The sequence below is a fragment of the Malaclemys terrapin genome, chromosome 13 (assembly GCF_027887155.1).
Source record: "Malaclemys terrapin pileata isolate rMalTer1 chromosome 13, rMalTer1.hap1, whole genome shotgun sequence".
Taxonomy (NCBI): domain Eukaryota; kingdom Metazoa; phylum Chordata; order Testudines; family Emydidae; genus Malaclemys; species Malaclemys terrapin.
Window position 1 is genome coordinate 12,722,818 of NC_071517.1, and position 67,820 is coordinate 12,790,637.

The 67,820-nt window shown below is 40.4% G+C and overlaps 3 protein-coding genes across 7 annotated transcripts in view; 2 read left to right on the forward strand and 1 right to left on the reverse strand.

Moving 5' to 3' along the window:
* Positions 1-2,693: 2,693 nt before the first annotated feature.
* Positions 2,694-18,936, forward strand: LOC128848071 (ankyrin repeat domain-containing protein 40-like). The gene is made up of 5 exons (XM_054047830.1): positions 2,694-3,034; positions 5,773-5,921; positions 8,571-9,062; positions 10,791-10,966; positions 11,817-18,936. The coding sequence occupies exons 1-5, from the start codon at positions 2,901-2,903 to the stop codon at positions 11,958-11,960; spliced, it is 1,095 nt and encodes a 364-aa protein (XP_053903805.1). The 5' UTR covers positions 2,694-2,900; the 3' UTR covers positions 11,961-18,936.
* LUC7L3 (LUC7 like 3 pre-mRNA splicing factor) lies at positions 18,732-59,864 on the reverse strand. 3 transcript variants are annotated; one of them, XM_054047827.1, is made up of 12 exons: positions 59,647-59,863; positions 42,575-42,641; positions 39,875-39,914; positions 39,316-39,460; positions 37,603-37,680; positions 37,419-37,523; positions 33,647-33,808; positions 31,429-31,712; positions 29,306-29,466; positions 20,699-20,839; positions 20,488-20,593; positions 18,732-19,166 (listed from the first exon to the last, which is right to left on the reverse strand). In XM_054047827.1, exons 1-12 carry the CDS (start codon positions 59,743-59,745, stop codon positions 19,154-19,156), a joined length of 1,401 nt encoding a protein of 466 aa, XP_053903802.1. In that variant the 5' UTR covers positions 59,746-59,863; the 3' UTR covers positions 18,732-19,153. The 3 variants fall into 3 exon arrangements, with proteins under 3 accessions (XP_053903802.1, XP_053903801.1, XP_053903803.1); XM_054047826.1 differs by having other exon boundaries at positions 18,732-20,593; positions 59,647-59,864; XM_054047828.1 differs by lacking the exon at positions 20,488-20,593 and having other exon boundaries at positions 20,646-20,839; positions 59,647-59,861.
* A 3,963-nt stretch (positions 59,865-63,827) lies between these two features.
* The window catches only part of ANKRD40 (ankyrin repeat domain 40), a 14,770-nt gene continuing 10,777 nt past the window's right edge, over positions 63,828-67,820 (forward strand). For 2 of the 3 annotated variants that reach the window (XM_054047168.1, XM_054047169.1), the window contains exon 1: positions 63,828-64,203. In XM_054047168.1, coding sequence (XP_053903143.1) covers positions 64,070-64,203 — 134 coding nt within the window. In that variant the 5' untranslated portion in view covers positions 63,828-64,069. The remainder of the gene's footprint in view (positions 64,204-67,820) is intronic. The other variant, XM_054047170.1, reaches the window with a different exon arrangement.

Consider the following 67,820-nt stretch of genomic DNA (forward strand, 5'->3'; position numbering starts at 1 on the left):
ACTTTTAGCTCCTCCCCTCTTCTCCCCACCAGACCCTTCATCCCCCCAGCCTTAAAGCCATAAGAGCTTTAAAAATGTTTTATAAAAGTATAAATTTTAAGGTCCATGGCTCTACCTAAATCGTATTTTTAATCGCCTTAACCAAGCCTGGGGTATGTTCAAATTGTTATAAACATCATTTTGGGTGGGTTGGGGGGATTATATGTTTCAAATGCGATTATACAGCAATATATACGTTCCCTGTCTAATCAGGAATAAAACAATTGTAATCCTCAAAAAGACGTTTAACAACAATTCTAAACTACTGAGGATTTGATTAAGGGTGTTGGGGAATTAGAATTGAGATGTGAAAAGGGGGAAGGGAAAAGACTTCAAATGCTATTTTCAAAACAATAGGCCATGGTTTTCCAAAAAGGCTTATACAAGGAACAGAAAATGAATCAGTGAGGCTGCTTCATTTTTAAAGCAATTGATACAGAGTTTAAGTTACATTAAGTAGTTCACAGAAGATGCGACAGTAAGAAACAATCAAACAACAAATCACAGGAGCCTTGATCTCAGACCAGAAAAGGCAAAAATTAAGGGCCTGATCCTGCAAATCCTTATCCCTCTGTTTAAGTAGGTGAGTAGTCCTATTGATGTCAATGCAACTTCTCCTGAATGTTGCTCCCAAGGTTATATAGAAGAGCTGTACAGTATTCTGTTTTATTAATGGAGTTGCCAACATTATAGTTAAAAAATATGGACCAGACCTCAGATGTCCCCAAGCTTGACTTGAACTGCTAGGGGCAAGACCCCCGCCCCCCATCCCCATGCTTCCTAGGGGTTCTCTTTCGTCAGCTCTGGATGCTGCAGAAAACCCAGGGTCTCAGGTGCTGGGCCAGCAGCTGCTGCAACTCCTGTTTAGGTTCTGCACAGAGTTGCATACCTTCAAGTCCCAAAAGTTTCCAGGGGAGTGCAGGGTGTTCAGAACTTTACACGGAGCCTGAGTCTCTGCTACGTTGTATTACCATTTATTCCTGTGCCAAATGCTCTCAGACCAGACCACTCCACTCCCAGCAATGGTAGCATTTTACATTCACCCTGCAGAAGGCAGTGGAGAACCAGATCCTGGATGAGCTCAGCACTTGAGAGGCTTGGGCACTAAATTGGATGTAATACAGGGGTAGGGGAGGTGGGAATGGGGGCTTGTGATTTGGTCTGGTTTTTCTGGCATACATTTTCTTAATTCCAGTGTTTAGGGGTATTAGATGAGTCAGAAAATCCAGAGTCCATGGGGGAAAGAGGGAAAGCTAGTCGTGACAGGCTGGAGGCAAGTAAACCCTCAGCTAATCCTCTCTTACATAGACTGTCATGAGAGAGCCAGTCTTACCACTCTAGAGAGAAGAACACTGTGTAATTATGGGCTGGTAAACCTGCATAGCATTTAAGTATAAACACAGTAATTTGGGTATAAGGACCAGAGATGAGGGTTCTAGCCCCAGATTCTCAAAGGACTATTATAGGCACCTAAAACCTCCAATTGAAATCATTTGGAGTCAGGCACCTAAATACCATTGAGGGTGTAGGCTTTAGTCCTAGCTAGGAAACTATCTTGTTGAGTGACCTGCTGACCTGAAGTGCTCAGATACCACAAATGATGTAGTGGGTGTGGTGGTATAAAACCTTGAGTAGAATCAAACTGAATTCTGAATTTGGGCAGGGAATTACTCTGTGCCTCAATTTTCCCCATTTTTAAAACGTTGCATAATACGCTCTTTACTGAGAAGCGCTTTGAAATCTGCTCTGTGAAAATGCTAAGGCTGTTGGGTTTTGTTTGTTTTTTTTGCATGAAAGGCGTATGACAGTATATTACACAAGTGCAAAACTGGGCTCTGAAACTCTTATTGTTGTTCCATTGCGACCCCTAGTGTCACAATATATTTTTACTAATAAAGCCGTTGATTATTCGGGGCTAACTCACTTAAACCTTGCACACACAGAATCCCCCTTGATGTCAGTGGGAGTAACACAGAGGGAGAACTTTTAGAATAGGGCCTTCTGTCCTTTTTTCCTTTTGTGTGGAGCAGTAATTCTGCCCTCATCTTTATGGATTTTCCAGGCCCATATATGTTCAGTTTTCTTGCTGCTTTGATAGCGCCCCAGAAAGTATTTGATGTTAGGAATTAACATTTATTCCCACAAATCTTAAACTTCATTTTGTGTCCACGTGGTATCGAATTATGTCAGAACCATTGAGGGCCCTCCGCTCGGCCGTCTGAAACGGTCTGACAAAGTGTTGGAGCTGTGGAATTGAATCACTGGGCCCAGCCGAAAGTCACATTTTAATGCACAAGCCTGTGAGCAAGACTTCAGCTCCAGATAGCAATGAAGTCACTGCAAGGGGTACAGGAGTAGGTGGCCTGGGTTCTGTTGCTGGACTGACTTGTTGCGTGGCCTTGGACAAGTCACTTGACATTGAGATCATCAGAAGGTGAATTAAAGGAGCCTAAAGCTTTATTAATTATTATTATTTAAATCGCATGATTTTGTTTTAGGGGGTGGGGGAGCTGGCACCTGATTTTTGAACACTTGCTGGGGGTTGGCAGCCCAGGCAAAGGGCGGGTTTCGTGTCGTTACCCCGGCGGAACACGATGCCCTCCCGAGGGCTGACTGAGCCTCCGCACCCGCCCGGGAGTGGGGCCAGGCCCCCGCGTTGGAGATCCGCGTTCCGCCCCCAGGCGGGCCCGAGGCGCTGGGCCGGGCTAGGAACGAAAGGGCCGGGCGCGGGGTGCCACTGAGAATAGGGCCCCTCCGAGGAGCGCTCCGGAGCGGCTGCCGGGCAGTGCCATCCCGGGGGGCGGGAAGGGCTCTGGGGCCGGGCGGCGGCCAGGCCAGGCCTGGTCCCCACCGGGAGGGCGATGAGCGGCCCCCTGGAGGAGAGGGAGCTGCAGGAGAGGCTGCGGGAAGCGGCCGCTCTGGGGGACCTGGAGGAGGTTCGGCGCCTGCTGCAGAGCGGGGCGGACGTCAACTCCCCCAATGAGATCAACGGCTGGTAAGTGCCGCCCCCCCCCCGCGATAACCTCCTGCGCCCCCCCCCCCGCTGCTCTAACCTGCGTCCCCCCCATAACCTCCTGCGCCCCCCCCGCTGCTCTCACCTGCGTCCCCCCAACCTCCTGCGCCCCCCCCGCTGCTCTCACCTGCGTCCCCCCATAACCAACTGCGGCCCCCCCGCTGCTCTAACCTGCGTCCCCCCCATAACCTCCTGCGCCCCCCCCGCTGCTCTCACCTGCGTCCCCCCAACCTCCTGCGCCCCCCCCGCTGCTCTCACCTGCGTCCCCCCATAACCAACTGCGGCCCCCCCGCTGCTCTAACCTGCGTCCCCCCCATAACCTCCTGCACTCCCCCCCCGCTGCTCTAACCTGCGTCCCCCCCATAACCTCCTGCGCCCCCCCCGCTGCTCTCACCTGCGTCCCCCCATAACCAACTGCGGCCCCCCCGCTGCTCTAACCTGCGTCCCCCCCATAACCTCCTGCACTCCCCCCCCGCTGCTCTAACCTGCGTCCCCCCCATAACCTCCTGCGCCCCCCCCGCTGCTCTAACCTGCGTCCCCCCCAACCTCCTGCGCCCCCCCCGCGATAACCTCCTGCACTCCCCCCCGCTGCTCTAACCTCCTGCGTGCCCCCCATAACCTCCTGCGCCCCCCCCCGCTGCTCTAACCTGCGTCCCCCCCATAACCTCCTGCGCCCCCCCCGCTGCTCTCACCTGCGTCCCCCCATAACCAACTGCGCCCCCCCCGCTGCTCTAACCTGCGTCCCCCCCATAACCTCCTGCACTCCCCCCCCGCTGCTCTAACCTGCGTCCCCCCATAACCTCCTGCGCCCCCCGCTGCTCTAACCTGCGTCCCCCCAACCTCCTGCGCCTCCCCCGCTGCTCTAACCTCCTTCGTGCCCCCCCCCACAATAACCTTTTGTGGCCCCCCCGCGATAACCTCCTGCACTCCCCCCCCTTGCTGCTCTAACCTGCGTCCCCCCATAACCTCCTGCGTCCCCCCATAACCTCCTGCACTCCCCCCCTCGCTGCTCTAACCTGCGTCCCCCCCATAACCTCCTGCACTCCCCCCCCGCTGCTCTAACCTGCGCCCCCCCATAACCTCCTGCACTCCCCCCCCGCTGCTCTAACCTGCGGACCCCCCATAACCTCCTGCACTCCCCCCCCCGCTGCTCTAACCTCCTGCGGGCCCCTCCCCCCCCTCGCTGGGACAGCTCAGCCGGTCACCCCCTGCCAGGTTTCTGCTGGGAGAGCTGGGGCTGGGGAGCATTGCCTAAGGCAGGGACTGGCAGCCCGAGGGCTGGTGTGTGTGAGTGTGGAGCCCCCATCCCTGTTGGGATCACAGGAGGGGTTTGTGCTGGTGCCCTTGTTCTAAGTCTCTCTGACCTGCCCTGCTCTCCTGCCCCAGAAGTGGCTGCATGATTCTTGCTAACGTTTGTACCGTTGGCATCATTGGGGATGAAAGGCTCAGCGCTGGGAGGCAAGCGGGGCCTAGTGGGTAGTGCCCTGGACTGGAACTTAGGAGACTTGGATTCTGTACCTAGCTCTGCCAATGGCCTGCTGGGTGATCCTGGGAACCTCACGTCAGTGCTCTGTGCCTTGGTTTCCCCGTCTGTAAAATGGTGTATTTATATTGATCTCCTTTGTAAAGTGCTTTGAGACCTAGCCATGAAAAATGCTATATAAGACCTAAGCATTATTATTAACAAAAGTGTGAATGGATGTAGCATGTAAGCTTGGCACCATGCTTTATTCACTGTGATTGTGTTAACGTGGTAGTACCGATTTGTAGTACCAGGGCTTGGATTTATCTGTGTAGATGGGACCAAACTGACTTATAGCATGTTACTGAACTATGATAAAGCCCTTGGCCAACATTTTCAGAGGTTTAACCCAGAGTTCTTATTTAGGTGTCCAAGTCAGTAGCTGGATTTTTCAAAAGTGCTGAGCACCCTGCATCTCCCATTGACTTTGTTGAGAGCTGCTTGATGCACCGTAGTATTGAAAAAAAAACGGACAGTTTTTAGTGGAGAAGGGCATAAGAAGACTCAATAGTTGGGAGCTGAAGTAAAAAATGTTGACAGTGCAGGTGCTTTACCACTGAAACAAACTACCAAGGGCAGTGGTAGATTCCCCATCTCTTGATGTCTTCAATTCTGGATGCCTTTCTGGAAGATTTGCTTTAATCAAACACATTTTGGACTCAGTACCTGGCTGAAATTGAATGGCCTGTGATACACAGAAGGTCAGATTTGGTAATCTATAGTCCCTTCTGGCCTTAAAAATCTATTAATATATAATTTTATATGCCTAAATATGGACTTCCTTTAGGCCCTTGTTTTTGAAGATTTTAGTCCAAGTCTTTACAGGGGTCTACTAAGTCTATTGTCCTCTTTAATTTCTGTTACACTATATATTGTGTAACAGTTAACATTGCTCAAGTACAAGGACCACCAACACTATATTTTATTAATAGCATGAAGCAGTGTTGTTGTTTTTGTTTGTTTAGCACGGTCAGTGTACACCAACTGACCAAGGTAAAGGAAGTCCCTCCCCCAAGGAATTTACAACTGAATCATGTTCAGTTTAAATGTGGAAGCGACTCCAGTGACTCCCAAGTCACTCTTATTCTACGTGCAACCTCAGGCAAATGGATTATTATTGTTGGCACATAATGGTTTTGTGGTCGGGGTATAGTTCATTGGAACTACAAAGTCACCAGTATATTTTCTTTACACACAGGACTTGTTTGCACTGGGCATGCAAACGGAATCATGCTGAAGTGGTCTCTTGCCTGATTGATGCTGGTGCTGATAAGGAGATTCTCACAGCTAAAGGAGAACTGGCAGCCCAGTTAACGTCAAAGAAAGAAATCAGGAAGATTATGGGAGGTACAACTTACATATTTTGACATTTATTATAAAATAGTTGGTCGTAGTATTTAGTGGTTTTCCCTAGTTCCATAGACTGACAGCATTTCTATTATAAAGACAGGGTCCAGTCCTGTCCTGAAGTTGCACCGGTAATGTTTACTCATACAAGTAGTTCCATTGACTTCAGTGGCACAATTCATGCAAGGAAGGGTTGCAGGTTTTTCTAGGGTTTATATCTTTGCTGTGAACATGTTTTGTGCCAAGATGAAACTTGTGTTAGATGAATTTTGTGGCAGTGAATTTTATGAGTTTACTTTTTTATTCACTTTCAGAAAAGTTTTGCTCTTCCAATTCAGGTACCTGTTTTTAATTTTTTTTAGATGGAGTGTGCCTTTCTATAACTGGTAATCCCTTATCTATCTATATGAGTTTAAAAGATTATACCCCATGTAGGTAAATATGTTAACATCTTTGATCTTCCATGTGTACCTAGTGCCTTGTAGATATTTGTAAATGTATTCTATTAAGTTGTAAGAAATTGTTGGAATCAGGACTCCTGAATTTTACTCCTGGTTCTGATACTGACTTACTCTGGGCAAGTTACTTTGGCCTCAGTCATGCTCCTGTGGAAATCAGTATAAACATAAGTGCAAGAATATTTTATGTCAAGCAAAGCCTGACTGAGACACAGCAGGTCGATATGGACTTTGCTATGGAGAGGAGACAGAGAATAAGAGGGTGTATGCCATTTGATTTGCATGACGCATTCAGGTTTAAAGGTGATTGCTGATGTATTTCCTCATATGATCTTCAAATTTGTTTAGTGTGGTTATTATTTCACTAGTAAACCTGTTTTACTTTTTTAATATGATACTATAAACTGATGGTTGCCAACTGCAGTTCAAAAGCTCCACTCTTGCTAGGAAAGTGCTTTCTTAAGGCTTGTCTACATGGGGAAATTTACTGCAATAATTATACCAATGTAGTGAAAGTGACATAAACTAAACTGGAAAAAGGTACTCCTATTCTGAAATAAAGCGTGTGCACGTATAGAGTTATACTGGTATAATTATTGCAATATAATTATACCGGTATAACTATATCAGTAAATTTCCCTGTGTAGATAAGCCCTTTGAGTCCTCTTTTAGCTACAGAATTCAGAATGAAACTGCTTCTCCAACTCTCATTGAAGTGTTTAAATGGAGTTGAATCAAGTCTCAAGCCAAAGGCTTTTATGGATAGATACATAAAATAGATCTATGTATAGATACATAAAATAGATCTGGTCAAGCTGAATCAAGTATTACAAGGCCATTGTATACAGAAGCAACTGCTACATTTTAGGAGTGATGGCTTCTGAGAATTTCATAGCTGAGTTATGACTTCCTGGCAGTAAAACGTAACCTTCTCCATACACATGACAAAACACGTTGGTATATTTAAAAAGCTTATGCCACACATGTGCCAAGAAGCAAGCCCAAAACTAGATATGTGACACTCTTAGAAATGGCGCAGATATGTCTGATTGAGTCCAGTGTTTCCGTACCATAGAAATTTCACCTTTTGTAACTTTCAGTGGGCATGCTTGTATATGTTAATGATATTTGTTTGGGGAGTGGGTCTCTTAAATTCAGGCTGATCACTTTGACAATCCATGAAGAGTGTGTAATAGCTGCATGACTGCTGTGTAAATGCATGTATAGCTAAGTACAGGCTGCCATTACTATTTTCACAGTCATTTGTGTGATTGGTATAATCTTTGAAAACTGGTTTTTCCTTCTTCTGGGCAAAAATCTGCAGCTATACAGTAGGACGTGACTTGGGTTTTGACTTTTGAAAGCTTAGGCTGACATGTCCAAGGGAAATGAACTCCCACATAATTCCTGCCTGATACGTTTGTCTGGTCGCTAATCATTCATGCCCAGATTTTTAAAGGCATTGAGGTGTCTAGCTCCCATTGATTTCAAAGGGAGTTAGGTACCTAAATACCTATAAAACCTGAGCCTCACTTACCAGGTATGGGGTATGTGTCACTTTCACCTCCTAAACAAATGTAGTTGTGCATCCCCAGGAAAACTGAGAACATCTTGTTTGGGCTTCCTTGGCATTGTTACTGTTAATGGGCCTACTCCTGCCGTCCTTATTCAAGCCAAATTTGTTGCAGTAGTTTGGCGAATGTGAGGACTGTGAGATTGGACCCTATGTTGAACACCAGCTAAGTGAGAAAAACTGTCCACTTCCTTTGCTGGCATCTATGAAAACCAATTATATTAAATAATGTCTTTAAAAAAAATCATATCAAAACTACTTCTCAATCTGATCCTTTTAGAGATGGTGAACTGGCATTGCTGTATTTAAAGGCATCACTTGTATCTGCTTTTGATGGTTTAATTATTTTTCTTTGGCTTTGTTTTTTGGCTTCCAGCTCAGTTTGTACAATAATTTCCTTCCCTCTTGATTTTTATTCTTTCATTTCACACTCCCAGCATTTTGCCATGCTTCCAAGTGCCCATAGGCTCAAGCTACATTTGTGCAATTGTGATTTTTTTCAAGATGATGTAATTTTGTGAGACACAGTAGGAAAACTCTTTTATTAATTGGGGAAGATGATAATATTTAAGTAACAAGTTTTTTTTCTCTCTCTCTCTTTCTCTCTCCCCCCTGAAGTGGAGGAAAATGAATTTAAAGAAGTGGAAGACTTAAATTTGCCAATTGTTGCAAACTATTTGGCCAATCCACCCTTCCCTTATGTTTACACTAAAGAAAGCAACAGCATTCCATCCATCTCAACAGCATTCCAGAATGAAAGCACTTCCGTCTCTTTTGTTTCTCTGTGTGAAACCAGTTCTTGTTCATCAGCAACTCAGGTTGAAAGCATATGCACACCCACGTCATCACACAGCGAAGATGATTTTCCTGTGGTACACTCTAAGGAAGGCCAGCCCACCCCATCAGCAGCCATCATGGTGCCAGAATATCCAAAACCTAGAGTCCAGAATGGCTCCATTTGTCAGCCATCCATGTCTCATAATAGAGGCCTCTTTTCTCCAGTAGCATCTAAACAGCCTGTACCTCAGCAACACAATGGCTCTCATACTGGGGCTGCACCAACATTTCAGCCACTTTTCTTCACCGGAACTTTTCCATATAATATGCAAGGTAACAAAGTGTAATTTTCCAAGATCATGCATCTTGCTACCACACTGCTGATCCATGTTTGCATCACTAGTTGGGAACTGAAGTGAAGGGTGTATTTCATGCTGATCTCAATCCGTCCCTTTCCACCCTCTTGGAGGAGAGGTGGAAATGTCAAAGGGTGGCAGAGAGAGCGATCTATTCCCTCTCTTATTTCAAATGCTCTCCCCACCCTGCTAATTGTGGTATTATTTATACATACTATAAATGTGTTAGACAATTACAGCTACTTTTTTTCTACTGGAGAGATTCCAGTCTAAAACCCAAATAATATAAAAATCATAAACCCTGCCAAATATGATACAAGGTGTAATAACTCTCTTGTAAACAATACAACTTGTAATTTAGGGCTTGTGTATAGAGGGAGTTATTCTGGAATAAGAGTTAATCCACTTCAAATTCACACCCTGCTTTATTCCGGATTAATGTGTGTGTAGACAAGCCCTTAGTAACAAAACTTAGCTTCTTTTTCTGAGGTTCCTTTACATCTCCTAATACTTTTTTCAAATGAAGTTCATTGCTGTTGAAACGAAACCCTTCATTAGTCGTACTGGGTCTGCTCTGTTACACTGATGTGAACCCAGAAAACCTTTCTTAAAGTCAGTAGGGTTATTCGCAATTTACTCTAGTGTAACTGACCAGAATGTGGATAATTACATGCATTCTGTTTGCTCTCACAAGTGGAACAAATTTGATATGTCATTATGACATTATTATGAAGCTGTGCTGCTGTTTGTGTTTAATAAGAAAAATCTGTTTTAATTCCCATTTCAGCCATAAACTGAATGGTTAGAACCCCCAAAATAGAAATTGTATTCCAAACCAGTCCTCTTGTCCTGTCTGGATGTACCAGTGAGGCTTGGCAGGGGGTCTGGGAGGTCCAGATGCATAGGGGTTGGGTGGATGGGGGAGCAGCTCCCCCATACAGTGACCCCCTTCCCCCACAGTTGAGGAGCGATGGGGGCAGGAGGATGCTGAGCTTCCTGCAGTTGGGGGATTTCTGGGGGTGGGTCTGAGACAGCTCCAGACACTTCTTGCAGGGGAACTGGAAGTCCTGTCCTCTCCTCCCTCCAGCTCAACCAGGACTAGCAGCTGATCCCGGGTCATGATAGGAGCCACTGGCTGGGGTGTCCCCAGCCCCACGGTGATTTACCTCTCTGCCGGCTGCTCTGGGTGCCTGAAACAATGTATCTTCTCTGCTAGGGAGTGGTGTGTGACTGCTCTTGCAGCTTCCCTGTCAGAAAGTCATTTTTCTGCTGGAAAGCAAAGAAATCTGTGGGGGACGTGAATTCTGTGCACACGCAGTGGCACAGAATGCCCCCAGGAGTATACAGTAGTATCTGTGCGATCACGAGCACTAAATTCACAGGGAAGAAAGAGGAATTCATTCTGATAGAGGCTTTAGAATATTCCTTTTTTTTTTTAAATATGCCCATATCATTTTAAGGTTTCCTCTGTAGTTTTGGGTTGTTTCCTTCATTGTGGATGTGTGTTACTGGACTTTCTATGGGTATCTCAGGTTTAAATCCTTGTAAGAACGATTCTGGTGTTACGCTACAAAATTCTGAGTTTAAATAATAAAATGTAAATTCTCCTTCAGTTTCAATCTATTATACTGGTTATTTTTCTTTGTAAGATTATATCAGACCTCCTCCCACACCATCATTATTTATTTATTTATTTTTTTACTAGAATTGGTGCTTAAGGTAAGAATTCAGAACCTTAGGGAAAATGACTTCATTGAGATTGAATTAGACAGACAAGAACTGACCTATCAGGATCTACTCAGAGTCAGTTGCTGTGAATTGGGTGTTAATCAAGAACAAGTGGAGAAGATTAGAAAGTTACCGAATACATTGGTCAGAAAGGTAAGAGGAACTTCCATATTTAATTGCTAATCGGATATTATTAATTTCATTTCTCTGTTATCTTGGATTCAGGAGTACAAAGATCAGCTACTGTCTTTAGACTCCAAAGAATTGCACTGTGTTCACGAACTGACTGCCACATAATTTTTTGTTAAGTATTCAGGCCCAAAGAAAGATTTCATAGGAGGGAAATAATGCAGTTTCATCATGATCTAATAAAAAAGTATTTCTTTTTATCAAAGTGGTTATGTTTTTAAACTCCCAAAGCATGTGAAATCACGGGCACCTACAGTTGTCAGGTATTTGAAACATTAGACAAACATGCACATTGTGCATTCAATCTCTTGAGCATGTCATTAGTATGTGGAAATGGAATTACCTTTTTGTGTGTGTGTGGAAATACCCTACCTCAGCTTTTGTTGCAAATAATGTATAAGGGTACCCCATCAGCAATGTAAACATTCCCTTGTGCTCAGACAACACAGCTCTCATGGTTCTGTGTCTGAAATCAACTGGCCTTGTCTGCATGACTTTCAGTTAATCTGACACATGCACATGACTTTCTTAGTAATGTTCTGGTCAGATCCTTTCACTGCTTAATTCACATACAAATAGTTGGGTACTTGAAGAATGGAAAAGTCATCTTAACGATATTAAGAGATTCCATCATAGAGCAAAACAAATAGCGACACATCTGTTAACTAGAAAAAATAGTACTTATGTACCTTGTTGGATAGAATTGTACCTGGCGGTTGGTTAATGCTTGCTTTCATAGGCCTGACCTTGTTTATATGCATTAATGGTAAATACATTTATAGACATTTGCTTTTTTTGTTTTCATCTTTTTAAGGACAAAGATGTTGCAAGACTTCAGGATTTTCAAGAACTGGAGCTGGTTCTAATGAAAAGTGACAACTCTCCTTTTAGAAATGCTGCATCAACACTGACTGAGAGGTCTTGCTACAATAGTAAAGCATCAAAGCTGACTTACTGAACTTTCTAGAATGTGAGAATTATATGCTGCTGTCTTCTGAAGCAGTGGATTAATTGTGTGTGAAACCTTAAGTTATTGTTAGGGTTAATATTTTAACTAATAATAGTATATCTTTGATATTTATTATCCCCTTTGCTTTTTTTTAACTTAATATTGTATTCAGATAAAGGGTACCTCATTTGTCTATTAAGCCGACATGCTTCAGATACAAGTTAATGAAGTTTATTGGTTATATTTGGCATAAGAAGACAGCTGGTCAACTGTTGGCATGAAAAGTAAAGACTTCTAGAAAAATCAGGCACAGTTAGATATCTATATATTTTTTGCATAAATTATAAATTTAGGCTTCTGGCGCTTGTGGCCCCCTGAAAATGTAAATACTGCCCTTATTTCTCAGACTCCTCAAGGTGCAGTCTCTCTCTGCTGTCACCAGTACCTGGCTCACTGAGTCTCTTACAACTGCCCTAAGTATGAAGTAGCATGCCATGCTGTCTTCTAGAGCACTGGTATTTACTGCTCCAAACAGTCCATAGAACACCCACTGTAACAACCACAAAGGGACAGCTTGCTAAAATCAGGTTCCCAGATGTCAAACTGCCATTGATGTTTAGTAAACACCTTCATTTTTCTTCCCCAAACTAATAGATGACCCAACTGAACAAAATGGGATAACTTTTAATATTTTGTTCTTAAAACACTGATTTTTTAAAAAGTTGAACAAGTGTATTAGATCATCAAAACAAATGAAAGTTACATATATGGTTGTGCTTAAAAGGAAACAGCCCATGTTTGACTGTATATTTACATTATTTTTGTGGGTGTCAATTGCTTTTAAAAACCTATATACTTCTAAAAGAATTCATTCCCTAACACTTGTCCACCTGGCAAGCATTAATTACTCCCTATGATTCTAGTAGTGCTTTAATGGGTTTTTTTTTAAATATCTTCTAGGAACTAGCCTCATTGATGCTAATAGTTCAGGGAATTTGGGTTAAATTCAGCATCCTGTGCACTAGGAGCACAATACTAGAAAATATTTGTTGTTGAGAAGTGGAAGTATCAACTCCAGAGGAGACAGTCTGCTCTTGCTTAGCCAAACCCAATTAAGGGAACATGTGAATGGAAATAGAGGCATCATCAGAAGCAATTAACATACACACTTGGAGCTGTTTTTAAATTGATTCTGTATGACACATTCTTCCCACAACTGTTGCATTACGTTGCACGAGCTAGTGTCACTTAAAGTGTGTCCAAAGCTTCAGTCAATTGAGTAATCCAAATAGTTTAATGTTGCTGGATACTTTATAGCACTATGTTAAAAACTTGAATCTAAGCCTACTTGAGCTCTTAATTTTTCAGAGCTTATCCTGAGCAGTGTTAATTTAAAACATGGATCACATTTGCTATCAAATACCATATTTTCAAGTTGTTTTTTCTCCCAAGAAGCACTTTTGTTGCTGGAAGTACTAATCTCCAGCAGTTCGCAAAACACTCGGCTACCCTCAGACTGATGAAGGCTAGGCTGATATGCAGAAAAACTAGAAATGGCAATTCCAGATTGAGTAGGCAATCTGGCCTTTCTTATGACTGAAACAAACACTTCCTACCCGTGTCTTTCAATTAAAAATGTAACCTAATTTATAAGCGATCTAATATTGAATCCATCTCCAACTCTATTTCTTTATTAAGCTATACTAGAGCAGCTGCCTTCAAATAGCTTCTTCCTGCACTACTACCCCAAGAAGATCTTGATACAACAGTAGGGATTTTTTTTAATGTGGATTGCAGTGTGTAATATTGGAAATGATTTAGTGTCATACATTGCATAGGGGATAGCTTCCCCTTGCAGTAGTTGCTGCTCTTTTTGACCAACATGTTTTCACATGCTGTACAACTGATGGCACACATTGGTTTATATTAAGTAGACATTTCTGAATTTGACTAGACAATAATAGAACGTGGCAAATTGTTCTGCAACATGACAGATAAAATCCAAAATATAAAGATGAGAAAGTTACTAACACTTTCCTTTTGATCACTGAGATGTTTAATTAGTTCAAAATTGATTACTGCGTTCTAGGTCCTTTCCCTATTCCAACTAACACTCCACCAATGAAAGCCTCCAGCGATATGCATCTGTGGTCTAATCCTTCTGCCATCTAATCCAATCAGCTAGTACTCTCCCCTGTTCTGTCCATACAGTGGCTGGACAAGCACTGAAGGCCCCTACTGACATCAGTACTTAGTCAAACCTGATTCTCCCTGTGGTGGGGATTTGACCTACACACTTGCCACTGTAGTGCAAGGGTTATTTCAAAGTGAATGCTAAACTGTTTGGAAAAAACAGTAGCTATGTAGCTCAAAATTAAGAGTATTCACAGCTAGCTTTGCAGAGCCTAGGGTTTAATGCATGTAGGACATTGTCACTTTTACATAAACAATGTAACAGAGTTGTCCAGGAACTAATGGAAGCGATTAATAAGCTTTATTTCCTCTAATTCACAACTACTAACTGTTAACTTGATATGCAACACAACTTTTGCTAAAGAACTAATGACTAAAAATATAGTGCTAGTAACTGAGCAAATCTATGCATTCAGAGAAATATTTTTGTATGTTTTATGAAGTTTGATAACATTTAAAGCACACTAACTATGGTAATGGTGAATTTATTTGTGTTCATATAATAATAAAGATGTCAGTGGGAAAAGGGTTTCAACTTCTTCCAGGGACTTTTTTTGGCCTTACCAACTTGTCTGGAAATGACAGGGCTACGTTTAAAGCTTGCAGATTTCTTTTAAATTTTGTTTTTAGTCCTAAACTTCAGTTCCTAAAGGCAGCACCTCCAAAGTCAATTAATAATGAGTATTTACCATCAAGCATGTGAGGTCAGGTGTGAGAGCAGCTGAGGAAAGAGGCTTGCGGCTGTTTCTAAATCTATGCAGCTTGTCTTTAGTATACGGTATTAGCTAGTCAAACAGCCAGCAGCTGAGCTTCCTAGAAGGGCGGATTTGTGCCCAATTCAGCTAAGGGGGTGTAAAAATGCAGATTGCTAAACAAGTGACATTTGCCTTTGTAAAAGAACACACAACGCTAATGTAGAAAGAGGGTCAGGAATGGTAAATAAGTTGCAAAAAAAATGGCCAGCTAAGGCTTCAAAAATAGGATTAAAAAGGCTTTAAGTAGCTTAACTCAGCCTCCAGGCCCTAAGAATAGCCATGCTGGGTCAGACTCATGGTTCCAGTAGTCTAGTGGCCAATGCCAGATGCATCGAAGAGACTGACCAGAACAGGCACTCATTGTGTGATCTAGCTTCTGGCAATCAGAGGCTAAGAACAGCGAGAGCATGGGTGTTGCCTCCTTGACCATCTTAGTTCATAGCCATTGATGGATCTATCTGCCATGAACTTATCTAGTTCTTCTTGGCCTTCACACCATGTTCTGCTGTGCAAAGATGTACTTCCTTTTAAACCTGCTATTAATTTCATTGGGTGACACATCCCCCATGCTGGGTCTTGTGTTAAGTGAAGGGGTAAATAACACTTTCTCCACACTGGTCATGATTATATAGACCTTTGTTCCAGTCTTTTAATCTCTCCTCATATGGAAGCTGAGCTCATACCTTAATCATTTTTGGTTCCAGCCTCTCTTTTCTAAATTCCACATATCTTTGAGATGGAGCAACCAAAACTGCATGCAGGATTCAGGGTGTGGACATACCATTGACTTCTATAGTGGCATCCTGCTATTGTCTTATTTATTCTTTTCCTAATGGTTCCTAAGATTTAGCTTTTTTGACTGCTGCTGCACTTTGAGCAGATGTTTTCAGAGAACTAGCCACAATGACTCCACACTCTTTTTAAGTGGTAAGAGCTAAATTATAATCCCATCTATACATACAAAATGATGGGATCGGTTTTCCAATGTACATTACTTAACATGGAATTTCACCAGCCATGTTGTTGCATAATCACTGAGTTTTGAGAGCTCTTTGTAATTTTTCAGGCTGCTTTGATCTTGAGTAATTTTGTATCTACAAATTCTGTCACCTCACTGTTTTCCAGCTCATTTGAGTATATTGAATACCCCAGATCCCAGTAGTCAGGGGTGGGTATGTCACTACTCTCCATTATGAAAACTGACCATTTATTCCTAAATTTGGTTGCTGTCTTTTACTGATCCACGAGCACACCCCTCTTATCCCATGATTGCTTACTTAGCTTAAGAGCTTTTGGTGAGAGACCTTCTCACAGGCTTTCTGCATGTCCAACTACACTGCATCCACTAGATCAGTGGTTCTCAACCAAGGGTCTGTGTACCCCAGAGGTACACAGAGGTTTTCTAGGGGGGTACATCAACTCATCTAGATACTTGCCTAGTTTTACAACAGGCTACATAAAAAGCACTAGCTAAGTCAGTACAAACTAAAATTTCATACAGACAAAATCAACAATTTTTCAGTAATAGTGTGCTGTGACACACAAGTATTTTTATGTCTGATTCTGTAAGCAAATAGTTTTTAAATGAGGTGAAACTTGGGAGTACATAAGACAATCTGACTCATGAAAGAGGTACAGTAGTCTGGGAAGGTTGAGAACCACAGTGCTAGATCACCCACATCCATGTTTATTACATTCTTTGAGGTGATTAACAGATTGCTGAGTCATGATTTCTCTTTACAAATACCACACTGACTTGTGCCAACAAATCATGTTCATCTATGTGTCTGATAATTTCAGTACCAGGCAAATAGACCTCTGCAGAGGTTAAAGGCCACTTCTTCACAGCAACCCTTAAGAGCTTTTAAGTTAAGGTTTATACAATTCCTACAATTGAACTGGAAAAATGCCCAGCTTCTGCCTTGTTCTTTAGAGAACTGGACCTGTAGCAGTTGGACTACCTGTTTGGAAGTTTATCAGAATCTGAAAGATGTTACTGAAAAAACATGTTTTTATTGTGCATTTTTCTTATCAATTTTTCCTTAGTATAGATCACAATGACTTAGAAAAGCTACATCCCCTTTAATGGCAACCTCAAACTTAGAAATCAGGCATTCAGCAAACTTTACATAATTTCAGTGACATCCTCCAGAACACTGAGTTTGCATCGTGCAATTGAATTCACCTTTTATAAGAATATAGTTCTCAATGAGTTTCTTGTTCTACTCAGGATAATGGCCTAACTGATGTGTTTTAACTTGTACTTTAGCAGGTTAAGCTGGTTAACCTGCCTTTTCTTGACTAGTATTTTAGAAAATATTAGATCGGGGTGGCCAACTTTACAGATTGGAGCATAATCTCTACAGTTTCAACTACAGTGACCAATACCTACAGATCACATATCAATGACATTTTCAACTTGAACAAAATCTCCAATTTCTAAGGACAGAGAAAGTCCCTTTGACAATGCTAAGATAGATAATTAAAGTTTAAATGTCTCTAATTATCACTTCTGTGTGTGCAACTGCTTATAGCACTCAAATGTGTGAGATTCTTTCCTGCCTTTTGAAACAATGTTTACTATAGAAGACTTATCTGTATGCACAAGGGCAAATATCAATATGAAGAGACACTGCTTTAGTAAGATTTGAGCCACAGAATCAAAATGCAGTGTACACATCACATGCAACCAGAATTCCATTTTTTACCATTTCACCAAAAAAAAAAAAAAATCATTTTTGTGACTTCTCCATTTTCAAGATGAGATGGAACATGCTTTAAAAGGTATGAAGTCAGCTGAAACTGCTGAAAGGAAAAGGCATCGTATTAACTTCTCTCAAGCCACAGGTTTTAATAAAAACATTTATCATTCCTTCATAAATCGGTGTTCAAGTCCAGGATGCATACAACCAACATGAAGGAAAAGTCTGATATGGCCACAGCCACCATATTACCTTCTTGTCACTTCATTTTGAAGAGTGTAATGCAGCAAAATGTTTCCTTTAAACACATTTCTTTCAAAAAGCACCCTCATTATTTAATCCGTTAAGCTACCCTTTAATACAATAAAAGTATCACAAAAAAGCTGAGGACGAGGGGAATGAAATGAACACGTTTACAATTGCTTTAATATACAAATTACATGCAGTTGCTAATTATAACCACTCTCTAATGACGTATTTTTAACTGCTAGTAGGATGCAAGTCTGAAGTCAGTATGGTGCCTTATACTAGAACAAACATCTGCACCAACATCTCTATTTGACACTGCTCTAAAATTTAAAGAAATTCTAGGATTTAACTTGACCAAAACAGGATGAGAGAAAGACAGGTCCCAGCCTGAGTTCCTCATTGATCCTATTCCATATCACCCAGTTTTGGTAAAATAAAACCTAGATTTGTGTTCTAATCTCCATTTTTTTTTTTTTATTATGAAGGGCTGGCATTAAGACTTGGTGCATTAAGAGGAAAATTCAAAGACTTTCCAAAAATATTGGATATGAACCTTATTAGAGGGAGAATTGCAGCAGTATCTTTGTTCTGTGATTCTGTGTTTGACTGCTAAGAAAAATACACTGCAGCAAAAATCACGCCACTTGTGATGATAATGTGCATCTGTTCAATAAAGGACCAGGAGTTTGATGAAGGTGATCAGCTCAATTTTAAAACATGAGACTAATTGGAGGAATCAAAAGCAAACACCAACTGAATAAACTAAACAAAATCCATAGAAGCCAAATTAATGGACTAAGCTTGAAGACATGAATAGATTTATTACGAAAAAAGTGTATTTAATACTAAATGTTTAATGACAGACAATCAAATTTGCAACAGAAATTCAAAGATACTTTATTTCCATTTCTGGTATATCAAGCAGCTAGATATATCCTAGTTGTAAAAATGGGATTCAATTTAGTTTAATTCACACAAATACTAAACATTTATTCTTGTGTTTCGAAGTCCAAGAATGAAATCTTGCAAATAAACACTGAGCAAGCCATGGGTTCATGTTATGTTTGTTTCTTATCTTAAAAAGTCTTAAAGAAAAAAAATGATACAGGACTTATATTCTCAGTGGCATGTATGCTATTAACTCATCCCTCTGCACTCTGGGAGGTAACAACAGTCCTGAATTAATTTTATAAAAAAAAATTCTAACTGAACTTTATATTTTTCTATGCCACTACAGCTTTCTTTCACCTCATTTAAAGCAGATCTTCATTGCAAGCTGTCTTCCGGATTCTTCGCAGATTCTTCACGTGGTAGTCCTATAATGCAAAATTTTGGGAAAGCGAACAATTAGACAATGTAAAGCAAGGTTAGTTTGCCATTTCTAAATCTTGGCCCAGTTCTTAGCTGTCATCTTACTCTACTAAAACTTCAATATTGAAAATTAGGGGTTCCAGAGCAATAATGCAATCTTAATGGTCTAATGATCAACCCTTAAGTGTTTAAGAGTTCATAGCGTAAATACTGAAACTATACTAATAGTTTATATTGCAAACAGCTAATTTATCAGCTGTCTTCTCCAACGTTCGCTCCTTATTTTAGGAATACATCAACAACCGTTTCTGTACGCTTAAATTAGGTCAAGAATGGAAAAACTTTTAAAGTTTTTTTAATATATATATTTCCTAACGTTTAGTTTCATAATAATGAGAATTGTCAGCATACATCCTTGCCATGTACTATTAAAAATTTTAGGCATCAGCCTTTGTATTTACATTTGCCTTACAAGTCTGGAATCAGCCATTATACTGCTCTGTACTATGGCTGACTGCAAATTCTCCTACACAGTAGGAAATATTAAACACATACCTCTTAAAGACTTGAATTGCATTGAATGTAACAAGGCGATTATTATGTAGTATTTATTGCATTTAAAACTCTTAAAGATATCTAATTCTGGGCAGCACTGCATCCCTACACACAGTTGAAAGAAAATTCCATTCTGTTAACATCAGATTTATAGTTTTCACACAATACACAAAAAATCCTTTTCACTTTCTTGTAAATAAAAACACAACAGTAAGCTTAAAGATTACAGGCAACAGCATTCAAACATGGATGTGGGTAGAGAAAGGAGTACCTGGCATGAGTACCTGCTTAGTTTGACTGAATCCTTGATTTTTAATTTGGCTTTTCATGGGCCGCTCACAACACCAACGCTGTGTGAGGTATGGTAGTCAGCTGCAATAATTCATAAACCCTACACTTCCATCAATCCAATGCTACTGGCTCTCGAGTTACAGAACAAACTGCATTAGAATGCAAGGCAATAAAGCAAAAAAAAACTAGAAACATCCTTGACAAAGAAATACTAGCAGTTTATATAAAAACAAAGTAGTCCAACATGTGCCTCAGAAATATTAAGTATTAAAGCAAATGTTTCTGCTGATGTACCAACACAATATGGACTTAAATACAAAAACAGTTCAATTTTTAAAAAAAACGACAAAATCCCTAAAAATAATAAAAAAAAAAGGATAATTAAATTTTCTATGGAGACTATATTACAAATATGTTCCAAAGAGGCACACTAATGGGGGCATGAGTCTGCTACAAAATAGCTGAGACAAAACAATGTACCTCAAAATGTTTTGCAGGACTACACTGTCTTTTCCTTCAGAAGGTGCTTTAGTATGTCTTCTTACTTGATTTAGCTCCATCTTCATCTGTGCATACTTACGCTGCACTGTTAAACAGTAACAAAAAGCCCTAATCAAAGTTTGAAATAATGCACTTACCTCTGTCTGATCTGAGGTCATATCAGATCAGTTTTAATTGGACTGAGTGTCACCTTCAGATTTAATGTCTTCATTGGTCCCATTGACCTCATTCTTAGTATCACTGTCCTTCGAGTCTGTATTTCTGTCTTCACTCTGTTTTTCTCGACTACTGGACTTCATACTACTTTTTTTATCATCAGATGCCCTCTTTTCTGCCATGAAAGAAGACATTAACCATGGATTTCAAAGTAAAACACATTGCACAAGTGAGGAGTGGAACACAGGAGGTGGGACAATCTCAAATTGGAAACCGTAACAAAGTCACAGTTATAGGCATAGGCTTTAGAGTAACAGGGCAAAATAAAAAGAAGCAAAATTAAAAGTGGTGAAAAGGAGGAAGGACAGCATAGCAGTAGTGTGACAATTACTCAACTTTACCTTGAGATATAGAAATTGGGAAAAAGTGTAACCAACAGTGATTTATGTGGATGTGCTTCATGAGTGCTTTACCACTGGATTCAGTGTTATGCTCTGAATAGATTTTGTGTGTGAGAGATACGTGTGCCAAGGGAGGCTACGCACTGCTTATTAAACTTGGTTCTTGAAAAGGGAACCAAAAAGAATGAAGGGATAATAAGGCATTGCTATTCAGTCTGTTGTTAACCATTGTTACAGAGGGAAGAAAATAAATGAACATCCAGGAAAAACAAGCAAACATAACTTAGCTAGGTTTAAAATAAGAATCAAAGGGAATACCAAAGTCAACTTCAACAGGACAAAATGTAATGATGCTTCTCTGAGATATGTTATTAATCCTTCATCTTTAAATGATAAAAGATTGGGGAAGAAAGACTGCTAGAGATATAAAGGCACTATTTTACAAAACAAATGAGCAACAGATTGATGGGACCCCAGTTTTTTCAAGAACTAGGAGGGTGAATGGTGAATAAAGAATTGGATATATTGCTGAAAAACTGGTATTTTCTTTTCCTCTACAATCATAAAGTAGAGTGAAGAAAATGTAACGGAAGCAGCAAAGTTTTCCAAGTAGGGGAAAAAAAAATTCACACATTTACAGCTGAAGTTTAAAATCCGTATTGTCTGTAAACTGAATAATGAGTAAATTTAAAAACAAAACATACTAGTTTATCCTGTATCACTTCAAACCACAGGGCCAACCTTCTGCCCAATAGGTGGAGACTGAAAAAACAAATTCTTGGACGTCAGTATACAGACAAGAACATTGACTGTCCCTCAGATGGATTAATATGCAAGCAGCTGAGAACCAAATACATAAAACAAGTTAAAAACATCCAAGAAAGCTATTTGCAAGGTGGCACATCTGGATTGGCATAGCAATTCTACACTTTAAAAGACATAAGTGAAAAAGCTAAGTTTGAAGAAACAATTAGTATATCTACACAGAGAAAGTTTGCACAACAGTTTTATTAGGACAGACCACCAAACAGCAAGGAAAACGGCCAAAATCAAACCCACAAGAGGCAGGACAACTGCCTAAAAAACACTGGAACTGAAGAAGCACATCCTGCCTATAGTGCTTGGAAAAAGCATTTAGTGATGTCCAAATAGGTAACTGGAGAAGTCTTCTGATAGTGTTGCATATCTGTCTGCCCTCAGTATTGTAGCTACTCAGGTGGATTACACTCTAAATGACCTTGTTGAAAAGTCTTCTCTTTGTGCCTTCTAGGTATCGCCTTTGCACACATAGCTCCACTGAGGAACAGAAGTCTTGTTTCCCTGCAGTGGACTACTAGTCAGTCCAATAAACTGATCTTCTATCCTATGTAGGTATGATAGATAATAGCTCTATAGATGTGCAGAGTGTGCAGTTTTTTGCGTTTGGATAGATAGGAAAGAGAACTTTTTCAGAAGATATAAACATTAACCTGTGGTACGAAAGATGAAGCTATACAAAGAACCCCCATCTTCGAGGACCTGAAGAACAAGAAAATTACCTCATAGCTCCTGGAGTTTGCTAACTAGAACTGAGCAAATATTTGTAACAATTAATCTGTAATGAATTTAGCTTCCTTCAGCACCAGTGATATCTGCAAGCAGACAGTAAAGGAAGTTCCTTCAACACAGTTATTTAAAATTATCTCACAACATTGTACTTATTATTGTGGATAGATCACAAATAGTTCTCTGTAGATTTTTATAGGCTCCCTATATGATTTATGTTGATTAGTTGTGATTCATCAGTTCAGATCACCTAATATTGGTTGTTTCTTGATTGAATGGATGCACAAATATTTCTGGGTGAATATTTGCAGCTTCAAAAACCATCAGTGGCATGGGGGTTTAATTCATGTTTGTAAAGCAATTTGAGATTTCAAGAAGAAAGGCACCATATAAAGTATTATTTTCAGCCAACCCTTGCTGCTCACTTTAAAATCCTGACCCACAGTAACTATGAAAACTACTGTAAAGTCACAAAAAAAGCAAGAATTCAAATGGCAGGAGTCTTAGCATCCAAAACACACTGTGCATGCACACAAAGTAGACTAAAGCCATGTCTACGCGAAAACCTTTGGTTGACGAAAGCTGTGTTGGCGTACAGCTGCTGAAGTTTGTATATTGCTCCTACGTGTGCATACTTAGTTGCTTGCATCAATGCTGTGCGTCCTCACCAGGAGAGCTTGTGTCAATGCAAAGTGTGATGCACCATGGGTAGGTATTCCACTGTGTCATGTGCCACCATCCAGCATAATGCCTTTTGGCAAATTTTCACAAGGTGTTGTGGAATGAGTTGTGCAGGGATCTCTGGGAGGTAGGGGTCAAGTTCCCCTATGAGATGCAACATTTGGCATCCCACAATGCTATCCACATCCCTTAATTTTCACACCTTTAAAAAAAATCCCACAATCCAACATGGCACCAAGACTGCATAGCTCTGCATTGTGCTCATGAATGTTGCAAATACAGGATGCATGATCCTCTGGTATTTGCAAGCCCACAGGAAGAAACAACAACGACATTACGATTTCTTCAAGGACAGATTGTTAAGGGACATCAAAAAAGGTGGCAATTGTGGAGCAGCTGCAGACGGAGCATTGCTTCTGGGCCCAAGAAATGAGCACTCACAGTTGAAATCACATTAAGTGTCTCTATTTATTGCAACTCTGTTGCTTGGACCTTCAAAGCTAAATACTGATGTGCCCTATCCATGTAATTTAAGTCTCGCAAAACGGGGTGGAGTAAAATTTAGAAACATTTTACCTCCCAGCAAAATAAACTTCCCTGCTCTCTGCAGTGAATGCAGAATTCATTCTAGATTTTAGAGTGCATGTATCCCTCTACTGGAAAAACGTGCATCATAGCCCTGTTCCACAGCCCTATGCTATTTATTAATACTATGATGGTTTACTGAACAGATCATTTATTTCCCCAAATCTAGTATTACACTTCTAAGGTTACCAGGAGCTGAAAAGACCTTGTAGTGCCGGGGAGGAGCTGGTGGTCATGGTATACATAGGTATCAATGACATAGGGAAGGTGAGGAGAGAGGTCCTGGAGGCCAAATTTAAGCTGCTAGATATTGAAGTGCAGGGCCTCCATGGTAGCATTCTCTGAAATGCTTCCAGTTCCACATGCAGAGCTAATTAGACAGGCAGAACTGCAGGGTCTCAATGCGTGGATGAGACAATGGTGTAGGGAGGAGGGGTTTAGATTTATTAGGAACTGGGGAAACTTTTGGGAAAGGGGGGGCCTATACTGCAAGGATGGGCTCCACCTAAACCAAAATGGAACCAGATTGCTGGCACTTAAAATTAACAAGGTCATAGAGCAGTTTTTAAACTAAGGGCTGGGAGAAAGCCAACAGGTGTGGAGGAGCACGTGGTTCAGACAGAGACATCCCTTATGGGAGGATCTATAAATGGAGATTCTCTATGTCCTAGTAAGGAGGAGAGGATGGAAAATGATAAAATAAATGTAAGATCTGATGAGAAAGTCAAATGAAAAAAAGTCCCATTCAATTACATTATGTAATGGCAGACAGCTAAAAAGTGACAAGTTTTTAAAATGCTTATATACAAATGCTAGAAGTCTACGTAATAAGACAGGTGAACTAGTGTGCTTCATATTAAATGAGGATATTGATACAATAGGCATCACAGAAACTTGGTGGAATGAGAATAATCAATAGGACACAGTAATACCAGGGTACAAAATAGATCAGAAGGACAGAACAGGTCATGCCGGTGGGGGAGTGGCAGAAATATAGCATAGAATCAAATGAAGTAAAAATTGTAAATGAACCGAACTGTACCACAGAGTCTTTATGGATAGTAATTCCATGCTCTAATAAGAAGAATATAGCAGTAGGGATATATTACCGACCACCTGACCAGGATGATGATAGTGACTGTGAAATGCTCAGAGAAATTAGAAAGGCTATTAAAATAAAGAACTCAATAATAATGGGGGATTTCAACTATCCCCATATTGACTGGGTATGTGTCACCTCAGGATGGGATGCAGAGATAAAGTTTCTTGGCACCTTAAAGGACTGCTTCTTGGAGCAGCTAGTCCTGGAATCCATAAGACGAGAGGCAATTCTTGATTTAGTCCTAAGTGGAGCACAGGATCTGGTCCAAGAAATGAATATAGCTGGACCGCTTGATAATAGTGAGCATAATATAATTAAATTTAACATCTCTGTGGCAGCAAAAACACCACAACAGCCCAACACTGTAGCATTTCATTTCAGAAAAGGGAACTACACAAAAATGAGGAGGTTAGTTAAACAGAAATTAAAACGTATAGCTCCAAAAGTGAAATCCCTGCAAGCTGAATGGAAACTTTTTAAAGACACCATAATAGAGGCTCAACTTAAATGCATACCCCAAATTAAAAAACATTGTCAGAGAACCAAAAACGTGCCACCATGGCTAAACAACGAAGTAAAAGAAGCAGCGAGAGGCAAAAAGGCATCCTTTAAAAAGTGGAAGTTAAATCCTAGTGAGGAAAATAGAAAGGAGCATAAAGTCTGGCAAGTGAAGGCCAAAAAAGAACGTGAAGAACAGCTAGCCAAAGATTCAAAAAGTAATAGCAAAAATTTTTTAAATTAAAATACATCTGAAATAGGAAGCCTTCTAAACAATCAAGAGGGGCCACTGGATGATCGTGATGCTAAAGGAGCACGCAGGGACGATAAGGCCATTGCAGAGAAACTAAATAAATTCTTTGCATCGGTCTTCATGGCTGAGCATGTGAGGGAGATTCCAAAACCTGAGCTATTCTTTTTAGGTGACAAATCTGAAGAACTGTCCCAGATTTAGGTGTTATTAAGAGGTGGTTTTGGAACAAATCAATAAACTAAACAGAGTAATAAGTCACTAGGACCAGCTGGTATTACCCAAGAGTTCTGAAGGAACTCAAATGTGAAATCGCAGAACTACTAACTGTAGTTTGTAACCTATAATTTAAATTCACTTCTGTACCAAATGACTGGAGGATAGCTAATGTGACGCCAATTTTTAAAAAGTGCTCCAGTGGTGATCCCAGCAATTACAGGCTGATAAGCTTGACTTCAGTACCGGGCAAACTGGTTGAAACTATAGTAAAGAATAAAATTGTCAGACAGATAGATGAACATAATTTGTTAGGGAAGAGTCAACATGGTTTTTGTAAAGGGAAATCATGCCTCACCAACCAACTAGAATTCTTTTGAGGGGGTCAACAAGCATGTAGACAAGGGAGATCCAGTGGATACAGTGTACTTAGATTTTCAGAAAGCCTTTGACAAGGTCCCTCACCAAAGGCTCTTAAGCAAAGCAAGCTGTCATGGGATAAGAGGGAAGGTCCTTTCATGGAGTGGTAACTGGTTAAAAAATAGGAAACAAAGGGTAGGAATAAAGGGTCAGTTTTCAGAATGGAGAAAGGTAAATAGTGGTGTCCCCCAGAGGTCTGTACTGGACCAGTCCTATTCAACATATTCATAAAATGATCTGGAAAAAGGGGTAAACAGTGAGGTGGCAAAATTTTCAGATGATACAAAACTACTCAAGATAGTTAAGTCCCAAGCAGACTGCAAAGAGCTACAAAAGGATCTCTCAAAACTGGGTGACTGGGAAACAAAATGGCAGATGAAATTCAATGTTGATACATGCAAAGTAATGCACATTGGGAAAATATAATCCCAACTATACATATAAAATTATGGGGCTAAATTAGCTGTTACTATTCAAGAAAGATCTTGGAGTCATTGTGGATAGTTCTCTGAAAACATCCACTCAATGTGCAGCGGCAGTCAAAAAAGCAAACCGATTGTTGGGAACCATTAAGAAAGGGATAGATAAGATGACAGAAAATGCATAAATCCATGGTACGTCCACATCTTGAATACTGTGTGCAGAAGTGGTCACCCCATCTCAAAAAGAGATATATTGGAACTGGACATGTCCCTTCAATATGAGGGAGATTAATAAGACTCAGACCATTCAGCTTGGAAAAGAGATGCCTAAGGGGGGATATGATTGAGGTCTATGAAATCATGACTGGTGTGGAGAAAGTAAATAAGGAAGTGTTATTTACTCCTTCTCATAACACAAGAACTAGGGGTCACCAAATTAAATTAATAGGCAACAGATTTAAAACAAACAAAAGGAAGTATTTCTTCACACAACGCACAGTCAACTGTGGAACTCTTTGACAGAGGATGTTGTGAAGGCCAAGACTATAATAGGGTTCAAAAAAGAACTAGATAAATTCATGGAGGATAGGTCCATCAATGGCTATTAGCCAGGATGGGCAGGGATGGTGTCCCTAGCCTCTGTTCACCAGAAGCTGAGAATAGGTAACTGGGAATGGATCACTTGATGATTACCTGTTCCGGTCATTCCCTCTGGGGCACCTGGCATTGGCCACTGTTGGAAGACAGGATACTGGGCTAGATGGACCTTTGGTCTGACCCAGTATAGCCGTCCTTATGTATGTTCTCAGTCCTGGGGGAAGGAGGTAGTAAGTAGCAAACAAAAAGATGACCAGAAGGAAAATTTAACTCAATGAAATCACTACACCCCTATTTATAAAACTATAAAGAAAAGAATTATGAAGCTATAAACCTAATTAAGTGCTCAATAATGGAAACAATTTGAGCAACTACAGTATAAAGTTATAAGTATGCACACAAACACACAGTATTAGTGAAGGATTAAAGAGGGCTCCTCCAATTGAATACCAAAAATCTGCTTTATAATCTAGGTCAATGAAATAGACATATTAGGAGGTAAGAAAGTTACAAGCAAGTATGCATTACAGGCCTAGCATTAAATCTGACCACGTGCAACAGTGAACAAGCAAGCAGCAAAGCATACTAGCTTGCAGAATGCTTACAACTAAGCAGAACAGAATGGAGAGGAAACCAAATAATGAAATGTATCACAGTATACAACAGAAAGGTTATACTGGCCTAGAAAAAAAAAAAAAAAGGTCAGGCAAAAAAACATCTGAAGTGTTATCCATATTTTGAGAACCAATCCAGAGTCTACTGAAGAAATGGGAAAAATTAGAACAGGGCAAATAGGCTAACCTATAATCCACATTCATATAGCACCTTTCACCCCAGAGGATCTCCAAGTACTTCATAGATATATATTAATCATTTTACCCACCACTGAAATGAAGCCATCTCTATTGTGAAATGTGCCAGCCGTTTGAAAGCATACAGCAACCCAAAACGGTTTAGATCAGGCAGTGTATCCAAATGAAGTTGCAGAGAAAATTAAAAATGGGAATTTAGCCAGGATATGGAATTAACACCTTTGTATTATGAAAAGTACTATGGATCTTTCATATTCACAAGTGGTCACGACCAGTTTTACATCTTTTATGAATGATGGAACCTCTGGCAGCATAACCCAATCTAACAACAGTCTGTGTTGGGAGCACTGGATCAGTACTGATTCAAAGGGAAGAGAGCCACCTTCTAAACATTCATTGTATTACTTGACGTAGCATGTATTGCCATAAAACAATTCTGAGGAACAATTTGGTGTTTCTTCGAGATTCCCCCATATACTGTATATACCAGATCTTGCTTCATTTATGAAATCTGATGGAATCACAACCTAAGATGGTATGGATGCAGGCCACGACGCTGAAAGGTCTCAGAAGTTAGGGAAAACTACGGTTATGTTTATTAGACAAAGAAGATTAAGAGGATATGATTGAAGTGGACAGAAAATGAAGAGGTCATAAGACTGTCCAGCTAAAAACACCAAAACAAAATACATACCAACGAAGGAAGCTAGTTAAGATTTACAGAAGTGTCCAAGAGTAATAAGGAGAACTCGCTTCTAAGGGCAGCAATAGAAGATGTAATCAAATATATTTAGAGAGTTAGAATGTGTGGGGTTTTCCAAAGCCAAACAGCCAGCATGTGTCAACGGGCTAAAATGCTTGGGAACTGCACAGTAGTGTGCTTTCCTTTGAGAATTACAACACTAGGTAAGTAGGCGAAACACACATTTTTCAAGGAGGCAGGAGGATATGAAGAGAAAGGGAAGCGTGTCTCAAAGTCATGTAGTAGCGACACATACGGGCTGCTTACAAATCTCTGAAGGATCCTAAGAGATCTTTCAGTCCTTGACTGAAACGACAGGTCTCAGGGGTAACATCAGTTCTGCATGTCTTAAAATCTCACATAAACTAACCTTTTTCTTTAGATTTCCTGTCTTGTTCTCGATCTCTGCTTTTGCTTCTGTGCTTATATGATTTCCGATCCCGACTTTTTGATCGTCTCCTGTCCCGACTGCGAGACCTATGTTTTCTTTCTGACCTATCATGGCTTCTGCTTCTTCGTCGATCTCGGCTCCTTACATTTAGAAGTAGTTGAAAGAGAGAAAATATCAGCTGTCATTTACAACTCAAAATAAAAAATCTTCATTAATTTGCCACTAGGTTACCATTCTGCTCTTATGCCGGCTTATAAGAAAAGGTTTAATATTTATGAGGAATATCAAGTCTTTCTTATAAACTCTTTCCTTCCAGGAACATTTTTCAGTACTTTACAAGTTCTCTGTCCACCCTTCTCTGCCTTCTTCAAACATCCACAGCTACAAGAAATAATTCTCAGGAAAAGCTTTAATACTGATTTTTAAATCAGAGCTTTAAAAAAATTAATACTTAAACTTTATGATGGAAGTGTATGTCAACTATCATGCTTACATCATCAACATACATAAAATCACGATATTTTCATCCATTTCCAATATGGCGGTGAGTTTTAATACATGGCAGTTTCTCTTTTGATTCATCCTCTGAAACAGCAAGAACTGTCCACCTCTGGAGAGGTTATATTGGACCTGATAGAAGAGCAGTTTCATCAAGTGATGATTCTAGAGCTTCCTCATACTGATTCCATATTTTTAGATCAACTGTCCAAAGTCATATTCTGTTCAATGGTTTCAATGCACCTCCTCCTGTTTTATTTTTGTACTGTATCAATACAAAGTGATGTAAAGAAATTTGTCATCTACAGCTACAGAATTCAGCCGATTCCATTATAGAGTTAGCAGTTTCTGATCAACTGAGAGGAACATCAGAAAGGAAGCCTAGTTCAGTGGTTATGGTGTAACCCAGGACTAGGAGGACTTAGGTTCAATGCTATGCTCTACTACAAACTTCCGGTATGACCTCAAGCAAGTCATGTATCTTCTGTGTACATCAGTTTCCCAACTGTAAAAGGGAGATAATGGTACTTCCTTATGTTCCAAAACTACAAATACAGAGAAACTTCAGTGTTTTCATAAACAAGGCTAAACATTTTGCAGTTATATACCACTAAAGGGTGGTAAAACTTTAGGTACATCTACACTTAAGCGGCATGTAGATTACACCCACTGCATGCCCAGCTGGCATAGGTATAAACAGTAGTGGAGAGAGTGAGGCACGGTTGAGGGGAGTAGAGCAGCCTACACATCTGAACCTGAGGGCATATATCATACATGGCAGCTCTCTGCATGCCCAAGTAGTGCCTCCTACATTTACACTGCTATTTTTAGCAGTTTAGTGGCTCACTGCCAGAGGCTCTCTCTGCCACAGAAAAAGGCTCTGGCAGGAGGGAGGCAGTGGAGAAAAGCTCTTTCACTGCCACACAGCTACAAATCAGTGAGTGTGTAATTGTCACACCACCGTAAGTGTACACAAGGCTTTTGCAAAAAGAACAGGAGTACTTGTGGCACCTTAGAGACTAACAAATTTATTAGAGCATAAGCTTTCGTGGACTACAGCCCACTTCTTCGGATGCATAGGCTTTTGTTGCATCAGTAGGCTGAGTACATTACACACACCCGGGGCTCTTTGCGTTCCTTCATTCTCTCCCACAAGCAACCTTTGTGCTACTCGCTCATATCCCTCTATTTCAAACAGTCCATGCAACACCATCCCATGCCAGGGGCTCAGTCCACCTCTCCCCCCACCAATTCCACTCTACTCATACCTCTGTCCCACATTCTTCCCCCATACTCGGGCTTCTGTGTGCCCCCATTCTCCATACAATTCTTATTTCTTTTCTGTTGGTACAGGAGATGTCTAGAACATTCCCTGAATTTTTTGAATCAACTGGCTGTGGTATTCAAAAGTTGTTACAAACAGTAAAACAGAGAAAAGCAATCAAGTTAGCATAGGTCCTTGTCTTGATCGGCCAACCAAATTCTTTACAGCAACCATTCCTTTACAGGTACAGAGCCTGAAATCATATAGTTTAGAGGTTCTTACGTGCATGGAACACCATTATAAATTCACTTGAAAAGTCAATGGTCCCTAATCAAGGTACCTGCTTCGCCTTCTCTCTCTGCTTCTTGATCTTTTGTGGTCCCGTGACCGGCTGCATCTTCTGTCAGATGTTCTGCTTGAATGTCTGCTACGGGAACGACTCCTCTTACGTCTTTCTCTGTCACGTGCCCTCTCTTTTTCCTTTTCTTCTTCCTCACGTCGTCTCTTCCTCTCCCTCTCTTCTCTTTCACGCTCCCTCTCTTTCTCTCTCTCTTCTCGCTCTTGTTTCTCTTTTTTTAACTTGTCATCACGTTCAGGTTCTTCAGTTCTTTTTCTTAACTTTTCCTTACAAAAAAGAAGCGTTTACAGCAAGGATTTAATGAAGATAAAATTTATTCAGAAGAAACTATTCAGCATCATTAAACCGCTATAAAAGGGCGAGGAGACATATTAGATTTCAATGGGTTACACTTAATTGTCAAACCAAAGCATAACCTGCTTAATAGCGCTTCTAAGTCAGCTGAACAAGTCCTTTGCTCATCAGGATGGTTCATTCATCTGGGCAGTACCTAATATTTAAGATTAAAAAAAGACTTGGGGATCCCACAAAGTATTCTTTGCAGAAAGAAAAGGATGATAACTGAGGATCTGTGGAGGAGATCCAAGTTATAGAGTAAATATAATTATTTTGTGGTTCTGACAAGAAAAACCTTAAGATCTACCTTTAATACATTTAAGATGTCACCATAAATCCCTCTGAAGTTACTTCTTTTCTTAAAGTTATTTTTGTAAAAGCATATACATACACACACGATAACGACAGTACAAAAAACACAAGACAAGGGCAGGTCTATACCTAAAACACTGCAGCAGTGAAACTGTGCTGCTGTCGGGCTTCAGTGAAGATGCTAGTACACTGATGGGAGCAGCTCTCCCATCAGCGTAGTTAATCCAGCTCTCTGAGAGGTGGCAGCTATGTCGATGAGAGAAGCCCTCCCATTGACATAGTGCTGTCTACACTGGGGGGGTTAGATCAGTATAACTGCATTGCTCCAGGATGTAGATTTCTCACACCTGTGAGCGACATAGTTATACTGATGTAAGTTGTGGTGTAGATCTGGCCTAACTGATCACTCTAGGATTCTACCCAATTTACATTCCTCCTAAAACATCCAACCTATGGGAATGGAAAAATTAGGTATCTCATTTTAAAATATTTTAATAGTGCATCCTCAAATTTTCTGAACTCCAAACAGCTAACTAAAGTTGGTTATATCCCATATTTCAGCCTCCAGCTGAGTGGCACTTCTAAGTTTCACCAGGATGATGCTAAACTCTGTTGGAGTTCATAAATTTTGTTGCAGTAGAGTTTAGCATCAGTTCTCAGGAGCCTAACGCCAACTCAAGGCTACCGTTCCATGGTGCATCCCCAATTGCTTGCCATTATATTGATTTCAAGTTTCCGATAACACCCTGCTAATGTCAGGAGTTCTATGTTTGTATGTGATTAGCATATTTCCATTAAAGTGAAAACACACAAAGAGGTATCCTTGTAAATTGGATATTGTACATAAAAAATTGTTAGGTATGAAAACTCCCTTCTTGTAGTTATTTTATATCACTCCAAATGTTTCACTATAGTGTGTCCCTGAGTAGACGCAAGATATTTTTGCAGTGATATCTCAAGTATTTGAAAAGAGTTTGCTGGTCACACTCTGTTCTGTCTATAGGGAAGAACTGTATGCAATTGTCTGGGGGCTGTCATAAAAGAATGAACATAGAATGTTTTAATTAACTTATTCCAGTGAATACTTTGTATATTTGTAATATTCAGGATACTGCACACTGGGATATCCCAGTGTGAACCAGGAAATATACCAAGAGCATTTCACCAAAAAAGAAAAATTTCATTAAAAAGTTAATTGAAACCATGTTGTGTTGAATACCTTCAGCAGCCTGGTTAGTGGGGGAATTCAGCATAAAAATCCAGGCTTAATTTGATTTTCATTTTTTGTTTTGTACTTTAGGTAAAATTTTCAAAAGCACATAAGTGATGTAGGGGTCTGAGTCCCATTTTCAAAAGGGGCCTAGGCACTTCGGAGCCTAAGTGCCACTGCTAAAATTACCTTTCACCTTTAAATAATTCAAATCTGTCAATGCTTGGCTGCCAACAAATGGATTTTGAGAACCGAAGTTTATGTATGTAAGGATTCTGCTAATGATTTGGTTTATATAGAAAGAATGTCACTTTACCTTTAAATTACAAAAGTTATACTCACTTTTAATTCTTCTACAGTAGCTTTAATTTTGGCATAACCCATGTGCTGTTTTCCCATCAAGTGGTCATCCACCCTGGACTGTGCATCTCCTACTATTAAAAAGGCTCCACAGACTTCACAAACTTCCATTTGCTTTTCTTGAGCTGCAAAGCTCTCAATTGTCTGGAAGAGAAGATAGTGGTTAGAGCAAACAACAATAGAAAAGTTTTAACCTGGAGCCAGTTAACAGACTTAGTACTTCTTACTTTATCAACTGTTCTTCTAGTGTTGTGAAATTACGAATTTCAGCTCTAAAAAGGAGCTTAATTACTTGCTTTAACTTGGCACTATTATGAAGTAGCCTACACATGCCTAATATGAAAAATAAGTAAAAAAAAAAACAGATTCCCACAGACTGCAAGACTAAACATACTAACTCAATACTTTCCACAGATTAAAGGCAGTCTGCACTTTACAGTAAATACTTAACTGTGGAACTTGGGAAATAAATATCTTCTTCACTATCAAAGATACAATGCCTATTACCCGCTGCTAGAGCTGGTTTCATGGTAATATTCAAAATTAGTTCTACCTTGCAAAGGACAAAACCAGACCCCACTTTTCTGCTGGAGACCTTTGACTACATGACAAAAAACTTGGAGACTGACAATGGAATGCCCAAGAAGAAGAAACATTTACAGGCCCCGCAATGAAACAGAGAAAGGAAGCTGGGTTTGATGCTTTCAAGGTAGACCTTCATTTTTAAGAGAATGGTGGGGAAAGTATAATAAATATATCAAAGCAGACATACTGTGACATAAACTTACCAAAAATCTCATTACATTGAATTCACAGCCCAAATCCAAGTGATTATTCCTGTACAGCATTAATACGTTCTCCTGTGTACATTCTGCTTCTGACTTTTACGAGCCAAAAAATCCTGGTCTGAGCACACTTCTGGAGCAAGGGACTACTGAGTTCTAATCTAACTTCTAATAAAAGCTCCTTTCTGTGATCTGGCGGTAGACATTTAACCTGTTTATTTCAGCTTTCGCCAACAGTAAAAACTACGGAGATAAATCTTTGCCTAGCTCACAGGAATGTGTGAGGAACTGTTAGTATTTGCAAAGCATTCTGAAGATGATGGGGTCAAATTCAAGCCTGGTAAGGAGGTGTACTGCCACTGATTTCAACAAAGTTGCATCCACTACACCACATCTGAATGTGAACCATATCATTTAAATTCTTAAAAGGAGAAATTTATGAGAACAAATCAAGAGCTTCAGGATTTCAAAAGTTTAACACAAGAGGGTGCAAAAACGGGAGAACAAGGTTTGGCAAAAACTAAAGCAGGATGGGAAATTCTGACAAAAACGAAAGTTTTCAAGAAATCAATCAGATAGGAAAATTCTCAATATGTATTATGAATTTCAAGACAGATGTCTGATATACAGATCTGGAAAGACATTAAGGTCCTAAAGGATTCCAGGACATGTTAATATCACATTCCAAATACCAGGCTCCAGGTATTCTGCATTATTCTCAGATTGTGTGACAAGTAAGGGAAGCATACACTGTACATTTCTATGGCCAATATCATTTTTTCTGGACAACAGCCTCAAACATATGACTAAAATTAATGCCATATCCACTTTACAGTAATGAGGGTTTAGAATCATACTAGGTTTTGAAAAGACTTCCATAAACTTCTGAATTATAGCTTTCTTGAACTATGCTATGGTTTTAAGTGATGGCAGCTCCTCTGACTTCTGCAAACAAGACTATTAGAATTAAAGGAAGTGATTTAGGAACTAGGGTGTAGGGGTCGGTAACCTTTCAGAAGTGGTGTGCCAAGTCTTCATTTATTCACTCTAATTTAAGGTTTCGCATTCCAGTAATACATTTTAACCGTTTTAGAAGGACTCTTTCTATAAGTCTATAATATACACCTCTACCTCGATACAACTCTGTCCTCGGAAGCCAAAAATCTTACCGCGCTATAGGTGAAACCGCGTTATATTGAACTTGCTTTGATCCACCGGAGTGTGCAGCCCCGCCCTTCCGGAGCACTGCTTTACCGTGTTATATCCAAATTTGTGTTATATCAGGTCGCGTTATATCGAGATAGAGGTGTATAACTAAACTATTGTTGTATGTAAAGTAAATAAGGTTTTCAAAATGTTTAAGAAGCTTCATTTAAAATTAAATTAAAATGCAGAGCCCCCTGGACCGGTGGCCAGGACCTGGGCAGTGAGAGTGCCACTGAAAATCAGCACACGTGCCATAGGTTGCCTACCCCTGAACTAGTGTAAATGCAACATCACACAAAGAAGACTTATGAAAAATTAACTGCTTTTGTTGTTTTCAAATACAAGCTAGAGGAAATATCTCCTCTAATTTCTTGCTGGTGCTAGAACCATTTCTAATCGGGTCCAGCTTTAAACATGTGAGCTTCCAGGAATCAAGTAGTCTAGTAGCTCAGAAGATAATTACAGAGAAAAGCAAGAGATTATCTATTGAGAAACTCCCTGAGAAGTGTCAGTCATGGGGGAGATTTAAAGAAGAGAAGCTGCTGACAGCCAGGAACCTAAAGATCCTTGAACAGACTCTGGTTTACTAATCATTGCTAGCAAGAAAGTTCTCAGTTATGGAGAGTTAAGTGTCTTCACCACAATAAAGGTTGTAGCCATATTTCCATTACAAGCAGGATTTCTGACTTCCGCTAAAAATCTTTAAAATGGTTTTTGTCCCATTGGAGGGGTGCAAAAGAACTAGTGGGGTAGGGGAGGGTCAGAGGTGGCAATAGACAGAAGTCAAACTTCAATTACTTTAGAGTCTCAGTTTTCATTTAAAAAAAGTAAGTCTCTAAACTGTTATGGGTCAGAAGAAACACTCTGGCCATGTTTTTGAAGGTTAACTGATTCAGTGATGTCTGACTGACTTTTCAGAGTGCCAGCACGATAGCTATGAGAGGTCAATTGCTTCATTCATTTCAGTGGGTGCCAACTAAAATGGCCATTGATAATTTAAAATACAAACATTTTAAACTATCTCCTTGATGCATGCAGGAAACAAAGGAAGCATCATATTATGAAGATCTCAACTAGTGTTTCTTAAAGTGTGTGACTCACGCCCCCAGGTGGGTACAGAAGAAGGTGACTAGCTCACTAGCCTATCAACAATACATGATCAAGTTGAAGAAGGATGCAAGTGTTTTCATTTTTCTGAAGAGGGCTTGAAAATATTCTCAAATTTAAGATGTTTTGGCCCAAGCAATGCTAAGATGGGCATGTTAGAAACTTGTCAAAAAAAATTTAACACTTCATTTTCTGAGGTCTTGCATTTTTACATTAACTTAGAATAAGTTTTCTGACTTTCTAATTTTTTAGCTATATAAGCATCTTTGATGTTTCATCTTCTGTAAATTACCAATACATATTCATAAATTCCCAACGCCAATTTAGTTTTGGCAAAGAATACTAATCTAAATGAGTTTACAATTTAAATCCAAGATTTAATTATCTAACAAAGTACATGATATTGACTAAGACTAATAGGAGTTTTAAATTAATGAATGCATTGTGTGAAATACAGGCTGGGCTCTCATAAGGGGCAGGATTTCAGCCTGTTAAATTTTAATGTGAGAAACAGAAATTCGACAAGAAAGCAGTAACTGGATTGTTGTAACTTTTAAATCCTCTAACTACATAAGGGTCAAGGCTATACAGTCAGGTTCTGCTTTTGCACTGAGCCTTGAAATAACCCTAACAGAGCCCGCACAGCTTTTACTTACTGAAGTTGTAGACCTCAGCAACTCTCTCTCTTCTTTTAACTGTTCAACAAGTTTCATCATTCCTTGCGCCTCTTCCACCTTTCCTTCAGAACCCAATTCTTCAATCTACAGGAGAATAAAAATCCTGTCAGGATCTTATAATCTGAGCATTTGATTAATAGTTCTGCTAGAAGGCGACTTTTACCTGTTGTAGAAGTACATCGATTTTGTCAGTTAAGACCTGAATTTTCTCTTCATTTTTACCAGTAGGTCCAGCTGCCTGCTAAATATTAAAAAAAAAAAAAAAAATTCAGTCCCTAATCAAAGGATTAAGAATGTGTGTTTTTAAGAAACTACACACCTATTAATATTTTTCTCTATAATTACATACTTGGTATCAGATAAATAGAGTAGATCCAAGTACAGAGTAGTCCAAGTGCTGTAACATGCTGTATTTTCACTTAGTGGGAGAAAAAGGAAATTTATTCACCTATAATCCTGTTTCTCTGAAGGCATCACACACAATTGTAACTCATGAGTTATAATTTGATAGCACAAGAATGGCAAAATACCCCTAACTCTTAACATTTGACCCCTGAGAACAGCAACAGCAGGGTGGAGCATGAGCTAAGCCCCTGTCTGACAGCCATATACCACTCTCTGCAGAGAATGTCCTTCAAATGCTTCTTACTCTGTGTATTTTTATTTGGGAAAATCTCGTGAACACTGAGTACAGCTTCCAGGAAGGTGGAACCAAATTATCCCCCCAAAATAAGCATCGTATGTAGATGCCAAGTTCAGAGAACAGTGCTGAGTCAATATCTGACCAGAACTCCAGTTAGCAGCCCTACACGCTTCTAAGATAAAAATGTTATGGAGGCATGCCACTGACACTGCCTTGAGCCTAATAGAGAATGTCCCAAGACACTTAGGTACTGTTAGCCTAGCTAATGTAAAACAAAAACAAGGTAAAACAGAGGGTAATCCACTTAGACATAAATTGAATGGCAATGGCATTCCCTTTACACCGATTCCCCAAAGCTATAAAAAAGTGTAAGGGTATGTCTACAGAACAAAGGTTACAGCGAGACAGTAACAGTGCTCAGATACATCACTGTAGCATAGATGCTTGCTACAGCAACAAAGGGTTTTTTCCATTATTGTAGTAAATCTGTCCCCAAGAGGCAGTACTTAGGTTGACGGAAGAATTCTTCTGTCAACCAAGCTGCATCTACAGTGGAGGATGGGTTGACTTAACGTTGCACAGGGTGTGAAATTTTTCAAAGCCATGAGCAATGTAGCTAGGTCAACTAAGTTTTAGGTATAGATCAGGCCTAACTGATTTTCTAAATGCCCTGTCCAAATAGCAATGCAAATCTCCTCTGACATCCAGGGTACTGAATTTGGCTTCCCTTGGTTGAGAATAATATTTTGTGAAAAACATTAGGAAATTAAGAGTCCTATCAAAGCAGACCTCAGACCTCACTTTTGGTATTAATTTAGAAGGATGCAGGTTGACTGTCTCTCTGGAGTACAGTGAAAGGAGGCTCACCCATTAAAATCTGCAATTCACTCTTGTTAAAAATAGCATTTTTAATTGCACTTGTAACAGGAAGAGCCTTCCATTAGGCAAGTCCATCACCCTTGTTAAGTAACAACAACCCTGCTAATTAGTTATTTAACGACATAAAAGGAACAGGGGAAGTATGTGAGAGAACAGAAATCATTCTGAGCAGAGAAAAAAGCTGCAGTTATCTATAGAAAAGGGAAGTGGAGTTCTTCTGGTCACAGTAACCAGTAACATGTAAATCGTATAAGAACCTTCTGGAAAGCAGCAAATTCACATTATAGTGAACATCCCACATTCAGAGTCCACTTTGAAGAACAATTATTTGCTTCAGTGTAGGCTTTTACTTACACCTGATGACTGCTGGTTCTGTGACAGTGCCAAACGAGCATGCCCTCTTCGAATCCTCCGTTCTACCTCTGCAAGTAAGCTCTGTAAATACCGCAAGAAGTCTCTTTCATAGCCCACTTTCATAAAACGAGAGCTCTTCTCATATCTGATAAAAATACACAAAGTTTTTTACCAAATGATCATGTGTCATTCTGTAATATAGAGGTGTGACAAACATGTAAAAAACTGCTATGCTTTAACAGCTCCAGCAAAAATTACAACTTTTTAAATTACACTGGGGCTGCCTCAGAACAGGGGAATGGACTAGATGACCTCAAAGTCCCTTCAAGCACTACATTTCTATGATTAATTTTTAAATTACTTTATGAAAATTAATTAAAAAAATCACAAAGAAACAGACAATGAAAAGTACAAGGTAAATGATTTACAGCTTATATATGAAGCTGCTCTTAAATTATTATTTTCTTCTTGTCTGGTTGGTTTTATGAACGCCAATTTGAACAAATTAAACCATTATAATTGTTACATTAACTTATGCTAAAACAACTTAAACACTCACTGTTTACGCAGATTTTCATCATGAATTTTTTCACATGGACCTAAAAATAAAGCAAGGCAAGACTTAGCGCACACTCTGGAAAGCCACACTAAAACTTTGGAGGATTTAGTCAGCATGCTTTTGGGGCTAGGTTCATAAAAAGACTTAGGCACCTAACTGCCACTGTAGGCACATAAATCCCAGAATCAGGCTCCACTGGGATTCACAAAACCCCCGCTCAGCTGCCACCAAAACCTGTAGGGGCCAAATTACTGAGCCAGAGAGAGAGAGAGAGAGAAAGTGCACACAAGCGTGAAAATGATTCTGTAGTCTGGTGGCTACAGAACTCACCTGGGAAGTGGGTAACTCAGTATCCAGTCCTCCTGCTTCAATGAATTTATTGTTTATCCACAGGGGAACAGTTTCACAGTACAGATTAAGGAATCATCATATTGGAATATTCCAGAGCTCAGTGGTTAGTGCATTCACCTGAGAAGTGGCAGAGCTCTGTTCAAATACATTCTCCCACTCAGGCCAAGAGGAGACTTGAAGCAACAGTCTCCCACATCCCAGGTAAGCTTCCTAAACGTTGGGCTAGAAGTATGAGGGAGGTCCTCCTGACCTTCTTGCAAAAACAGCATAGGCACCTAATTCCAAGAGAGAGTTTGTAGCGGAGAATCCCAAGCAGAGGGAGGCATCTCTTTCTAGCCTGGACTAAGGTATAGTACTCCTTGAGAGGGATAGGGCTTAGGACATACCCTTTACTTTGGCATCTCCTATCGGCTAGCTTTGGGGGAGATGCAGAACATGCTGGCTTCTGTCAATCCCATTCTGAGGTGCCTCCTAAAGGGAGCCTACGTGCCCTAACTCAGGCTTTTGTGAATCCCAGTGATTTTCTAGGCGCCTAAAAGTTAGGCATGGTGATGCTAACCATTGCTATGCCCAAGTTTCTTTGGGAATCCAGCCCTTTGTATCTAATTACATTAAGCACTGTAGGTTATCAAACCAGTCAGTTAACTGGGAGCACCATGATTAAGGATATGATTCTGTTACGGATTCTGAGACTTTCCAGGATCTCTGTGACTTCTTCTGCAGCAGGATGGGAGCAGCTATCTGCAGCGGCACCAGGGCTGAAGAAGTGGCTGGGGTTGGGTCAGCACCCATAGGGCTGGAGCAGTGGCGGTCAGTCCCTGCTGCAGGAGCAGCGGTGGGACTGGAGGAGCTGTAAGCCCCCGGCAGTGCTGTTTGTCCGATCCACCCCATGACTATTTTTAGTAAAAGTCAGGGACAGGTCGCAGGGTTCCATGAATTTTTGTTTATTATCTGTGACCTGTTCCTGACTTTTACTAAAAATATCCATCTTAACCTTAACCATGATACAGGAAACATTTCTAAAGAGACTCAGGAAAGCATAAAGGTGAAGCTGATGAATTTTTATGAAGCTCTCCGTAAACTGGCCTTTTGTACCTACATTTTCACTCACTTGTTTGGAACTTTTTTTTTAAAATTTATCTTAAAAAAGAATACCAAAATGGTGTAACATTTCTCAGAGTAACAAAAGGAAAAAATAGGAATTTTGTAACACGTGTAAAATGGAATGGAAATTCACTGAATCTCCAGCACAAAATAAAAGCATGTTTCAGAACGTTTTCAAAAATGTCCTAGCAGGATTAAAATAGCCTAGTTCTCTAAGGCTCTTTTAAAAAAGGCTAGTTTTTATTTTCATTTGAGTAATTTATGGTCTCCAAAAATCTGGCCAGATGTCTAACTTTACAATAAAGCACTGGCTGATTCAAAGAATTTGATCTTAAGTTTAGAATCAGAGGAACAAAGGCAGATAAGGGTTCCATCTAAAGCTTCATCTACACAGGAAATTTTTACTGCTATATTGATAATGTCCCTGATTTGGATAGTTTTATTCTGGTATAAATGTCTTTTCAGTTTAGCTTAAACCCCTTTTCAATCATTATAAGCTAAACCAATAAATAAAAATAAAAGACACTCTTACATGAGAATAAGAGTATCCCACTTGTGGAGTTTTAGGTTATACTTGGGGGGGAAAGGGGGTTCACACACTCCTTTCCTGTGTACACATAGCCTAATTTTATATTGGTTGTGGGGAAAGGGTTGAGATGGAGCAAGTGTTGTAAAAATCTTCTTCTGCTGTGGTGTGGCCATTACTGGAGATTTACAACCATTGTAGCCCTTTCTGCATGGTCCTCTGCTAATCTCTTGGTGGATGAATAGTCCTTTTGACCCACCCAGGATACCACATCAGCCATCCAAGATCTTCTTTTTCTGTCTTGTGTTTTTCTGCCATCACCTTTTTACTTTCCAGTGCCCATAAACATGCACTGCCTGCTGAACTTCTGAAAATGTACCCTGCAAATTGAATCTCTCTTTTCATAAGATCTGACTAGATTTTGCTGAGTTCCAATAATCTCCAATACTTTTTCGTTGGTTATGCAGTCTATCCATGATATTATATCAACATTGCTATTGCTGAAATCAAGTTACTGGCAGACCGGAAAAAAATAGTTTTACAATGTGTTGACAGAATACACATTAAAGAAAATAAATATCCCATGTCAGAGAAAAGGTCAGTCGTAACTACTAATCTGGAAGCAGGAGGGGGTTATCAGATGACTATCTTAAATTTAATTTTAATGACAGTGAATGAAACACACACACCCCCCACACACACACAAACGGAACACTTACCTAAGTCAGAACGGGTATTTGTAAATAATTCAGCTGGACAAAACCCACAAAGGTAGTATTTACAAACCTGAGAGAGAGAGAGAGAAAAATAACTATTTTTCTTCTTATTTGGCACTAGTTTAATCAATCACATCATATGTTCATTCTAAGGTAAAAAGTGAAACTTCCTTCTGTACTTATTTCTGTGCAGTCTACAAAGTTTCTTGGAAGACAGAACGCACAGACGTATGCTACTTGGCTGCAGCAGAGAAAACAACATGCCTTCCTGACTACCCTCTTTTCTCTTTTCCATTTCTATTCTCTATTCTCTTTTCCATTTCAACACACTGTATTCCTTTATATTATTGTTAAATAGTATCTTCCTTCATCCTTAAATAGCTGTAATAAATAGCCAGTTGACCATACTGGCTACACGCTCTAGACATGCTCTGGCTTGGAGTAGACAGGAGACAGTGGATGTCCTGGGCCTGTGAGGAGAAGAGACTACACAAGCACAGCTACAGCGCAGAAACAGAAACGTGGACATCTACGAGCAGATTGCATGGAGGATGCAGAAGGGGTATAAAAGGGACCAGCATCCTTGTCAAGTGAAAGCAGAGGAACTGCGTCAGGTGTATCAAAATGCCAGGGAGGCTGACAGTCAATCTGATATCAGCCTGCAGACCTAATACTTGTACGAAGAACCACATGCCATACTTGGTGGAGACCTCCACACCCCCACAGGCCAACATGGATACCTCTGAGAAGCCCGAGTCACAGGCCCCTGGCATGAATGGCAAAGACGAAGAGGACAGAGAACATGTGACTGGGGAGTTGAGGGGATATGCCTATTCCAGGGGTTCTCAAACTGGGGGTCGGGACCCCTCAGGGGGTCGCGAGGTTATTACATGGGGGATCGCAAGCTGTCAGCCTCCACCCCAAACCCAGTTTTGCCTCCAGCATTTATAATGGTGTTAAATATATAAAAAAGTGTTTTTAATGTATAAGGGGGGGGGTCACACTCAGAGGCTTGCTGTGTGAAAGGGGTCACCAGTACAAAAGTCTGAGAACCCCTGGCCTATGCTGTGAGCCAGGACCTGTTTGAGGCTCCACCACAGTCCAATCAGTGGAGCACGGGTGAGCCTGATGCAGGGGACAGAATCTCAGGTAAGTGTGTAAATTTATTTCCCATTACAGGGATGGTGCAACCAACTTAACAGGACAGTTAATGACTTTTCATTAATTTACTTGTACTAGAAGAGGTAGCGGTACAACAAAGGAGGTAGCACTTATCTGCTTTTCATTTCTCTGTAGAGTTAGGCAAGGGAGGGTGTCATGAAAAGCAGCTTATTTATACAGACGCTCCCCGAGTTAGATAAACCCAATGTATGCAAATCCGAGTTTATGGAAAAAGTTTGTAAGGTAGAAATAGGAGGTTTTCCTTTTCTTTTTTGGGGGGTGGGGGGGGGAGGCGAGGGGGAGGGGAGGCGTAATGGTAAGATATACGTTTCCGACTTACGGAAAATTCGAGTTACGCAAGGCGTTCCAGAACCGAACACTTGCGTAAGTCAGGGAGCCTCTGTACAAGGACGTCCACTGAATCCTTCTGAGAGGTCTCAATGGAACTTTCATGGAGGTGCTCTGTAATCCTCTTCCAGAGATTTCTAGGGATGGCAGCCTTATTTCTTCCTCCATAGTACGACATTTTCCCATGCCAGTCAGCGATAATTTTGGCAGGAACTATTGCAGTACCTAGGCTAGCAGCATACAGGACTAGGCGGCTTCAGGATGCCAGCAGCAGCTGTGCTCTCTCTGCCTTTGTTATCCTCAGAAGTGAGGGTATCAGCTAAAATCACCATCCTCTGGAGGTGCCAATATATTCATTTTTGTTGCCCTATACTCAGTTTCAGGCAACTGAGCAATTCCTGACTCATTTCCCTCACCCCTGGTGGGCTATACTCACCACAGCTGCTGTGAGTGGCACTGTGCACAAGCACTCAGAAGCAGAAGTGTCAATAAGCATATTTTGTTGAAAACTGTAGGGAAGCGATGGAAGGGAGTAATGAATATTACATTTCACTTTTCGTTGTGATTATGCGAACATGGTACCTGTTTGTTTTATTTGCACCTGCTGCGGTAGCAGCCTTAAGGGATTTCCCCTTCACACCTGAGACAAGGAAGAAAAAGAGGAGGAATCGGGATGACATGTTCAATAAGATCCTGCAAGCCAATGCTGCGACAGACCATGAGCAAAAGGTCTGGAGGGTCAACGCAGCAGACAGCCTGGAGAAAGAAAGAGCAGACAGAGAAAGGCCCAAGAGTCCCTGCAGGAAAAGAAGAGTGAGATGCACAGGACATAATGGGGCTTCTCTAGCAGCAAACACAGATAATGCAAACTCTTGTAGAATCTCAGTTCAACAATCATCGGCTCGCCTCCCTTTGCAGTCCATGTAGAACTGCATTAAGGCACCTACCTACACCCTTCCCCCCAACATTCCACGTGGCATCAGGGGGACATTAAGAACAACCACGACTTCACATACAGCAACCATGGCTTTCACAGGTCAGTGTATGTGTAGGTAAAATGTACATGAATATTCTTTCTCCTCATTAAGTTCTGTTCCAGTAATATAGTAGTTTTTAATGTATTTACTTTTAAGTTACACAGATTTTATTTTTTGCATTGGTTTTGTTACTGAATAAAATTCTATTATCTGGAAAACAAGTAATCTTTTAGTTCATAACATATGCTGCAGAGCGCCTAGCAGTTCTGAACCCACTTACTAAACTGTGACAATTCACAGGATCAGTTAACAGTGTAATAATCATAAATGTGCAGGAAACACAGGAAAATGAATAGGTGCACTGATAGTGGTACAGTCAGATGTATAAGCACCACACAATTTCTTACAGGCCCCAAAACAACACAGCAAGGTAGAGCGTAGTACACCAGAATGGCTTGCTGTTGAAGTGCTCTTTCAAAGCCTTCCTGAACCACCTAGCTCCTCACTTGCGTTCTTCCAATAGTCCTTTTGTCTGGCTGATCAAACTCAGCAGACAGCCACTCCACCTCTGCCCTCCACCCTGACAGCAACTTTTCCCCTTCGCTTCACAGATATTATGCAGGACACAGTAGGCAGCTATAGCCATTGGGATGTTTTTTCACTGAGATCCAATCTTTGTGAATAAACAACACTAGCGTCCCTTCCATCTACCAAAAATGCAATCAATGTCATTCTGCACCTGCTCAACTGGTAGCTGAATCTTTCCTTGGTGCTGCCAAAGTGGCAGCTGTATGGCTTCATGAGCCAGAGGGTGCAAGGGTGGGTTGGGTTGCCCAGGATCCCTACTGACAGGTAAACAACGACTATAGTAATCTGCTGGTTGGGAAAGGAAGTCCCTGGTTGTAGCTTTCCGAACAGTCCTGTGTTCTTAAAGATGCGAGCATCCCTAACCAGTCAACACTGATGTCGGTGAAACATCCCCAGTGATCCACCAATGCTTGCATAACCAGAGAAAAGTAGCCCTTTCTGTCTTTCTGTTGATGTACTCTGTGGGGAAGAGGCATGCTATCTATCGCTACACCACACAGTTCAGGAACTCCATTACTGCAAATCCTTCCACTATGTCCTGCACATTGCTGAGAGTCACAGTCCTGCATAGCAGGAGACAATTAATGGTCTTGTACGCTTACATGACAATGGCCCCCATAGTGGCTTTTACACCTCCAAAATGATTTCCCACTGACCAGTAGCAATCCAACACTGCAAGTTTCTACACTACAATCACCATCTGCTTTTCCACTGTCAATGAAGCTCTCATTCTGGTGTCCCTGTCCTGGAGGGCTGGAGCAAACTTGGCACACAGATCCAGGAATGTGGCTTTCCATATGCAAAAGTTCAGCAGCCAATGCTCATCACCCCAAGCCTGCATTTCTATGCAATCCCAACAGTCAGTGTTTGTTTCTCAAGCCCAGAGGCGGAGCTCTATATTGGCAGCGGCTCCGTGAACACCACCGACTTTGAATTGGTCCTCGCTATGTCCCACAGCAATCTGTCATCCAAGAAATCGTCATATTCCACACCGATTTGTTTCTTCTTATGGCTCTGCAAATACCACAGGATTGCACGTCCTATGCGTGCAACGCTTATGACAATAGTGCAGAGCTGTGCAGGCACCATGCTTCTGTCAGAGATGGTGGACAGTGAGAAAGTCTGTGCAGGTCCGTGGGATTTTTTTAAAAGGTGCAAAAATTATGGGATATAGATGACATTATGAGATGGAGACAGTTGCATGCTGGGAAGTTGACTCCTTGTTCCCACACACCCCTGTGCGGCACATTTCTGTCCCATCCTGCATTGCCAAAACTTCCCAAAAGACAGTGCCAGTAGCAGGTCAAACATTGGGATACCTATCCACGGTTCACCACACTATGCATCGCCACATGCACTCCTGGTAAGCATGTGCAGCACCAACGCAAGGAGCCAAGTATGCATGCATACAAATGATATACTAAGAGCGGCTTTATGCCGACATAACTTGCGTTGACCAAAGTCGGTAGTGTAGACATGGCTTATATATATGCTTATATAAAGTTATAAATTAACATGTTTTAATGGTTACCAACCAACAAGAATCAACCTTTCTCTAGGAAAATAACTAAAAAGTACAACTGGAAAAAATATTTAAATCAAGATCTCCTCCTTACTAATTTAAGGCACTTTAATCAACCCACCCTGACAAACTCAGCCTTCTTCTTTGTGGTTCGTAGATTTTGAGCTGTGGTCAGGGGCACTAATATCTAAAAAGTTACCTAATTTATTATCCAGTTGTTTTTCCAGGCCTCACAGTAATGCCTTTAAAAACTTTATTTAAAGGTGACCTGCACAAAAAAGCCTTTTTTACTTTTTAATATGGAAAATTAAGGCTGCAAATATTTTTTTCTCTGACAAAAGGTGTTAAAAAAAGCTTGCATTTTAGATTGGAAATTCAGCTCGACTAGGCTGGAAAGATTCTATACTCTTGCTCCTTGTATTAAGATACCTGAAAGCCCCCCTTCTCCACGTCTCCCAGCAAAGAAAGACCAATCTTGACTTTCTTGATATTTATAACGTAAAAGACATAAAAACGTTCAGACTCTTTATATATAATAAAGCAGCAAACAAAAAAAATCAAGCTCGCTCAAATCCCCCTACCCCCACAAAAAGCCCAAAGGTCACCTTTAAATAATTAGTTCTACACTAGAGATTTTACCTCTACCAAACTGATTGCCAATTAACTTGAAGTAGTTAACATATTTGTAAAGGCTAGTCTGGACATTCTCCAGATATTTGTTCCAGCCTACAAAGGTTGTAGTTTACCTGAGGGGTTAGTCTGGGTATTTGCTAGGGAACAATAGAAAGTAGCCTTTACAATTAAATTACTTTGAATTAATTGAAAGTCAATTAATTAAAGGTAAATAACTAGTGTTGAGATACTACATACATACTATGATTCCCTGCAAAATACTAAAAAGTAACACACTGGACCCTGTTTGCACCCCAAACGTATTTTCCCACTTCAAACTCAGTTTAATAGTTGATTTCTAAAATTCTCCCATTCCTTCTTACAATTTCTGAAGTAATGAGAAAATACAATTCTTTCATTATAAAGTGCATGTCTACTCTGAATAGTGAGTCTAAAAGTGGCATGTTTTTCTCTCAGTGATGCTACAGCAAATTTGCTCAATTACAAGTATGAAGACTTTTATACACTAACTGGCAACCTCAACCTGGGCTATTCAAATCAAACCTGACTTGACTTCTTTCTGGCTTATCCTTCACCACCAGTAAAATTTCTTATTGAAAATTAATTAACTCGCCTATTAATGTATGAGCCAGATAACAATCCATCTCAGTATTGAGTTTATGAGTATTGGTTCTGTGGTACTAATAATAGTAAAAAGTATTTTTTGATTTCACTAACAAGCAATTAAGAAAGCAGATGTGTTGAGTAAAATGCCATTTTTCTAACCATAATCCTACTTAGTGACAAGAAGAATGTCTTCCTTTGAAGAGAAACAATCAAGGGCAACATTAATCATTAATCCATGCTGATGATGCTCGTTAAAAAAAATAATGCATTAAATTTGTGACTCAACTCCTTCAGGGAGAATTGTATGTCCCCTGCTCTGTTTTACCCGCATTCTGCCATATATTTTATGTTATAGCAGTCTCAGATGATGCGCACATGTTGTTCATTTTAAGAACACTTTCACTGCAGAATTGACAAAACGCAAAGAAGGTACCACTGTGAGATTTCTAAAGACAGCTATAGCACCCAACCCCAGGTTTAAGAATCTGAAGTGCCTTCCAAAATCTGAGAGGGACGAGGCGTGGAGCACGCTTTCAGACGTCTTAAAGAGCAACACTCTGATGCGGAAACTACAGAACCTGAACTACCAAAAAGGAAAATCAATCTTCTGCTGGTGGCATCTGACTCAGATAACGAAAACGAACATGGATCAGTCTGCACTGCTTTGGATTATCATCGAGCAGAACCCATTATCAGTATGGACACATATTGGCATGTAAATATCTTGCAACGCCGGCTACAATAGCGCCATTGGAACGCCTGTTCTCACTTTCAGGCGACATTGTAAACAAGAAGCGGGCAGCGTTATCTCCTGCAAATGTAAACAAACTTGTTTGTCTGAGCAATTGGCTGAACAAGAAGTAGGACTGGGTGGATCTAAAATTTTACATTGCATTCAAAAATAAAACATTTTTTTGTACATAATTCTAAATTTGTAAATTCAACTTTCATGGTAAAGAGATTGCACTACAGTACTTGTATTAGGTGAATTGAAAATACTATTTCTTTTGTTTTTTTACAGGGCAAATACTTCTAATCAAAAAAGAAAGTGAGCACTGCACATTTTGTATTCTGTGTTGTAATTGAAATCAATATATTTGAAAATGTAGAAAACGTCCAAAATATTTAAATAAATGATATTCTATTACTGTTTAACAGGGAGATTAATTTTTTTTCATTGCTTGACAGCCCTATATCTAACATGACATATGCTCCCACCTCAATTTGAGAGCTGGGAAAACCTTAGCTCAGATATTAAGGCTATTGTGATGCTACTAAACCAACTTTGGTTTTTTTAGCAAAAACTGGGAAGTCAAATACCAGTATTTCCAATGTAAGAACAACCATAACAGCCCCCAAACAATAGTGAAATGGTTTTATATGTCATACAAAATCAATAAAGGGCACAAAGACTTTTATCCTTATCAAACAAGATGAGGAGAAAAGGGAGGTATGATTCTAAGGAGTAGGAATACATGTCAAGATTTTTTTAAAGTAACCTAAAACTCAATTCTATCACACATAAGACAAAGATGCGCTTTGAAAATAACTTTCCAGCTTCCAGCACTGTGAAGTCCTGGGGGGTGAGGGGGGCTTAAAACAAATGGAGTAAGTCTCTATGTGTGCTACAAGTCAATTATACTATTGATGGGTGCCAAATTAGATGGCTTGATCCAGGAGGGTCAGTGTCTTGAAAAGCTGCATGGATAAAGTTGAGCAGGCTTCAGTACAATTAGATGGCACTGTGAAAGAGCAGGCATAACATCTAATCATGTTGGTATCATCTGTGATTTAAAAAACAAAAAACAAAACAAAAACAGAGCCCTATCATTTCAAGCCCACATCTTACATGACAAGGTGTGTAGCTATAACCTATGGGCAAATTTTTTCAAAGCGGGTGACAAAAGCTCAGCAGCTCAAAAATCAGGCCATTTACATAATGAGTGCCTAAATATGGATTTAGTTGCCTATCTTTAAGGACCAACATTTGAAAATTTTAGCTTGTGCTCTGTGGGCTTCCTGGCAGGTAAAACCAAAACCAAGCCTTATCTCCTTTTTAAATATAATATTACAAAAAATTCTTGGCTGTACCTGCGCCAAGGTTGGTAGGGTCAAAATCTTTGTAACACCAGTTGTTGATGCAGTCCAGGTAATTGTTCTTACAGGAGTATCTCTCAAGTATTATTTAAAAAAAAATCAAAATTGAAGATCAAGGTCAACTGTTTGTTGTGCTGCTTTCAAGAACAGTAACTCCTCACTTAAAAAGAAACTGTTCTTTTTGCGAATACAGACTAACACGGCTGCTACTCTGAATTCCTCACTTAAAGTCATCCTGGTTAACGTTGTTACGTTGCTGATCAATTAGGGAACATGCTCGTTTAAAGCTGTGCAATGCTCCCTTCTAACGTCATTTGGGAGCCACCTGCTTCATCCACTGTTTGCAGGAGGAGCAGCCCGTTGCAGCTAGTTGGTGGGGGCTTGGAACCAGGATGGACTGGCAGCCCCCCCCCCCCCCCCCCATCAGCTTCCCGCTCCCCTAAGTTCCCTGTGCAGCAGCTGCCCAGCAGGCTATCAATTGCTGGCAGTTCAGCTGCCCCTCCCCCCCACTGCCATGTGCTGCTCCTGCCCTCTGCCCTGGAGCTGCTCCCCAAAACTCCTGCTTGCTGTGCGGGGAGGGGGGAGGAGTGGGGGAGGTGAAGGGAGGAAGAGGGGGCTGTTAGGGTGCCCCCTCCCCCCTGTTCCTGCACCCCGCTTACCCCATCCTCCAATATCCCACACTCTGACTCCTCCACCTCAACCAAGCTTCACAATCATCATCACTGTGTACCAGTATCAAATTGTTTGTTTAAAACACACACACACACACATATATATTTAAAAAAACACATACACAGTATATCTATATAATATAGTCTTTTGTCTGGTGAAAAAAAAATTTCCCTGGAACCTAACCCCCTCATTTACATTAATTCTTATGGGGAAATTGGATTCGCTTAACATCGTTTTGCTTAAAGTCGCATTTTTCAGGAACATAACTACAACGTTAAGTGAGGAGTTACTGTACCTAAGAAACCAATGTATTGATATAATGAAAAGGGGGAAAGGTTTATTAAAGAAAACTTCACTTCAAGATTCTAAGTGCTATATTAGTTATGAATGTATGGAAAACTATGAATGAATACCTTGACCACATCCTTTTAAAAATGGCATGCTTGAGAAGCCCTATTTTTCCCCACAGAAGGGCAAGGAGCCCACTCAGGTAGTCATCCTGAGCTATATGTGACTATATTTAAATGTTCTGACTCCAGTAATAGCATGTGCTCTGTGCTGTACAAAAAGAGAAGTTTTGTATACACACACACACGCACGCACACAAAACAGCAGCTTACTTTCTCTTCCCTGACTTGGGAGAGTGAAAAAAAAGCCATACCTCCCAACCTAGAAAGATTTCAAGAGCTGAAAATGTGACTTGCACTTTTAAAATCAGATGACAGCTCCAAAGCAGGCAATTTTGTTTGTTACACCATATTATAAATTACCACTAGGAACTGGTATAGAAGAAAAAAATTACTACTTCCATTAGTATAAAGCAAATATTGAACTACACAGATTTTTTCAGCAAGTGGTTTGAGGAACACTTGAGTGAAGAAAAATCATGCAGTATGCCTGAATCAAGGGGCAGGGGGATCTTTTTACAGTCAGACAGCTAACTCCCCCGCACAAATATTTATATTCTAGTAGCCTCCTTATGAAAAATTTTCATGCACTTAACCAATTGGTTCTTTATCTTTCCCCTCCACAAAGTAAAACTGAGTGCAAGAAAAATTTTAAGTTAGGATAACAGGTACAAAATCTGGTCCTTGATTATCAGAGCTGAGAGAGACTAGAAGCAGGTTCATGCACTTCTAACAGGGACACCAAACAAAACTGTTGTTTCATAAACTTACTAGAACTTTCACCACTAGAGATCTTGAATGAATATATTAACTACTTTTCCCCACAAACAAAGAAAAACCGATAATAGTCCAAGTAAGCATTTCAGTGTTACCCTGAAGTAGAAGAAGCGGATTTATGGCCATTTGTGAACTGTACTTAATTTTTTCTTCCTAGCTATTGATTAGGAGGCTATTATAGTCCAACTCCTGCTCCATTTCTTCTCAGAACGGAACATTTACCGTTTTAACAAAATAGCTTTAGAGAGACAAGGTGGGTGAAGTAATCTTTTACAGGATCAACTTCTGTTGGTCAGAGAGACAAGCTTTCGAACTACGCAGAGCTCTTCTTCAGGTCTGGTTCTTCCAAGCTTTTCCTCCCCAAGACAAACATAACTTCAATATCACCTGCGACTGAGTATAAAAGTCAGTGGTTTCCAAACAGGAGTTCACAGACTACCAGAGAGTTGGCTGAACATATGGTGCAATCCCTCCTCATACTGCATTAAAAGAAACTAAAATACATTTCTCCCCAATATTGCTTTTTCACATAAGAAACTGATATAGTTGCCAAAACAGTTTAATTTAATTGCCAGTGGAAGAAGGCTTGGTCCATTCAATCATAAATGGAAGGAGAGTTGGTCCCCAAGTATCTCTATTAAGTTGTGGTATACAGTAGAACTTCATGGTTAAACACCAGTTACGAACTGACCGGTCAAAAACACACCTCATTTGGAACTGGAAGTAAGCTACCAGGCATCAGCAAAGAAGAAAAGAAAAGAAAAAGCAAATACAGCACAGTACTGTGTTAAATGTAAACTACTAAAAAAATAAAGGGAAAGTTTAAAAAAAGATTTGACAAGAAACTTGTCAAAGGAAACTTTCTGTGCTTATTTCATTTAAATTAAGATGGTTAAAAGCAGCATTTTTCTTCTGCATAGTAAAATTTCAAAGCTGTATGAAGTCAATGTTCAGTTGTAAGCTACTGCACATCTTACTGTTAAGATGATATTATTTTTCTCTTAAGGCAGGGTAATGGAGATTCAAGTCATCAAAGTCCAAAATTTAGATTTTGTTTTAATGATGCCTCTTTAACTAACAGAAGTTAATGTTTATGGGATCAGACTGGATGATCCCAAAAGTCTCTTACAATCATACTATTTGGGTTCCCCTTGCATCACGGCTGGTGCCATGAATGAAGAGTAATATCAAAACCAGAGAACTACTTCTTACACTGTATGGTTTTATTACAGATTTAAGACTCTCCACACAATTATAAAGACAGCATGAGGATATTAATCCTTTACAGTACTATATTCTAATGATACTTCCAACACAGAGCAGAAAAAAAGAAACCCTACTCTATAGTAAGCCATTCCAAATGCTATTAATGCTGTGGTTCTGCACCAGTCAAACCTGAGGGTAATCAACTTCTTTTCTGGTCTGCTTGCAAACCTCAATTGTTGATTCACTGGTACATGACTCCATGATCTAGCAACGTGGAGTCATAATGAAAATAACATCAGATTCCCCCTCCAGTCTTTCATTTTAAAGCCTCAAATTCTTCTCTCTAATCCCCACCCCCCACCCCATGCCTATATTTGGTTCATAATTAAACATGAAGGTTTACAGTATTTATTATTTCTTCCACTCTTGGAACTATTACTTTGCCCTCCACTCAGAATTTCCCTTAAATCTTCAGCAACGGACTTTGCTATATGCACCTATTATGCTTATAACCACATAGCAAGAGAGAGATTACACATTGTCTAGTTCTCCTAACAGGTGCTTTTCTTTTTTCATGATATGCAACATCTAACTAGAATAAGAGATAATGAGAACTCTTAACTATGTTGGGCCATCTTCCTGGAAAACTGAGGTATTAGCAATCATTTGCGGTTATGGCACATCGTAGTAACAGTATTTTAAACACAGTTTAGGAAATTCCTTCACTCCAAAAGTTATGCTACAGTGGTTTGTTAGCGACGTATATAATTAGCACTTATTCAATTGTCTTGCAACTTTTTACTGTTACAACATGTGAACCTTCTAAAGTCCCCCAATAGAAAGGAAAAGGTCCAATATACTGTTGAATTCTCTCTCACTCTTAGGTCTCACATTTGAATAGACTCTAGAATGGCAGAGTGCCACAAAGAAATATTTAACACTTTACATCCAATTATCTCAAACCTGTTCAGAAATCTTAATCCTTGAACATGTCTATGTGGTAGGCAAGTATTACTTTCCATTTTACAGATGAGAAAACGGAGGCACAGAGAAGTAACTCACCCATAGCTCCCACAGCAATTCAAGGGCTTGCCTGCACAGAGAAATTAAATTTACTGGCAGAACTATCCCCGCATAGACATTTATTCCAGAATAAGAGTGTCCACATGGTGAGTTAAACCACAAAAACTACAGCCGTACAATTATACTAGTACAGGTCTGCCAGTAAATTTTCCCATGTAGACAAGTCCTAAATGACAGTGCTCAGAATAAAACCCAGTAACTTGAATGTCTCTACTCGAAACATTAGAAAAAAATCCCTCATATGAGAAAGTGCCATGGGGACCTTAATGTTCATGTAGGTCAGAGGGAATCGTTTAAAAGAATCTTCTATAAAATAAAATCCTTATTAACCCTAGAAAAATCAAAACTCTACAACTCTTGAAAAGAACTCAATACATCTCCCTTTGAAGGACAAAGGAGAGAGGATTAAAATCTGTGGTTTCAAGGGCTCTAAATGCATCAAACCTATTTAGATCCTAAAACATCCCTCGTTAGCCACTAAGAAGCAAAATAAATTCAATGTTTATAAGCAGCTAATGCCTTTATCAAAACTATACTAAGTTTTCAGTATACAGAGAATTTTGGGTTCAGTCATTTGAGAAGGCTTGCTCTCTCAGTCACTACTACCCACATTTATTTGGCCATACCGGTCTCCATCCTGACCCCCGAAATTGCTATATTTTCCTTGGAGAACCCAAGAGCACCTCATTAGATGTACAACATTTTATTCACACATGAGAACCACAGGTTTGAGTATCACTGCTCTAGAGCAGAGGTTCCCAAATTTTTTTTGCTGAGCAAGCCTTAGGAGCTTCATATCCCATGCGTGCCCCTAGCTCAAGTGAGCGTGACAAGAACTTTACCGTTAAGCAGGTGGTCCTGGAGAGTGAGGCCACCCTAAAGACCTGAAGAACCAGGTTCTCTCATTTTATTTCATTTTTTAACACAGGGCTCTACCCAACAGCAGTCAGATCCTTGCACCCCACTGAACCTTGCTGTGCTGCTCACGAAGAAAGGTTCACCAACACTTCTACTCCAGAGGCATGTTTTGTAATCCAGTTCCATAGCCTCACCAGAGAGTAAAAGTTACAAATATACTCTGTATTTTTGGTACCCTGCCTTCATGGGAGGATCTATAGAAATAAAAAATATAGTCTGATTCAATGATTACGTAATGAACACACAGTTAGAACAGAAAGTAGGATTTTATTTAATGCTGACCAGGTTAAGATGAAAATACCTTAATATATTTAAGCTCTCACTGAGTTCATCTTACATACAAAATAAAACACTGATAGTCTTAAACCTAGAACTAACCTTACCTCCTGCTATTTTGAAATACACATCTACCTCGATATAACACTAATTTGGATATAACGCGGTAAAGGAGTGCTCCGGGGGCGGAGGGTGTGTGCGCGCATTCCGGTGGATCAAAGCAAGTTCAATATAACGCCATTTCACCTATAACGCGGTAAGATCTTTTGGCTCCCGAGGACAGCATTATATCGAGGTAGAGGTGTATACTACATATGGCATCAGGAATCTCAAAGTTTTGCATTACTGTGCACTTTACTCTTGTCAAAGTTAATCAAAGTAAAATCTATAACTGTCTGACAAAAACAAAGAGGTGAAATCTGTCCTTGAAATGTTTAAAGATATGCACATTTTCCACTGGAGTTTTAAACCAAGATCCAATTACCACACACAATTCAGTTCTTACATTACTTCAAAATAGCTTGAACAAATTACAAAGAAAGACATAAAAATGAGTGACCTCATGAGCAATTATGACAGTGTTTAATGTTTTATATTGTAAATTTTCCCTTTGTTCTGAAGTACTAAAACCCACACACTTTGCAACGTTTTCCAACTCCAGTGAAAACACACCCAATCCAAAATGCTAACAGCAGCCTATGCTTCGGGCATGGTTCTTTTCATCCTCCTCCTACCAAAAACCAAAGTACTTTTGGCAATTACAGGATAATGGTTCTTAAACTTCCAAAAGACAAGAGTACACTATTATCTAATAACAGTTTGTTTTTCAACTAAGCTGGCATGTGACAGAAAAATCAACCTTCTAATAGGAGCCTTGCTTTAACCGTACCTGAACCATGTAGAGATTCTAGACCTACAGAATATTGAGATCCATTGTTGTAAATGTACTGCTCTTGCACTACATAATACCTTTCATTTAGATAGAGTCCAAAGTCTTTATTTATGTTTTTACAATTAGTGAAGTTCATAAATGCAAGAGAATTTGTATGCATTGTTAGGCTATGTCTACACTATGCCACTTTAGACTGTGCTGCTACAGCCATGCCATTAAGAGGCACGCAGTGTAGCTGCTGTTTGTTGACAGGAGAGAGTTCTCCTGCTGACAAAAAACTTCCACCCCCAAGGAGCAGCGTTAGCTTTGTCAGCAGGAGCGCTCTCACCACTGTTCACATTGGCACTTGTCAGCAAAACTTTTGTCTTTTGGTGTGTGTGTGTGTGTGTGTGTGTGTGTGTGTGTGTGTGTGTGTGTGTGTGTGTGTGTGTGTGTGTGTGTGTGTGTGTGTGTGTGTGTGTGTGTGTGTGTTAACACAACTGAATGACAAAAGTTGTGTCTTTCACTTGTCGGTGTAGATAAAGCCTTAATGCCACATAGCTAAAATTTAAAAATCAAGAAACACAAACTTTAAGGTTTCTATAGCAATGTTAACATTTTCATGTTGCACAAAGAATATTCAAGTCATTTCCTGATTATTTTTTTTTATTTGAACTGTACAACATTAGACCTGTATTAGCACAGGAAAACTAAAGAACATCCTTGTATTGTAAAAGAAATAAGAGAAATTATATGGGTAGGCAGCTTCCCAGAGGCATAGCTATGTTTCTGATAAGTACACTACAATTGACTGCGAAGCACACACTCCTTTAACTGCACTAATCTGCATTTCAAGGAGTGTTCATTTAATAAATACATTAGTGTGGTGCTTACATGAACTGCACAAATGTTTCTATGAAAGCAAGAAGGAAGCAGATATAATTTAGATAATTTTTTCACATCTTAACACATTCCCTACCAGACGGAAAGGGTTCCAACAGCAGTCTGCAAACTTCCCACTGTCCAGGGGAATGGCAGCAGACCCCGCACTGCAAAGAGGGTAACTTTATTGTTTAGAGAGCAGCTAAGTAGCAGCTTGAGGGCTGACCTCCAACTTCTTGTCCATATAGGCAAAAGACATGTATGTTTTTCAATAGCATTAATTTAACTCAAGTGAAAGTTCCCTTACTTGAACACACACACACTCACTCTCCATCCCCTCAAAACCTGCATAGATATGGTCCAATTTATCTATTTCAAATTTCCAGGATCTAGTAGCACCAGTGCATTCTGAGCTCAAAACCAAGGGGAAATTTGAACTGAATGCCTGGCTGAATTACATGTTCAAATAAAATAAGAATTTTATGAAGAGTATGCATATTTCTTGAGTTGTGAATCCTTCCTGTAATACCTACCTCTAGATTTAATGTTTTATACAAGCAATTTGTAAACAGATATAAACTTTTCTAAATCAAAATCAGTTTTCCAAATTTGTTGTTGAGATGTCCTTTTCAACATCTGGTTAGACCATTTTAAAATGGGAACCTGTCATTTCCCAGTCTCTCAATTCAGATGTGACTAAAGAAATTCACAAACATTGCTCCTTTTTCATTTAACATCTTTTTCCCCCAGGAAGTTATTTATGTGGGAACACTATGTTTAAACAATTTTATAACCTTAACCTCAGCATCCTCTACCATGTTTTGTCTATCAGGGTGTCAGTGTTGTGATCTACCCATTAAATCCTAACCTACAAAAATTGAAAACCCCATCTTAAGCAAAGTTTTGACCTCAAAATGGGAGAAGTATCAGAGACTCCATGAAATCCACTAGGAACTTTGCTATTGATTTTATGGGGAAGGAGCTGACACAGTCGACTGTGATGGGTGACAGTAAAAACTCTAAAGGTAGATACCACTGAGTAAAACAAGAAAGTATCTGGGAGAGGGAAAAAACACCCTCTTCTGAGCAGTTTAGTGCAGGAAATTAACATGTCACAGCCACATATAAAGGAAATATTAAAGTATATTGCTAAATAGTAACAATATTGTACATGAAAAATCCAGAAGTTCCAAGACACATTTGATTTGTGGAAATAAAACTCTCACATCAGCAAAATCTTCATTTCCAAAGGAGCTCAAGTTCTTCATTATCCTGTGTTCTTTAGCTAGTTAGCATGTCCTCTATACTATTCATCTCCCACCCCATCGCAACCAAACTGCAGTAAGACCTACCCAGAGACTTCCTCCTCCTCAAACTCAGGAACGACCCCTTTAAAAAACAACAACAAAAACCCCTCCAGATTCCAGGCACAGACTTTAAGAAACGTTACCTTCATCCGAGGCAAAACAACTCTCTCCCGCATAACGAGCTCAACACAGACCCTCCCATCATCCTTCCTCCCCTCCGACCCCCGCCGCACTCATTTTCCTCAACTAATTAATTCTTTAACGGCACAAATCGCCTCGCATAGTTAAGAGAAATCCCTCATGCACTAAGTCCCAAGCAGAGCCACGAGCCAGCTCCCCCACGCCCCCCAATCCTGGTAGGAGCAGACCCCTTCCTTTCCAATCCTCCTCAGTCAGGCTACTACGGATCCTCTGCATCCGGCCAGGCTATTCCTCATAGCGGCTCCCGCCTCCCACCCAAGCCCAGCCAGGCCCTCCGTCCTTCCCTTCCCAACCTCCCGCCTGCTCCTGGTCTCCAGAGCCATGAAGGGCCCCAGGCCGATCCAGAACTTGGCCCCAGCCTACTCCTCCCAGCCAGCGCCCCGCAGAAAGCGCCCCCACCCCGAGTTCCCCCGTCTCTGCGGCCACAGCCCCCTCCCCAGGCTGGCGGAGCCCCTTCGGTCCTCCGCGGCGCGTGTGGGGGACTACGACAAAACCAGGCCTTGGGGGCCCGGAGCGGGGAGGAGGCGGCTCCGTTTCACTCACGCTCTCGTGGTCCCACCGCACGTTGCTGCGCTTCTCATCGGGGGCCAGGTTCCTGTCCCGGCCCATGAGCTCGTCGAGGAGCTGGGCGGCCGATATCATCGTGTCCTGATGCCCGAGTGGCCCCTTGCCAAGCACCACCGCCTTCACCCCCCCGCTCCTTCCCCGACCGACCGACCGCTCGCTCGCTCGGGCTGCCGCCGGAGTGACAGAGACAAAATGGCGGCGGCGGCGCCGCGCCTAGCTCTTCCCACAATGCAACGCGCGCCGCCCGCGTTCTTGCTAACAGCCCATGGGGCCTGTCAGGGCTTGGGCCTCTCAGTCACTTAGGCCTCAACCCCGGCCTTGCTCGCTGGTGCGCGGTGCTGCCTTTGTGACGAGGGCCTCGCTGAGGTGTCTCTCTCCCATGCACCCCGATGCTGGGGGAGGAGGCTGGCAGTAAAAGTGCCTCTCTCTGAGACAGGCCACGGCGTCAGCCATCCCGCTATGGAAAGACACCTCCTCCGCCGTGCAGGCCGGGGCTTTGCGGGGAGAGGGAGGTGTGCTCCGACAGCAAGCTCCTCATAGAGGTTGTTTGTAACCTTGGTGGAGCTAGTCAATGCCAAGCCTTCATCCCCCAGCTGGGAGCGTCTTACCTCAGCTACCTGCATGGAGGTACCACTGCCCCGTGCCATGTCTCCACTAGGAACTTACATCGCCATAGTTACATCACTCAGGGGTGTGAAAATCCACAACCCAGAGAGGCAGCTGTACCAACCTAACCGCTGTGTAGACAGCGCTAGGTTGACCGCGTTGACCTACCTACCACCTCTTGAGTCTGGTCTACACTACAGAGTTACATCAGCATAACTACATCACTCAGGGGTAAGAAAAGTCCAAACCATGAGCAACATAGTTATACTGTCCTAATCCCCGGTTTAAACAGTGCTATGTCAGCGAGAGAGCTTGTCCCGTCAACATCGCTATCGCCTCTCGTGGAGATGGATTTACTACACTGACAGGAGAGCTCTCTCCCATTGGCATAGAGTGTTTTCATTAAAGCGCTACAGTGGCGCAGCTGTGCCAATGCAGCATTGTAAGGCCTGGTCCACACTAACCCCCCCCTTCGAAGTAAGGTACGCAAATTCAGCTACGTTAATAACGTAGCTGAATTCGAAGTACCTTAGTTCGAACTTACCGCGGGTCCAGACGCGGCAGGAAGGCTCCCCTGTCGATGCCATGTACTCCTCTCGCCGAGCTGGAGTACCAGCGTTGACGGCGAGCACTTCCGGGATCGATCCCAGAAGATCGATTGCTTACCGCCGGACCCAGAGGTAAGTGTAGACCTACCCTAAGTGTAGACCTGCTCTCAGCGAGGTGAATTACCTATGGTGATGGGAGAACTCCTCCAATCGGCATAAGTAGGTCTGTACTTAAACGCTCCAGCAGTGTTGCAACTGCACTGCTGTAGCATTTTAAGTGTAGACATACTCTCACTCCAGTTAACTGTCTCGCTGTCAAGTCACAGGTGGTTTTGCAGAAAAGGCACAGTCATGCTGTTGAGAGACATTGTGGCACCACCGCAACACAACTAGGCTTGGCACCTCTGAGGTCACAAAAACAGCTGGATTTGGGAAGGGGAACACAGAACGAGGGGAAGGAGATGGTTCCTGGGAGGGAGTGGGCCCCCCCCGGGCAAGAACAACAGCCACCAGAGTGAGGAATGGGTGTTGGGTTGCTGATGTCATGAGCTCTTTTTTCTGCTCTCAGCAGATTGTTGGTCTGGTAGAAAACAGAAGTTGTGGCTTAAGGGCTCCTGCTGGGGAGTCAGCGGAGCAGCCTGGTGGGAGGAGGAGCAGCATTAGCACCATGGAGGAGGAGGAAGATGCAGCAGCAGCCTGAGAGGTGACTCGGATGACAAAACCCAGGAGGACTTACAGATTTCCTGGGACACTATCTTAAAAAAAGGGATGATCCTGGGAAAACCTGAACAGGTAGCAACCCTAAACAGAACACAGTGGAGAGAGGTGGCACTGCAGAACAATGAGGTGCCATGGCCTCATGAGAGGCCACAGTGACATGGCACAGCATTGAGAGATGTCACTGGCTTCAGATACCATTGTGTCTTAGACACATCCATCCCTATGATGTTGATTATTTATAATTATTACATTGATTATTGAGCATCAATAATATGTTCATTGCTGCATCAACACATCTGTCCTGATCAATGGTTAAAATAGATCAAATCAGGAGGGAGGTGCTTTCATCACCACAACCAAGGAGGAAGGGGGAAGATATGGAGGGAGTGCTATGTACAAAAATCAGGGGGAGGAAAAGATGCTCCTCCCTAGTTTTAGGAAAGGAGAGGGAGTTGTTTTGTCCTCCACTTCTTCTTTCTTTAACCCCTGGTCCTGACCCTGCCCTCAGAGCCACATTAATGCTGCCTTGTCGAATAGGAGAATTGGGGCCATAGTGGCTTTGGAAAAACTCACAAGTAAGTTTACTCATGTAAACTGTCTCATTGATTACAGAGGCCTGGCATAACTCTACAAATGTTGGACTGTCCTAGAGTGCAATAGAAATTTGCTCATATATTTTTAAAATTATTTTTTGTTTTGTTTTGCTTTCAAAATTCCTTTGTAGTGTTTGCCATCCAAACATTGCAGCCTGATGCTAACGCATGAGAACCAAAGAAATGACACTAAGAAACAAGTAAAAAATGACTGTAGTCTATTTTAATGTCTCAAGTTGGATGAAGTGCAAAAAGTAAATATATATAATAAATGATGTAATGTGAGATAGAGAGTCACTATTATTTAATTAAATCTAAAATATTGGGTGTGATTCTGTTCTCGCGCTAGTATATGCCAGGAGCACCTCCTCTGAAGTCAGTGTACTTACCGATATAAACTTGATGTAAAATCATAAGAATTAGGTCCATTACTCAAAACAGTGGTAAAAAAAGTTGCTTTTTAAAAATGAGATTTTTATGTGGATTGTGTCTCCATGTTTTGTAAAAAAGGTGGCTCTACTGATTTAATTAACTACTAGTCACATATGTAATTCTCTTTAGAGAATCAGGGCCTCAGTAGACCCCCTGCGCTTGCACAAAACCCTACTGAAGTCACTGGAGTGTGTGCAGGCCCAGGGGTCTGTCCCCACGGTTTTCCTTTCAGGATCAGGGCCATAGACGCTTTATTTTTACACTATCAAACATTACAGAACAAGTTATTTTAAATAGCTCTAAATAATTGTTATAATCATGTAATTACTTACTTGAATAATTCTTACTACTGTTGAGATCCCATTACTTCAGTGAAACTATTTGCATGAGTAAGGATTAGGCCATTAAATCTATACCAGACTATAGAGTTTATTTTAGACTAAGGGCCAGATTCTGGCCCCTAATACAGCCCCTTTGTGCTGCTCCTGGGGCCCAAAATGGCCTTAAATGTGCTCTAGCTCAGCGTAACTGTTATGAATTTTCCCGGCATGGAGGACTCCCCAGATGCCATGATGCAGGTCAGCTGGACCTGAAGATGGAGTCCTAAGTGTATATTTTAACTTGTGTTCTATAAGAAAATAGTTGTGAAATAGTTTTCAGAGTAGCAGCCGTGTTAGTCTGTATCCGCAAAAAGAACAGGAGTACTTGTGGCACCTTAGAGACTAACAAATTTATTTGAGCCTAAGCTTTCGTGGGCTACAGCCCAGTTCATCGGATGCATGTGAAATAGTGTTTTTCTCTCCCATCTCTCTCATTATTTGACTTAGAATGAATAAAGAAAATTAGCACAATAGTAAAAACAATGTGAATTGGTGGAATCAATTGTGGCCCCAATCCTACCAATTGTTCTGCTGGATGGACCCATGTTCCCCACATGGAGACTTCACTTGATTTCAGTGGGGCTACACATAGGTGCGGAGCTACCTAGGCAGAACAACTTGCAGTTCTGGGGCGGTAGGAATACATGATGTTGTGGTAGAAGATATTCTACATTCCAAATTCTTTGTATATTAAGCAATACTTTATTTTAGTTGAATAAAAATAATCAAGTAGGAACCTGAATATATCTGATGAATCATACAGCAAATAGGACAGCTACAGCCAGGAATTGCATGCAGGGCTGTTGGTAGGAACTAAAAATCTAGGTCAGAGAGTTGTCACAGATAATAGAGTCCCCCTGAGAAGAGTTTAGGAAACAGCAACACTCTAGAGATACTGTACTATGCAGTTGTCTTTAATATTCTTCAGAAATGTGTGACTCTATCTGATTTAAATGTAACAGACAGAAAGAATCAATATATGAATTTAAAATTAAAAGAAGAAGAGACATCTCTTATTATGCAGGGTTAATTAGATCTTTGCTGCTCAGTATGTTAGCTTTATAAAATGTTAAATCACCTTCATTTGGCAGCTACTTAACAGTAAAGTGACCTTAGAAAGATGACAACTTCTATAGAGGAGAAAGAACTCCAGGAGAGACTGAGAGAAGCAGCTGCTTTGGGAGATATTGGGGAGGTCCAAAGACTGGTGGAATTCGGAGTGAATGTCAACTCTCAAAATGAAATCAACGGCTGGTAAGCCTTTAACCGGAATGAATGAAGTGTTTTTTTAAAGGTTAATAAAACTGACAATTTCAGATACCGTAAAGAACATTTTAAGAGCCTTTTATTCTTAGTCTGCTAATGGTATAGTGGACGTTATATATGTCTTGCATATGAAATATATTAATGCAAGGCTATCCAGTGTTGACAATTTGAATTCTGAGTGTAATTTAAATGTCCTATCTAAACCCATTGCCTAATCCTCCCTCACTAGAGATGCTTTAAAATTATTCTAAAAGGAGGAAGTAATGGTATTGTTGATAATTGCCGTTCTGGGCTTACATTATTTTGTTTCAAAAGTTTTGATTCTTGGTCTCTGATTTTCTATCAGTTCAATGTGTTGCCACCTTCTATTCTATTACTTATACTCATGGGATTAGGAAAGCTGGCTGCACAAACACAGCACAGTAAAATAACATTCGGAAGGTAAACCTCAGACCTGCCAAGCTCGCTCATTTTTAGAGAGGCTTATTTTGAGTTACTTTTAAGGCAACTTTTAAAATAACTTCCTGTTATGAGAAAAGATCTTGCAGTGTGTTTCAGTGAGATACGTAAAATCTCACAGATTTTTTTTTGTTTTGACATCTCATTCAAATACCACTTGACAACCCTAAATCCTGAAACTCTTCTATAATGAACCATACCCACACCAATCATAAAAAATGTTTTTTAAAACTCTTTTAAACATGATTTTAACAATTCAGGCATTCTTGAAGATTGTTTTACCTGGATTAGATTCGGTTTATATCTTTATGTGAATTATGTGCTATGCCTACATAAGTGAAAATAGAAAGTATGAAATAGAAAGGACAATAAACTGGAATTTTAAAAACTAAGGGCCTGATTTTCAGAAGTGCCAAGTTCCCACAACAGCTGTTACAGTCAGTGGGAGCTGTGGCTGTTCAGCACTTGTGAAAATCAGGCCTTATATGATTTGCTTTCTTTTTTTCTTAAAGAGTAGAATTAGTTAGTGATTTTTCTCCCATTTCACTTTCTCATTATTTCCATATGCATAATAAACTGCTGCTCATTATCAAATCAGTTTGTTCAAAAAACTGGCATTAAGACAACAAACCAAAACCTGGCATAAAATACATTTTTTAAAAATTGCTTCTTGTTCTGTACTTTGGCTATAATTGTGTCTTCCATATTCTTTGAGTCTGTGTGCAGAAGCTGCATCTCTGGAATGGGTCTTGTGTATAGGTCTGATTCTGAGAAGTGCTGAATACTTGCAGCTGCTTTTGACATAAATGGGATTTGTGGGTGTGCAGTACTTCTCTGTATTAGACTACATTAAATCCTCGTGAAATGGTCAGAATTAAACCCTAAATTAGGCCAGAGTTGCTGAGGTTTACATACAATTGGAGCAAATAGTGGTTGCAATTGTGCACTGAGAACCATGTGGCTGTATCCGTGCACTCGTGCAGAGTTCAGATCTTGTCATTGGGGCTCAACATGGCATTAGAGTGTATTTGTGCAGTTCTCAATACAGGCTCATGATTTAAAGTGGAAACTGTGTGAATCTAAGCATTTACATCAAACATCTCCTTAGTACCTGAAGCTTTTAGATTGTATCTATTTTTTGGCCCAAACCCACAAGGCCTGGTGACTTGGCAGAATTTTACTTCTGAACTCCAAGTGACATGCAGGGGGATTGAATTCAAAGATTTTGCACCAAGTCCAAAGAAACAAAACTGCCAGGGCTTCACAGACCTCTTCTCAGATGCCATGGGATTTTTGTTGTAAATAATATAGGAGTTCTTTCTGTTGAGTTATAACAATTATTTCAGCACACTTAAAAATAGTGGCTTTTACCTCAAATGCATAGTCCAGTCATGGACTACACTAGTCGTATCTTAACTATCGTATCTTATGGCATTGTCTCCAGCTGAAAGCAGATGATTTGCAGTTAAATTCTTATGAAAAGAAGGAAGTTATGGTGGGGGACATATCTTAGTCTTATCAACTATCTTGAAAACTCTTGTCTGTGCTGCTCTTATGTTTTTCCATCTTGTGCAACCCCATTTAGTGCAACCCCCCAAACAATAGTATATTAACACATTATGGATATGAAGATAAGCACACAAAATCAGGAAATTTTAAAATGATGGTCCTTGCATTGTAATATACATATCTATGTAACTTTTATGATTCTTTACATTAAATATATATATTGAGGCATACATCTAACAACATATGCTTAACATTGGTGCTATGGTAATACAAATAATAGTAATAATAATTAATAATGTAGATACAAGGGAGCTGATTCACAGACACTTGTTGTGCAACCTCCTCTTTCTGGCTTATCCATTGGGCTTTTTGATTATTTGTTTTTTTTAAAAATGCCAGGTATTTCACAACCCTAACTCAGACACCTTTATAGAAAGCAGCAGCTGTTCAATGCAGCATGGATGGAGTGATTAAAATTAAAGGTCCAGATTCCCAAAACTCTGCCTTTGAAAACATGACTGCTTCTTTCTAGATCTCTAAAAGGGAGCTGAGCTCCTTTGAAAATCTTGTCCCAGTTGTGGATGGTGAGCATTTTTGAAAATCTGTCTCTTAACATTTCAGATGCAGACGTATTCCTATTGCAAACAACACTGTAACATTTTGATTTTCACTCTTGGAATTTTTGTACAGGAACTAATTTCTGTACAGGAGTTCCATTTCTAAGTGAGTTATCCATCAATTTAATCACTTTTCTGTCTGAAATTTGTTCATTTATCTACGGCTGTTACAAGTAGCTCCTAAAATTACTACAAATAAAAGAGATTAAAGGGGGGAAATTCTCTATTTCATTTTCAGTTTACATTGTGCATTTGACATCACTTTATGTTTAGTCATCTTTGACTGTTGTTTTTCTGGGACTTTGAAACAGCAGTAGGATAGAAAATGTTTGAAAAATGGGAAACTAGTAGAAAATTACTAAAATTGGCAAGTGATAAGTATAGTACTAGCAACTGTCTTTAACACAATTTTGAATTTAAAAAATATTTAAAATAGATGAACCGCCTCAGGAACAAAAACTTCAGAATATTGTGTGGTTTTATAAAATATACACCAAAGATAACCAAATGATAATTAAGACAGGCCCTAACTTGCTTCTATATAACCTTTGATAGGGACTAATTTTTGATATAATTAAAAAAAAAAACATGTTTGTTTTAACAGCTGTTATTTCTCCTAAAAAGAAACATCACAAAGCACATCTGAATGACAAATGATAATTGATAAACACTCATCAAGAGAGGTAGTGTGGGCTAATGGATAGGCAATGGGCTGGGAGACAAGAAATCAAGGTTTTGTTCCTGGCACTACGACTGCTTGTGACCTTGCGCAACTCATTTCACCCCTCTGGGTTTCCATTTCTCTTCCCATCCTTTGTTTGTCTTTTCTGTTTAGATTGTAAACCTTTTGAGGGAGAGACCTTTTGTCTCCTATTATGTGTATGTATATTGTCTAGCACAGTCGGGCCCCAGTGTCATCTGGGGACACTAGGCACTACTGTGACACACACACACACACACACACACACACACACACCCTTTATTATTATCGCAGTGGGTTTTTTAATCCGGGCCCCAATT

What these genes read in the sequence shown, in the direction of transcription:
- LOC128848071 (XM_054047830.1), top strand. Translation starts at nt 2,901, where the DNA reads ATGAGCGGCCCCCTGGAGGAGAGGGAGCTGCAGGAGAGGCTGCGGGAA. An exon ending in CCCAATGAGATCAACGGCTG is followed by an intron (nt 3,035 to 5,772) that starts GTAAGTGCCGCC and finishes CTTTACACACAG; the next exon opens with GACTTGTTTGCACTGGGCAT. An exon ending in TTTTCCATATAATATGCAAG is followed by an intron (nt 9,063 to 10,790) that starts GTAACAAAGTGT and finishes TTTTTTTACTAG; the next exon opens with AATTGGTGCTTAAGGTAAGA.
- LUC7L3 (XM_054047826.1), bottom strand. Translation starts at nt 59,745, where the DNA reads ATGATATCGGCCGCCCAGCTCCTCGACGAGCTCATGGGCCGGGACAGG. An exon ending in TGCGGTGGGACCACGAGAGC is followed by an intron (nt 42,642 to 59,646) that starts GTGAGTGAAACG and finishes TCTCTCTCTCAG; the next exon opens with GTTTGTAAATACTACCTTTG. An exon ending in TCGATGTACTTCTACAACAG is followed by an intron (nt 37,524 to 37,602) that starts GTAAAAGTCGCC and finishes ATTCTCCTGTAG; the next exon opens with ATTGAAGAATTGGGTTCTGA.